Below are 65,904 nucleotides of genomic sequence, written 5' to 3'. Positions count from 1 at the left end.
TACAAAAAGCCTTAAACTACTAATCTGCCAAACTGCAGTACAGTTTGTTGGCAGGAAAAAAAAAACTAAAGCTACCCTCCATCAACTAGTATTGTAAATATTAATAACTATAGCCGCTTTTGCATACGTATGTATATTGAAACCTTGAAATATTGAAATTGAGAGAACTCGTGAAAAAATGATTTTTCGAGATCTCAACACGTGACAGATTCTTGAAGTACGTAGCGAATCGTTAAATAATAACCGTAGATTCGGCCTGAATTTTGGTAATCTTCAATATAGAACGGTTTTAGTTTTGTACCTGTGTAAAGATGAGACATACTTTTTTTTAGGGTAACGAGTGTTTTGCCATCAAGGGAGAACATTGGATGGTGAAAAAAAGTTGCTTCTAATGGAAAGAGAATAAGGTATCACAAAGAAATAGGTCCGGTGTCTACCCTTTTGTATCCGATCTTAACCCGGATACAAAAATTGGTAAAATTGTGGCTCTCAAACTTTGATACCTATGTCATAAGGCAATTTGATAAGTAAACAATGTGCTAAGAAACCTCTTATTGTAAGGTTTACCCGAAGTATTAAAAAAACCACTAAAATAATAGATACGTTGCGTAGTTTTGACAATTTAAGATTTCGTGAACTGTACAGGTTTAGGGAAAGTGTAAATGTATTGTTTATTGAATGGAATGTACTGGAAGATATTAAGAACTTAAGTAGGAGGGACAAAATCAAAATAAAAAATAATCGTGCCCAGTCATTTTTAATGAAGGTCGCCAAAAAAATAAGAATCAAACTTAGAAATCAAAAAGACTAAGTAGTTCTTTAAAAAGGTCAAGGTCACTGAGAGCCCATCTTGAAGTATGGAAAATAATTAAAATTGCGATTTCGTTGGTTTAATTTTGCAATTATATATAGTTGATAAACCATCTTTTTTTTGATAAAATTTAAGGATCGTATGTAAAGAGTAAAGTAAATATATAGGAAAAGAGAGCCCTCTTGAAGCATTTTAAGGAAACTAATTTCGAAGCCCTATCTCTATTTTGTATCCGAAACTAGCAATGTATGTATGCGTGCACATCTACTTATGCATCCTTATGTATGTGTAAATACTTTATTGCGAAAAATTGCTCATTTGCTATCTATTTTACTCGATTTTGTTATAAATTTCAACATGTATCATCATCCCTATACAATATAAATACTCTTTATTGCACACCTCAATAAAAGAAAACAATACAAAAGAAAACATACACATAAGCTCAGGTAAACAACATGCGGTCTTATCGCTAAAAGGCAACCTTTGGGTTGCGGAAATTAAAAAAAATTACATTGTCAGTAACCGTCGCGCTGGTAGTGGTACTGGATAAAAATAATGGTACGAAAGTGTGATCAAGAAAACAATAAATGTGATAATTAAGGTCAGTAGGTAAATTGAAGAAAATTTAAAGTTTGATAATCACTGCTGTTTTTTAAATAGGTAAAGATCTGATTGTTTCTGGTCCGATCTTTACCTGGAAGGGTCAAGATCGGATATCGGTCTACAGCATTGCTAGGTCTGTTAACACAATTACAAAAACAAACACAGTTTCATCACAATACGAAAAATAAATTACAGAGCGAAGATCGGATAGAAGGAAGAATTCGCGAAATTTACCTTGCTCTCTGTGATTGCACATAGCACAAGCCCGACTCCCTGAGCGACGCGGGGACACTGACAGTCGAGGCGCAATGAAATGGCGTCTTACACAATTTTGCCAACATTAAAAAATAAAGCCAAATTAGGGGGAAATGAATGTCCTACGTTCTTCACCCGCATCCGGTATTTACCCAACATACCTTAATCGTTGAACCGCCGCATTTCAAAATGGCCCTTATTTTGATATCGACTAGCCGTAATGTAATACGGCGGATTATACAATACGACTGCGATACTTATATATAAATCCCCTCGTCAATGTAATTTCATTAAATTTGCTATCTAGTGGCAAACATCAAAGTAGTTATCTTTTACTTGTGACGCACAAGTGTGAGCAATGTAAAATACTATATTTCTAAAAAAAATTGCCTACTACGTAATAAAAGAAAATGTGATTATTAAATTATAACACGAAAGGTGGTCAAATCGCAAAATGCTGTCGTTTTATTTAAAATAATGAAATAATTAGACCAGTTCCGAAAGTACCGAGAAATCCCGGTTCTTTAAAACAGTACCGGTTCTGCAATCCCTAATAAGGATGTTATGCCCATCACTATTCCTTCTGTGTACGTATATTTAGAAACTGTCTCCGCCTCCAATTCGTGCGATAAGGACAACTGCAGCTCGGACCGAAATTCACTCGCAAAAAACTCAAAAATCGAGGTTTCGCTCTCGACTGTTTCCTCCTCCAAAACGCAACTAATCATTATGAAATTTTGGAAATTGCAAGAGGAAGAAATAATCTATGCCGCTATGTTTTGATTTTTTGGATATTTTTTGTCATATTTGTATACTGTGCCTTTTTTTACAGCCAATTCAATTTAGCCTTTTTTGCGATTTTCGAGGCGCTGTATCTTTCTTCAAAATAAAATAATCCAAAAAAGCAAAACATAGCGGCACAGATATTGATGATATTGATCTTATTTGAAAAAATCACTGCTCTAGGTTAAAAATCCAGGGAGGAATCAGTCGAGAGCGTTTGTATGGAAAAATCGCAACTAGGAATTCCTCTTAAATTGACTTACGTGACAACCTGTCTGGCCTAGTGGGTAGTGACCCTGCCTATGAAGCCGATGGTCCCGGGTTCAAATCCTGGTAAGGGCATTTATTCGTGTGATGAGCATGGATATTCGTTCCGGAGTCATGGATGTCTTCTATCTATTTAAGTATTTATACATATGTATATAATATATGTATATCGTTGTCTAAGTACCCACAACACAAACCTTATTGAGCTTTCCGTGGGACTTAGTCAATTTGTGTAATACTGTCCCATAATAAGTAGTTTATTTATTTATTTATTGCGATGGATAGATAACATCCACCATAATCTTCTACGTCATTTCTTTTTAATTACTTTATTATTACGCAGATTAAGAAAAGGTTGGTACGTGGCGTATAAATAAATTGCTGCAGCGGCTATAATACTTCCACGTCCATCTTGGAAAACGAATAGATCGCAACTGAATGTCGCCATCGTGTAGTGGCGTGTCAGCCATCGCATGGCCATCTCGCTGGGCCAGCGCTGGGCCATCGTGAAGAGGAGCCATAATCTTTTATCTCCATTCTGGTCTGCCGGATTTTTCGTTACTCGATTACTGTGAAGGATTTTACATGTACGAAATCTACACATTTGGGTTCGTCTTGGACGTCTCTAAAAACTTGTCAGAGCTTTTAATTTTAAACTAATTAACACAAAAGTTATGGCCAGTAAACCAGTTTTTATTTGGCCTAAAATTGTTCAACTTTGATGCCAAATATCTCGAAGACAGTGAACTTTGAAGTAAATATGTGACACTATACTGCTTAAAGCCGTTGCTGTTAATATGATAAGATTCAATGATAAGCTACAAAAACATTAGAAAACTAAGGGATCCAGATCGAAGGTCATTGGCGTTAGGGACGCCCTTAACTTGACAACACAGTGAAATTGAGTGAATTTCTTGTAAGCTTAAAAGGTCGACAGTGCATCATCAGGAACGTTCGCCCAAGCGCACACGGACGATTTTCACGCGATTATATGCGTAAAAAAATCACGGCGCTAATAGTTCGCGTAAGGGAAAGTCGAAACAGCATACTGAAGGTGATTGCGGAGATTTAGCTGCCCCATAATGTGGCATTGGATGGAGTAGGTCAGCTCTACTTTGACCTTTGTCAACTAGGCCCTAGGTGTGTAAAAATAAAAACATGTAATTAAAAATACCTACTCATTATGACTAACTAATATAGCTTTAAAGTTAATGTCACTAACCATATATGGACTTCTGGGTTTGAAATAAATATAAGTATATTCAATTTAATTTTATGCGCGTGTAGGCGTGAGTTTGCGCTTGTTTGCCACCGTCGTAGTATATTTAAAAAAAAACAACGGGTTGCACTCCGGGAGTGCCGCAGAAGCGAATGAATGAATGAATGAAATGAATGAAAGTTTATTCACAAGAACATCTAACTTGAATATTAACGTCTTGGAATGGTTAGGGAATAATTTTGCACGAATTGCTTTAATTATCAGTATAAAAGTACTATCATTTATGTGGTAAAATACAATATTCATTTATTGTGCTATCGTACACAAACATGACAATTTATATTACATTAAAAATGTAACACTTCTGAACTATTACAATTATTTAACATTACAAAGTTTATCTCTCAGAAAAATTAACTTCCATCCAAAACATATCCATAAATTTCAACGACACGTCACATCACATGTCCGTCTTACGGATTTTCAATCTGTCGGTCACGTGACCTGTTGCATTTTTTCCCCATCCCAAGAAGTGCACAGCGCCGCTACAGAAATTTTCAGTTCTAAAATCAGTCGACTTGATTATATGTATTTTAATACAAGTATTTACTAGTTTCTGATACAATCATGATGATTATGTATTCCAGCGGTGTATTCCCATTTATCCCTGCCGGGCGCTGATGGGAATAGGGGCATTCATACAAATTATACCTATATGTCCCCGCCTCATGTATGGCGGTGGTTACAAAAAGGAATACACTATTCCAGTCCATGGAGATGTCTATTGATCTGATGTCGAGATAAAGCAGCATTTCCGCTCTACAAACCGTGTATGCGCAATCGCAACATGCAAACATTCATGTATCTCCTATCGAGTGACCTTGTCGATTCAGTGTTCCGCATGAAAGCACCCGCACAATCGAGGGATAGTTGTCATCGCCGGTGGAACTGACACGTAATAAACATTATATGACATGCGATTTTGTGGTTCAGGTTCAAGGGTACAGTCGTCCGCAATTATTTCATATGACGAAGCGCGCAGAGATTCAAGATACGCTCTTACTGTTCTGAAGATAAGTAATTTTTCGCTCTCAGTTGCTGAATTGGCAGATGTACGTGTGAAATATTCTATAATGTATACACCGTGTTTTTATTGAATTCCGTTAACTTCGGGGTATCGGTTAGTACGGTACGTTTAAGGAAACTAAATTACATAGTTTATATAAACAAAAAAATAATTGTAAAATTTTGTTTTATTTTTAGCCATAAATTATAAAAAAATGATATTATTTTATTATTTATTGCTATACGTACATACTAATACGACCCAAACAAACCAATGACGATGTCCGCAACATAATTCGTCATTTTTTAAATAATAATGTAAGTTAAATAAAATAACCGTCACAAATAGTACCAGGCTCAAATGTCCCCATCACACTGGCAGCGTTATACCATGCTGATGGCCAATGAGATCTGTTGGACCAAGTACGGTCCGGACCGAAGGTCGCACCCCGTCCCTTAGCCGCCGATCCAAATCTCTAACGAATTCCTTGGCCTCCAAAGCCCAAGGACCCGCAGTCTCCACTACAACTGGCACAACGTCGTACATTGACTCCAGGGCAGAGTACTTGGCATGTTTCATTTTGGCCACATACTCCGCGGCTAACGCAGCGGACCTAGCCGTTAGACTCGAGTAGGACGGCGCAATTGTACTGACGTATGTTGCATCAAGGGCGTAGCTAGCCAGTGAACTAGGGGGGCAAAAAAAATTGACATCGCCGGAGGCCTACGGAGGAGAGTTCAGCTCTCCCCCTCCTGCCCGTACCTGCCTACGCCCATGTGTTGCTTCCCACAAGAGACAACGACCCTTCGGCCATGGAACCAATGTCAGAACACGTCAGACCATCAAGCATCTTCTCACCTGTGCGGCACAACCTTGGAGGTTCCAAACGCAAGGAAAGTTGGCCGGCTCCAGAGCCCGGCTGATTACATCATTAATTATCACCATTATTAAGTTAATCATGTTTATTCAACAGAAATAAAACAACTTTTTAAATTACTCAATATAATTAAAGCTACAATTATAGCTATTATGTAAATTCTAAGATCCACAATAATATTTATAAAAAAATCCACCGCTTTATGATAAAGTTAATATTTTGAAGGCCATGGAAGGTAATAAAGGCAAATTGTGATGGAGTTTAGAAAAAGGTACAACTTTATAAATTCTAGTTTCCGAGATATTGACGGTTTTGTAAGTGGTCGGAATATAAGTAGCGATTATTGTTACAAATCAATTACTAGCACCGCCGTAAAAAAAAGTATTTCATTCCTCCTGACTTGCCGCTGCGTGAAAGGGAAACCGGTGATCGTCCTAAAGCGGTTTCCATTCTTAAATAATTTCTTTAGATAATTTTATGCAGTTTTAGGAACTATCAATAACTCCATACTTCGAAAGTTGTACCTTTTGGGAAATAATGACACAATTACCCCCTTATTCATAAACGTGTACTAAAGTTACGATGCCGCTAATAATCGTTTGTCCCTTTCCATCATACTAATACGTCGGAAAGGGCCAAACGATTATTAGCGGCATCGTAACTTTAGTAAACGTTTATTAATAAGGGGTTTAATGTTTATACCTTACGTGGTGTAGTTGGTGGAGTTTGTAGGTAGTTATATTATTACAATATTGTAAAATATCTAGCTTTGGATGGACATTGTCCAGACAACATAACGCTGCAGGTTTGATTGGTTATATTATTATAGTCAAAAATGTATACTCGTAATATGTTTGCGGTTGCGTGAGTTGCGTCCAATTGCCACGACTCTTTTCATACATTTAGTATGGGTCGCGGCAATTAGACCGTAGACACATTTTCTGAGAATAACCAGCCCTCGAGTTTAACTGCTAAGAAGATGGCACTGTACGGTGATATTTTTTTTGGTAGCGAATAAAATAAATGTCAACGTCAAACGTCCATTTTTGACAACTAGAGTTACCGCATAATGTACGAGCTGTACAGTACCATCTACATTAACTAACAAATTCGAATCACGGATTTGTCTTCGCCTTTATACATCTGGTATAATCGATAAATCTTTGATTACAAATGTTACAGAGAGTAACAAATCCGCGCCTGATTTTAGGAAACAGGTATAGAAAGAGGCGGAAGACGTGTGCATCGCACCTACGGTCCTTCAGTCGCTATACTCTGAGTTGTTATGACATCAATTTTATGACACATCACTGAAATATCAGATGGAGTGTACACGGCGATTCGCGGTATTTAACTGCAAAGCAAAGTCTGTGTGTGTTAGTGTATATTTTTTAGCATGTGTTGGCACTATTTCTTAGATCCGCCAAAGCCGGAGAAGCCCATGATCTGGGCGAGCTCGGACTGCGCGGGGGTCTCCTCCTCTGGCTCGTCACCCTCCTGTAATTAAAATATCTTTGATCAAATACAATTTCTATGAAACTTGAAAAGCACCCCTCTATCTACCCAGACCTGAGACTACAGGCGGATTTTTTTTGTACCCCAGCAAATTAGCAGTCAAAATGTTTTTGGTGGGATCAGTTTATTCCAAACAGATACCTCGCGATCATTTGATCCGCCTTTGAATGAATATGATTTATTATAAAAATTTAAAAGTGAAGCCATCTTAGAACCGTTCACAGCACATTGCAAAAAAAAAAAAACAATACTCATAATATTGTCTAAGAAACATTTGGAACACCCCTCGTTGTACTTATCTTATAACTTTCGGGGGCCCTTGCGGATACACTTCGACCCATAGGGATCTTTTGTGTAGTTGCCCCCTAAGGAAAGATCCGTCAGCTACTCAAGAGCTTTTTTGACCATTTCCTTGTGCCAGATGATGGAGCTTATGGGTAGCCTTTTAAATTCCTTTGGTTCCAGATAGCCTGCTCCAAAGTCCTTCATTCTTTGTCTGGCGAGGGCGTGACATTCACACATTAGGTGTGTTACTGTCTCTTCCTCTTCGCCACACATTCGACAATCGGTGTTGTCGGAGTGTCCCATCCTGGCCAAAACTCCTTTGACCCCGTAATGGGCCGTAAACACCCCTGTATTAATGTACTTAGTTTTCAATTTTTAATTTTATTGTTTAATTTGAGTTTTAATTAATTTGTTGCAAGTTTCATTTTTCTAGTAAAAATAATTGAAATTGTTTATTTGTTTAATTTCATTTCAAACGGGACAGACAGTGTATTTCCGGAATTACAGTTCAGGGCCACGCTGGTTGAAAGGAGTCATAGAGAACAGACAAGGCATTTGTAGGTATATAATAAGATGGAACGGGAAGCTGATGAAAATACATATTAATCTGATACAAAGTCATGGGGGAGAAGCGAGAGATATCCGCCAGAATACATCAGAAGATACTCGTCGTGAAGTTATACATGACACGGAACCGAACTCACAGAGGGCTGATATCATAGGGGTTTCTGGGCCTCAGGATTATAGGTTTAACCAGAGCTAAGAATGCATACCGCCAATGAATAAACGAACAAGATCACCTTCATTCCCACAAAACATGGAAGCCAAGAGATTAGCCATAGATTCCTATGAGAGTCTGTCAGAGTCTGATTATGAACAGACTGAAGATTCAAACCAAGATCGGTAGACGGTGATAGTTAGCTTTAGTATAGATATATGATAGAGCGTAGGGACCTTGTAATGGACAATTAAATAGTGTTAGTGAACTACCAATAAACAGTGAAACTTAGTGTTAGTAGTGTATTGAAATAGGAGGGTACTTCTACAAAACCAGTCTGGATTTGTCAGGTAGGCTTTGGATTTCCCATGTGCTCTCCCGAATTTCTTCTGTGACGGCAAGCTAAATAAAGCTTGTATAAAGAGGTTATCTACCTGCAGCTTGCGCTTCTTGTCACGGCGGCGCTCGCGGCGTAGCTCTTTAACTCGCGCCTCCTCCTCAGCCGCCTCGCGCAGCCGGCTGTCCAGTTCGTATTCCCGGATCCTCTCTTCTAGTTTACGTTTGTTGCTTGCAAATCTTGCTTTCACCTGAAATGTAAAATAATGAAAAAGTGGTGATTTGACTTATTTTGGCTTCTTGAGTCAGAACACAACAATATTATGCACAAACATCTGTTAGTCTTATCTAACCTTTTCTAGTTAGCATCAAAGAAAAACATATAATAGGCTGAAATCTACAGCATCAAATATAAAATGATTTTACCACATGACTAGATTTTGCCTGTAAAATGATATAACAGTTACATCTATACTTTGTAATGAAATAAATAATTAAAGTACATTATCTAATGCAGTGGTTCCCAAAGTTGACTGGGCTCCAACCTACCTAACAAAAACTGTCAATTTGGGACCTACCTCTTGACCGCCTCTAAAAAGGGGGCATAAAATATTATTATTTGTAACACTCAGATTCCCTAGTAGTTTCAGGGCCCACTCAATATTCGCTGGTGACCCACCAATGGGTTGCGACCCATAGTTTGGGAAATGCTGATCTAATGATACTTGAGCAGCCATGTTATGTGACAATAAGAATACTATGTTACGTGTGTTGTGTTTATGGACAGCGTAATCAACTAATATATGAATAAGTAAACTTGTAAGGAGGTAGGTAAGAAGACAAGTGCCAGATAGGTCCAGGAAAGGATGTTTTGCGAATTAGATACATCAGGAATCTGAGAAACGGTGAGTGTTGTGTGGTTCATTATAAATTACCTGCTCCAGTGAGCTCCTCTCGATCTTCATGGACATGCCAAGATTCCGCTGATGCTTCTTGCCATTGATGTGGTCCAGGAAGTTGATGGAGTCCTTAACCACACAGTCGCAGACATTGCAGTAGTAGCCACCCGACTGGGAGGTGGGGGTATTCTTTGTAATGACAACACTCTTGCCCAATTTTGAGTCCAAGTCTACTTTGTATTCACGCTGCTTGAGGAGCTCTCTTTTTACTGGAGGTGCTGAAAATTGGACATTCACAGCTAAAGACTTTTTGCATGAATAGTGCAATAGGTAACTAATATTTTATAGTAATAAAAAAAAATGTGCCATAAATCAATGACATAATTTCTTAGCATTTTATAGGATCTTTTCTGTCTAACTTCTGTACTTTCTGTGTAAACATATATAACCAAAGAATTTAAAAAATGAGATTAGATCTTATTAAATAAGAATAACATTTATTCAGGATTGTTAAACAAGAAAAATATAACAAAAACATGTCACCAACACACTTTGAAATGTCACTAAAAAGGTTTCCACTTAGATTGGTGTTAAAGTACCTTTTGGATACCTTGATGCAGGTCTTCCGTGGAAACCCTTTTAAAAAATGTGACATAATTATACAAATTAAATTGCAGATTATACCATTCTATACTCTGTATGTTTAAGTATTTAAATAAAAGTAAACAAAAAATTTTGTACATTTTCAAGGTAATTAAAACATTTCTTGGTTAACCAACTAAATACAAAACCGCCTGGATCTGTCACTGAACGACCTGACTTTAACTTACATTATTTAATCATGTAATGTTTTCATCTACCCTCAACTGGCTCAAGCAGCCATTTGAGGGTAGATTTTGTTTACTTTTATTTAAATACCTAAAGATACACGGTATAAGCACAGTCACAAACTGATACATATTTGAGATAATTTAGGTGAGCTCAACTCAACACTGTTTGTTATGGAATTCCCATGGTGTCCCTTCTGGTTCCATATTATGAGTCTGATTGTTATTAAACTTCGTGGTTGCCAACAAGACTATATTGTATACAGAGGACAGAGGCAAAATATGGGTGCAAATGGGTGTAAAAAGAAACAAAGTCATGATATGATTTGCTAAAGCCTTAAAACGTGAAGCAGTCGTGGGAATTGTGGACAGTGGTTTTTTTCAGTCCGCCATATACATTTGTAGGTCTACAAAGTGTTTCTAAACATAACCAATACCAGTGTTATTAAAGATAACATAAGTTACATTACCTTTCTTTTTAGAACGCTCCTCTTCTTCTAACTCCGCTTTCAACCTTTCTGAAGCGATCTTCTCGAACTCATCCTTGTCCCACTTTCTACGGTGATCGTCAGGTCTCATACTCATCTTGAAGCTCTGTTTACCTTGGGAATAAACTACCACGGATTATAATTGGAAGTATCTAGAGCAATGATACATAAAATATCACAACAAAACAAGGTTTTGGTTCAAATGGTTGCATCACAGATAAGATAAATAAGAACAGTGTGACGTTTGTTTGACGTTTGTGAGTTGCCAGTAGTAAATTTTAATTACTCCAAATATTAAATGCGAACTTTGAATATCGAAATTTGGTGTGACTTTTAATTGAAAACCGTAGTTCTATGGAAGAAATAACCCCGAACAGAAACAACCGAAGAGAACATTGGTCAATATATACCTAATTAATTACGGATTGAACATGTACACCAAACGTAGACTATAGTAAAGTTGTGGTACTTTAAGTTGGGTAGTTAACTAGTGGTTCTGTGAGCTGAAGAATATATACTTAATTTACTCTTTGGCTGTAGAACTCGCGTTAAGCTTAGAAAATGTAAAAGTGAAAAATACGTTCGTTGAGTCAAACGCTTCAGTCAACAATAGTGTGATTCTGCAAACGACTGGCCAAATGCGAGACAGACTCGCGCCCTGAGGGCAGGGGCGGAAGGCGCGGGGCCCTTAGCACAATAGCTCGCGGGGCCCCCTGGTTTGAAAAAAAAAAGATTAAGTCCGAGTCGGACTCGCACCCCGAGGATTCAGTACCATCACAAAGTTTTTACGGTGTCTTAATTTTTTTCGACTCGTTCTCGATTAGTTTTTAACATTTTATGGAATGTATGTTTTAGGGTTTCGTAGTCACCTAGAAACTCTTATATAAAGTCTGACCAGTAATATATGATCACGCGCCATATTGCAGAATTTCATTAACAAAAAATTCCATACTTAACTGAACTGTCTCCCTATACAAGAGAATAACAGCACCCTTTTGACAATGATCATATATTTCTGGTCGGGCTTTAAGTAGTTTCGCCATGTCCGTCTGTCCGAGGGTTTGCTCCGTTACTTTAGTACTAGATAGTTGTAATTTGGCTTGGATACATAAATCATGCATTGCGACAGAACGGGTAAAATAAAAACTATAAAAATAAATTAGGGTACCTCCCATACAAAATGTTTTTAATTTGATTTTTTTTGCTTTGATGATAGTGTCATAGTGTGGCGTATGGTTGGATGAGGTCTTTCAAAACGAATAACGGTCTCCAAAAATCTTTTTTTATAAAGTTATTATTTTCGGAAATAATCGCTCTGTAAGAAAAAAATATGTGAACCATGGGCCCAAAAAATATGAAAAAAAAAATCGTGAAACAAAAGCTTAGTAAATACTTTAGATGAAAACTGTAGCGAAAATGATCGGTTTAGTCGCTTTTGGGTTATTACAAAAAATCTTCTCTTCTTACTAAAAAGACGTACAAAGCGCTGCAAAGGTTATGCTTGTAATGTTATGTAAATGATACTTACAAATAGCCCCCGTTTGGCCTTTTTTAATTTTATCACAGTTCCTTTCTTCCTCCTTACCTTCGGCTTTCATCATCAGATCAGGTCGATTTTGCCAAATTTTGACAAATGGTCAAAAAAATAGTTTGCAAGGAAAGCAGAGCCTAGAATGAAACCAATGCCATAGTGTGAACGAGGCCGTAGGCCGAGCTCCGTTTAAGGGCGGAGACCCGAAGCGTTCTATCGCGGCGCGCCACCATGCAAAGGCTGAATTGTAGGAGAACAGAGTTTGGAATTGAACCAATGTGATCTCGGCGCGCCTGCTGCTCGGCCTTAGTTCTTGCTCGAAAGTGCGACTTGCTGGGATGCTTTGGGTATAGATCATATGTATCATATTTTGGGCGTCCGGCGAGCCGCAGAGGAGCGCGTCATTTGGCCTACTACGGGCTCAAAGCTGATCAATGATCATCATTAGGCATTAGTTGTAAGGTGCAATTTGTTATTTAAAATAGTAATATAAATAAATCATCCTTCCTTGCTTTTCACTAATATGTTTTTAAACACAGTATCTTCTTTTGTTCGTTTCCGAGCTCTGCTGTTTCCTGCAGCTTAGCCATGCACCAAAGTTTTGAGACACTCTGCATCTTCAGTTTTATGCTAAACTCTGCTCTTGGTCTTTGCGTAAGCCAAAAAATTCTTTAAATTTGGTATCGTCATAAAGAAAAATAGACAGGATAATAACAAATAATAATAATTGATCAATATTGTTACTGACTTACGAAAAAAAATACATTGTAAATAAAATGTGGTGGTACAGGATCCGCGGAGTGCGAGTTCTACTTTTTGAACTTGGCCGGTTCCGCGTGCCGAAATCGCATGGTCAGGGTCGGAGCGCGGGGCCCCCCTAGGCGCGGGGCCCTTAGCATATGCTTTTTCTGCTGTTCGGTTAATCCGCCACTGCCTGAGGGCATCGTACCTGACTTCTCGAGATAGAGTCCGCTGATGAAAGACGGACGGACGTATAATGTATGCTTACGGGTTCCGGTATGGAACCTTAAAAACTAAGTATAAAGATCCTTATGTATCTATAGATCACTTGTAGCATTTAGATTAAGAATATACATATTATGGAAATTGATTCGAAATTGATAGAAGAAAAAAGAGGCAAATTCTTACAAAATTACTACTACAGTCTACAGCGCATTTAGATGACTTCGTTATACGGCCAGGCTATCGATTGCGACCTCCACCGACTAGAAATAAGCCATTTTGCTCCAAGCTAGGTAAAAACTATTAGCTTTGTCGTCGAGGTTTCTTTGAAGAAGAATTGCGGTGCAGAGCAATTTTCATATATAAACATTATCGTGCCGTTGAATATAGTGTTTGTTTGAGATTTTGCTTACGTAACTAGTGTAACTACCTATTTATTAAGTACTTACTATTAAAACAAATAATAAAAGTGTATGTATTGTGGGTAGGTAGGTAGTTTAATTAATTGCATAAAAAAGCTTTACAAGTCATTCAGTCAGGCGTAATAATGATATATTAATTCATCATTGGATGAAGCGCATAGTTGGATGGGTCTTTTAAAAATAATACGGGTCTTCAACAAAATTTTTTTGATAAAATGAAAATTTTAGGAAACAATTGGCAACCCTCTAACATTTGAATCATGGGTCCAAAAAATACTTAACAAGTACTTTCAATGAAAACTATTAGAGCCATTCCATCTGATTTCGACGAATTTGAAATAAAAGGTGCGCCGCATGAATTTTGATTTAATTGAAAAAAATTGAGGATAACTTTTTGATACCAGAAGAGTTAGACAACCACCATTTTTTTTTTATCTTTTAATTTCAGAGCACTGTCCATTCGAAGGAAAAAATCGGGTCAGATTCCTACTTGTACATAATGTAGTCTAACTTTTGATTTAGAACAGGTAACCAAATAAATCTTTCTTTATTTCATTAGGTGTGAAATGAGTATTTTATATTGTATGACAAAAGTTAGCTAAACCAACTACAAACAGAGTGGTGGCCATCTAAAATGTTCACGCTTTCGGTCCATTTTTACGATTTTTAACTATTTTCTGTGGCAACCCTGTAGCACATCAAGAATTTTTTTTTCTAAAATATAATGTTCTTGCCATGTTCTTGCGCTTCTTATACTGGTAAATAAATTTTATCGCCGTCCCATTGCTCATCTTCATTTAAAAAAGTAGTTGTGGAAATTGAGAATTTTGATGACTGTCAAAAAACTCATGTGGAAGAAAAAATAAAAATCTGAAATTTTCGGAACATTAAGTATTGTTATTCTGTTATTTTTACCTATTTAGGAAATATGATTTTTTCAGGTGCTACGTTTACAGAAACCTATACAAAGTATTTTATGTAATATAAATGATGAAGAAGGGTTCTTCATTGAAGATACGGTTATTATAAATGTTCTGCGTAAAAATGTTACGTTCCAAAGAGCATATAATCACTACGTGTTACGTTCTACGGAAAAGGTACCTTATGGCGGTTGGCGCTTAACCTGTTATTCACATCGCTCCTATACGAATACGCTGCTATACGCTATAAGGGCCAACCGCCATAAGGTACCTTTACCCGTGGGAACCACATATCTTATGGCCGTATTATGTTCTAAAAGAAAAACGCTACGATTTAAAAAAAACTCCTGGGTTAACGCGCTGCACCTTAAGTATAAATGCTAGTACCCATATAAAATAACCCTATAAAATGCTAGATAGTATTCTTCCGTTAATGTTTCTACACAGTTAACATTTTACTAACAAAGTGTCCATATAAAGTAATTTATATCCGTTCGCAATAAAATAAAATAGAACGAGTAACAGCTAGTTCGCTACAAATCCGCGATGTAAACGTTTTATAGTAGTTTTAGGGTACGAACGGGAATATTAAATGTAAATAGATGTTATATTGCTCGTAAAGTTCTTAAAGGCGTTGTTGTGATTTATAAACACTGATTTCCACTACAGCAGATACATATGTACATAGATCGATACCTATCCAAGAAGCCGATCCTAATTTATCATTTTGCTAGGATTTGATACGACCATGACGCTGAATCACGCTATTGGTCCCCGCGCGCGCACGTGATAAGTCGTGTCATCAAGCACCGTTAACGTATTGCTCAACATTGACTGCCCTTGCCCTTGATGCTTTACATTACAGCTGCTTATATACAATTACTAATAATGAAAGAATGGCCACTACTATTAGGAATTAGATAAAGATCATTGTTTTGTAAAGCATCAATGTTTATTAAGAGGGAAGTATTCGTCCACAGACACAGTGAAAAACTAGGTTTTTATAGCCATTCCATTTTTCAAAATTTGCTACAAAATTGTTTTTTTTCGGAAATGCTGAAGCGATCGACATCAAAATTTCTCCCGTAATGGAAATTTCATGGAAAAAGTACCGTTATTTCGTTAGGATCGCAAAGCTATTCTTCTCTCTTAATTCAGTCTATGTTGTGCATGGTAGGCAATGATGAGCATGTTGTTTCTTTGAGCAAGTGGTTGCCTCGCCGTATCATTACAAGATCAAAACAACAAACAATCTAAACTTCGTAAGGCCGCCGTAAGGCAAAATTTTCCTATTTTTAATTTGAACCTTGTTTTATAGTAAATTGGGATGAATTGTTTCTTTGAGAAGGTATTGGAACAAAATAAATGCTACTTTATTTGGTTTCTGAAAGGTTCTAATTCGATTAAAATAGAGTGTGCATTATAATGCCAATTGGGCCCTACGAGGTTATATTAGAATCGACCCCCTAAGACATCCTACTATTTATATATTTTCAAATAATTGATTGATAAGTAGGTAAATTGATAGAAGTATTTAATTGATAAAACTTATAAGCAACACATAATTAATCTCAAAAATAGTATTGTGAATTGTCCAGCAAAGTTTTGGGATTACGTCAAGGACAAGAAAAGGGAACGACAGCATGGTGATGATTCTTTTCGGTTTGACGGGGAGATGGTGAGTGGACAGGGTGCTGCGGATGCCTTCGCTAAATACTTCAGCTCAGTGTTCCAACAGGACAAGCCGTGCCTAGACGCTGCAGCGGCGGCACGTGTGGCTTATTCCTCAAGCGACTCAAGGTCGATCTCAATTCCCTTCGTTTGTGAGACTGACTTCATGATGGCTATTAGGAGCCTTAAACCTCGCTCATCTGGAGGGCCAGATGGTATCCCTGTATTTTTGGCTAAAGATTGTGCCTCTGCCTTAAAAGCTCCTTTGTTGCACTTGTACAACCTTTCGTTAAATCAGTCCATTTATCCAAATTGTTGGAAAACTACAAGAGTTACGCCAGTTCCTAAGGGAGGACCGGACACTGAAGTTACCTCTTATAGACCTATAGCAGTTCTACCAGTGTTCGGGAAAGTCTTCGAAACGATACTTAATCGCCACATAAGTCGTCAGGTGACTGATCGTCTGCACCCTAGCCAGCACGGCTTCCGTAAGTCCCGGTCTACAACAACTAATCTCGTGGCTCTCGCTGACTATGTCTGTAAAGAGATGGATGAGGGACGCCAGGTAGATGCTGCGTACTTCGATTTCAGGAAGGCCTTCGACCTGGTCGACAACGACATTCTGTTGGGGAAACTAGCGCTAACTGGGTTTACGCCAAAACTTTTAAATTTTTTCGCTAGTTACATGTCCAACCGGCAACAGTATGTCAGGGTGAGCGGTTTTGAATCAAGCGATTACTACACCCGGTCTGGAGTAAGTCAGGGCAGTACTCTAGGGCCTACGCTGTTTCTCCTTATGATTAATGATTTGCCTGATGTAACTCGCAGCACTAAATGCCTTCTTTTTGCTGATGACCTTAAGCTGTTCCTAGGTATCAGTAGTATGGCTGACAGTGCGAGATTGCAGGCTGATATTGATGCTGCAGCTGAGTGGAGTGTGTTAAATCGGCTACCTTTTAATGTGAACAAGTGTAAGGTGATAACTTTCTCACGCAAACGTTCGCCACTCCTAACTCAATATAGTTTAGCCGATGCCACCTTGGAAAGAGTTAGTGAAATCCGCGACTTGGGCTTAGTTCTTGTTGATAGATTTGACTTTCACACACATGTCATTAATATTAGTAAGCAGGCGAGTAAAACATTAGGGTTTGTTATGCGGATATGTAAACAGTTTCATGTTGGAGTGGCTAAAGTTTTATATAACGCATATGTGCGCAGCAAATTAGAGTATGGTGCCATTGTTTGGGATCCTTATGAGGACAAGTATTCTCTAATGTTGGAGAGAATACAGCGCAAATTTGCTCGTTGGTTATATAAAAAAGCCTATGGGTACTATCCGTATCTCTATCCCTCCATCTTTGTCTCGGGGATGGTCGGGCTGGAGACACTTGAACTAAGGAGGAAGTTCTTACTCCTAGTTCACTATCTCTCGATCGTTCACCATCGAGTCGACAGTCCCGAGGTGTTGGAGAAGATGGGATTGATAGTTCCTAAGAGGATACCCCAGGATGTGGACGGGGCAGTAACACCACGCCGCCGGCCATGCCTGTTGCAGCGGCCTTCTGCTCGCACATGCTATGCGAGGCACGCTCCTACCTCACGCGCTCTATCGAGCCTGCATTCAATGCTCGCTCAGTACGCAGATGCCGACATGTTTGCCAATAGTTTAGCGTACCTATGCAATACTGCTAGACACTTTTTGAATTTGAATTATTGTAATTAATTGGCTGAATTTGTAAATTTGATCTTCCTTGACATTTTGTATATGCTAAATATTGTAATTATTTAATTGACTGACTATGTAAATTTTATTTTTCTTGACATGTTATCTGTTTGTATGTTTTTATTTTCCTGACATCTATTTTTCTAGTGTGTAAGCGAATTGGTGTAGTACTGTAAGCTTGCACTGTGTTAAATAAATAAAATAAAATAAAATAAAAATGGAGATGTTACTTAGTTACAATGAAAAGTTCACGTGTCACTGCTTGATTGATGTTTCCCTTTCGGTGTCTTTATTCAATATCTTTCCGTCGGCTAATGGAATATTGTTGTTGATGATTTATTATTACAAAGGCTTTGATGAAACTTTTAAATATATAGGTAATTTGTATGTTGTTAAATTTATTGGAAAATAGGTAACTTTCACAATAGGTGAAGCTCATTGGCAATTTGAAGCATGGATCGTATTTGTCAGAGTAAGAGGGATACATACGGGTGCGAACGAGTACCTTTAGTACTCTTCGAGAGGTACAGTCAAGTGTAAAAATATGCGTGCACACAAGTTGCTCAAAAATATGTCCCATTGCTCTTATGCCGGCGTATTAAGAGCTATGGCACATATTTTTGAGTAAGTTGCGTGGACCTATATTTTTACACTTGACTGTACTCGAACATATAATAGGGGCAGTATATTATACAACAAAGGCATATTGCCTCGGATAAAATGGGCATTTATGTCCAAATTAAGTATATATTCTGCATTTCACTCGATTGCGAGGTAAATATACTTACAGAAATATCAAATATTTAAGGTTATTTTACCGTATTTATTTATTCAAGGCGGTTTCTTATTTTCTCTCCGAAAACTTTAAAGCTGATTATTATAACCCCGAAATTCTCATTTGTCCGAACGCGTTTTTTCAAAAAACCGTAGAAATTTTAGATGGGTCACCCACTAACCTAACCTAACCCAATGGCTTCTACAGGACGCATTTTAGAAAAGTTTGGAAATATTAACGATTTTAGAAGAAAAACACGTTCGCATTGATATTGGCGCGCCGCTAATAACGGCGTAAGCGCCGACCGCCATAAGGTCCCTTTTGATATGAACTGTCACTATTCACTCGAGGATAAAACGCAAATTTATGCCGCATACACGCGACATACACGCGACTTAACCATGAGTATGAGTAGCGATAAATAAACGACTTTCAATATGTCAAAACAAAATTAGATCGTTATTTTGTCTTTGCTCGCGTCTGGAAGCTTAGGTCAAGGTAGGGTTTTTTTCTGAATTGTATGTCTAATGGAGCCAGGAAAACATTAATAGCCACGCAACTTTGTAGCTGACTTTGCTTAGACAAGTAACAAAAAATAAATAAAAAAGATTAATTGCATGATTAAGTTTGTATTATTCCAATACGTATAGGTATCGATATGTGTATAGGATATACACTTATAGATATGGGAATGGATATACAGTATATCCTTTATAATTTTCCATAGTTAAAACGAAGCCTCACTTGTTTTGTAGCACTTTCGCTAGGAACAAGTAAAGTAAAATTAGTAAAAATAATAATAAATAAGACCGATTAAATGAATAAGTATTATAGTCATACCTATATCCTATGTATGTGTTGCTATATGTTATACGAGTATTTATATTTAATGTCATATCATTCATATCTACAGTATAATAATTTTGTAAATAAATGAGTGCCTAATAAAAATTCAAGTATCAAAACTTCATCTTATCTTAACCTAAATATCTACAGATATCCCTTATGCCGCTGCTATTTGGTGATGTGCCCAGACTGGCCGCGTTTCCTCGCTGGATGGAAATGCCAATGCGCTGAGCGAGGAACGAGCCAGCCTTGCGGTCACCAGTGGAGCAGATGAGAAGGAATGTTAATTTATGAAAAGTTTGAAGGCCTTCGGCCCCCAAGAACCTAAGGTTAAAATAAAATAAATATACCAACACTAAGCACGCTAAAATCCGTCCAACCGTTACGGCTGTACGGATGTTAAAGAAATGCATATACAATAGAAACACTTCAGACCCCGTGGATTCAGGTTCTTCTCTCACTCTCACTAAGCGTAAATGTGAGCGAGATAGCTGTGCGTGCGCGCCGATATGATGTTTTTGAATTTTAATTTTTTGTGTTTAACAAAAACCCTAAAAAGTGATCGATGAGTTCGATCAAAAATAAAATGGCGCATTTTTAGAAGCACATTTCATATTTTGTGCAAGTTTCGTTTTAGACTTATGTTTGATTTTCTATCAAGCGAAAGTCAAGAAATCAGTTTTCGAATCGACTAAGTTACTAGAGAAAGGCATCAAGATTGCTAATTAAATTTTTGCCCACCGCATAGTGATCTACAAAAGCGCTACGACAATTCAAAACCTAAGCTGGCGGAACCTTCTCCAAACTAAATATACGAATACATAGGCACATACATTCGAAAACAGTATGTGCTCTTATTCTTCAGCCTAGTAATAAATAACTTACCCAACCACAAAAACGTAGATCCGAAGTCAAGACCCGTTAACGGTGCGCTCTAATATCATTGTTTTGAGCTCGAAATAAATACGCGTTCGTTATCCAAGAGACGGGATAAAAGAAAAAGCACATTTGTCCGGGTAAAATATAACAGTCTCCATAGACAAGCATGGGTTAATGCGACGTGATTTGGGACAAGAAGCCTGACGGAGCGTCGTCGCTCAAACGCGGCCGCCCGTGACACATGGCGGGGCTATAACATTATTATGACGAGAACCTACATTTCGCCACAGATTTAAATAAAGAAGGTAGATACGACACTCTGAAAAATAGGTATCCGAAACTACACTCGGAAGTATAAACATCGACAGAAACGTCTGGCAATGTTATACTTAAATACACAATTCTCCTTAATCCTAAGTACAGCAAATCCAGAACTCTAAAACTTGCATCCTTGAAGTAGTACCTATATATACTTTCTCTGACCTTCATCTGAACAGCTACCAAACGCCTGGATCCAGTAATAAGAATAATACACAGGATGGAAAAAAATACGGAGGGAAAGAAGCTTATGTAGAAGCATAAGTAGCAAACTTATGAGAATGTATGCCACACGTCGCACACTGTATAACAAACTATGTAACTGTCAAAATTCGTTGCTCTCATTATCATGTAAAATTTTCCGGTACTCTCTCATTGTCTAGTAGGTATATTTATGGCCAAAATTGAAAAAAAAGACGAACATGACTGCAGTATAAGTAACGAACTGCGTATATTTACACAATTTCCTTCAATTCTATTTTACACGTAAATAACATATTTGGTCGACCATGTCCACGACCTGCCTTTTCTGTAGCATGCATTCAGTGCACAATATAATCACGATTCAAGAAGAATAGGAGTACGTCACGCTCTCAAACACATTTATGCCGCTCGTAAATTTTACGAGCCTTGGTGTGTTTTAAACATAAATTTAATCTTTAGCACGATCTTAATATAAATCGTATCATTGACGACGATGCGTGCCTTGACTCGTGTTGTCATGTTATTAAAGGTAAGATTTGACAAATCTGCGCGTCATCGTGGATGACACGATCAATACGGTGCGTCATACTTACGTCAGTTAACGTGTTGTGCGAGAGAGCGTCACATCACCGCAGTGGCTTAGCTAAGATGGCAATCGTATATCGACAACCGCTAAACGTAACAAATAAATGTATTAGGATTTACAGATGCTACGAAAAGTCACGTCATTATTTCCATACATTATCATTCAATTGTCATTTTGACTAGGCCCCTGTTACCACCCTGGGGCCACCTCTGCAAGGCGGTCAAAATGGTAAAAGCTCATTGTCATTGGCTACGAATGCAACTACTGTTTAATTTAAGCGCTTTACCACACACTACCATCATAGCTTATCAAAGAAATAGTAAAAAAATTGGAGCTTTGAACATTGTGGAGGCCTATTCAGGGTTGTAAAGTTTTGATGTGGTTATGACACGACGCGCACCAATAAGTTAGAGCGAGATGCATAATGACAGGACTCTGATTTCATTTCACGCACACTCAGCATGGGCGATCGTTATATCAAAATAAGATCAACCCTAAGGAATTGATAATCACAATCGGTTTTCGGAAAACCAATGACATCGGCTACGACCTCTACGACGTAGCCCTAAACCGTAGCTTATCTGTGATTGAGTTAACACATTCACCGCTGAGCTACGGTCGCAGCGCTACATCGTAGCCGATAACATGGAGTTTCCGTTATATAGCAATCACGACAACGTGTCGTGATTAGCGCTGAATGGGCTAAAATAATATTTAAGCGTTATCAATGAACCTTGAATATTTACAGTGGCATATCTATTATAAAGGTACTTAATCCAAGATCTCGCCCTTTTTGCCATCGAAATAGCAGTTATCTATCATGCCGTATATCTCTTGATAAATAGTTTTATGGCGTTTTATATGTCTTTGCAATGTTACGACTTTGCGAGGTGAGTGCGTACGTTTAGTCTCACTTATCACGACAATGTTTCGACTTGTATTACTTTGTGTAAGAGTGTTGTTTATTATTCCTTTGCATTTAGTCGGTAGCTACCAATGACAGTACACAACCACTGTAATCTTAACACATTCACCGCTGAGCTACGGTGGTAGCGCTACGTTGTAGCCGATAACAAGGGTTTGCAAAATACAGATGTTGAATGTTTCATCGTCGGACTTTCCGAAGACGTTAGCAAACGGTTGTGGCCGTGGCCTCCACTTCAGATGTATTTTACGACAGACAGAGAGACCGTACACAGCATCTTTGCTTTATATCTTTGAGAAAACGTTATCCCCAATTAAACTTATAATAGGTACAGTTGATGCATCTTGCCTTGAAGACATGTTGCATCCAATGATTGTACTCGATTAGCATGAACACTTCAACAAGTTACAACTTATACTCGTAAACCCAATTGTAAGATACACTTTGATGACTTAACTTGTTAATAAAGTTGCTCGTCGCATTACAGCTGTACTCGTAAATCCTGCTGTTCACCGCGGCCGAGATTTTGTTTCTCTACGCCGCTCATTTTATTTTTTTCAGCCCCTCTCAATGTAAATTGCATTGGTCTCGCGAGGGAAGCAGCTTCAGTCGCGTCGCAGTCCGTTCACGTGATAAAGCGCCCCCAGCTGTTATTACCGTTTAGTACCGACTGCAGACAAGCAGGCAGCGCATATGAACAAGTATAAAGGTGACCTCTAATTATATCGACTTGTCACAAATCTTGGAGTGTTCGTTATACTGGTTTGCTTGTTTCGCTAGGTCGCCTACGTTCGGTAAGTACTGGAAAACATTCCTTCGCCCGACAAAATGGCGCATTTCGTTACACCTCATCACCTGCGCGTTCTCAGGTCGCCCTCAAATTTTATTCGTCGTTCGGAGTTTATTAGGTCCCTACATAAGAACTTTCCAAAATTGTAGGCTGTTCCCGCGTTAATGGTGTGCAAGTATTCATACTTCCATTTCCGCTGTCCGCATAATGTCGTATGAAGGTTTAATTTATAGCGCTTTCCATCATGCAATATTTTTGGTGGTTTTCCGTGTTTAGGACGCCGAACGAAAAGGTTTAGTTTCAATTTATGAACATGGAATTGTCAGTTGAAAAAAAAAACTATGCCGCTAACTAATTCTCTGGCACTGGAAATAAAACCGGTGTCAAGAATTTGGTTCAAACCTGTACAAATGAACTGTGTATTCAGTGAGTTTATTGTGTAGTATTCAGACTCAAAACTTACAATAGCCCCTCGAGTGAGGGTGATAAGGTCGTAAATGGACTTGCATATGAATATGTATTTATTGTACCTACTTATGTTGACAATGGCTAACGGAAGACAAAACTGTATTAAGTAAATTGAATTAAGACAACCAAGAACAAAATTAAAACATCATGGAATCAATCTTATTCACACAGATATTTGAGTTATTTGGTGGGAAAAGGACCTTAGGTCGTTTCGGGCTTAGGTACACCATGATTAATGATGTAACCTTACAACGAGACCTCAACCGCCAGACGGACACGGTTATTATTGTATATAATACTAGAGGTAGAAAATTAGTCTTTCTTTTAGGGTATTTTTGAAGTCTATAAAATATGTAACATTTCTGTTCGTAGGTTACCGTAACGTTTTAGTAGTAGCTATGATCTTTTAAATTTAATTATTTAGATCGATATTGGAAAATAACTTCTTATATAGAAATGTCTGTTCAGACTGTTGTTTTGTCTAGTCTTAGCAGTAATGACTGTACTGAACCACAGGGCTATTTTTCGATCTATCTAAAGCTATCGGTTTCGTTTCACATAGTCTATTATTAACAATACTTGTGCCGGTTCTCCAATGAATATCATCATATTTGGAAAACAGATATCAATGCGTCCAAATTACAAGTAAAAGCGAAACTAACGAGATGACTAATTACTCATCTGGATTTAGATGCAATCTATGCGGAGTCCGACAGGGATGCGTTTTGGGGCTAATATTATTTTTACTTTACATTAATGACATCACTGACATAACAAACCACAATTGTATTTTATTTGCAGACGACATATCCATGATTGTAACATCCAATAAAGATAATTATACAGTTATTGACCACGAACAAGATATCAATAACACAATCAGTAAAGTAAAAGATAGGCTTTATTCAAATAACTTAAAAATTAACTTCGACAAATTTAATTTATGAATTTGAATAAATCAATCAATCCGAATTTGAATATTAATCTGAATGTTTCAAGCATAGAATGAGAGAAAATTCTAAAATAAATTTGTGTTTGCACTCAAACAAGTCGATAGAGTTACTGATACCCAAACGGCAATATCCTGCTATCATGCATACGTAGAGTCCCTCTTGCGCTATGGCTTAATAATATGGGGTAAAAGCACCGATTTAAATAGAGCTTTTGTTGCATAAAAAATGCATTCGTGCAATACACGGGATGCGACCAGGTGAATCATGCAGCCACTTTTTAAAAGGCTTGGTTTGTTACCACTTCCTTCTGTTATATATATAAGATGGGCATGTTTGTTCATAAGTTTATTTATTTAATAAAGCCTGTGATAGCCACAATCCGGATAGAACTTCCTTACTGATGAACATCCGAGATTAGGGAAACAAAAAAAGCTCCACGTGTAGGTACAATAGGTACATTACCTAATGATATGAAGACATTAAATATATTATAGCATTAAATATTAACATTAATATTATAAATATTATACAAATGAATTCTTAGACATGAAATTTAATAAATTAGACTTGTATACCATTAATATATTCTTATTATAGATAGTGATAGTATTTTATGTATTTTGCATGATAGTTTATAAGTTTTGCACATATTTTGCATACCATTTCTGGTTAAACATAAAAACCTACCACTTATCGCATAAACACCTATGTACCTGGTAATGTTTACGGCAAAATAAAGATTCTTATTCTTGATACGAGTATCTTGCTAGAAGAAAATGCGATGTTCTGTCACTACAGATATTTTAAGTTCTAGTTTTTCATTGTGTTAATAACATATTAAAAATCATGGAGAACGGGAAATATTTAGAAGTGGGAAAACGTTTTCGTTTTTTGTATGGACGAGTACGTGGTATACTTCTCTTTTAAGGTGCAGGGTAGGGCAAGGCATTCTCCATACAAACCTTGTGCAAGTTTTATTCGTTAGTTTTGGCACTATAGCATTTAATTTCATTTTTGCTTGTACAGTCAGCGTCAAATACTTTGTAGCAGTCAAAGTGGCCAAATAGTTCGGTACACCATACTAAATATATGGTGTACCGAACTATTTGGCTACTTTGGTTGCTACAAAGTATTTGACGCTGACTGTATATATTGGATATACGCAGAACTTGATGTAGAAATTTTTCTTTATATAAAAAAATAAAAATACAAAAAAAATATTAAAGAAAATACATCAAGCCCTAGCTAACAGAAAAATAGGCATATTTACCAAAATTAATAATTGTAGCGCAAACACAAACGAAGAAAAACGCGCACAAAGTTTGTATGGAAAGAGCTTGCCCTACTCTTCGCCTTAATTGCCGGGTTTTCGGCGCAGCGCGCTTCCAGTGCGTCATTGAATAGGAAATAAGTTAAGCATATATCACCAACTATACTTGTGTTGTGGTAATTTCCAACAGCCATACCTATTGACCTCATTATTGCTAACAAGTGCATATCGCATCACGAACACGAGTCCGCGCAGCCAGCCGTTCGTTCCGAATTTCCGGCCAGTGACACGACTGTCAGTTTCCTAGCTTTAACGGTTTGAAATGTGACGTGCAACTCCCACTTAAATGATTTTTGACTTTGCTGTCTTTTTGTCTGACTGGCAAAGAAGAAAGGGTCATGGTTTTGGAGTAGGTATATAATAAGGGCAGGCAAGTCAAACTCCTTCGCAGTTGCATACATAGATAAGAATTTTAGGGTGATAAAAACCTGTTTATTGTTTTTTTTTTTTTTTTTTTTTTATGGTAGAGGAGGCAAACGAGCAGACGGATCACCTGATGGTAAGCGATTACCGCCGCCAATGGACACCTGCAACACCAGAGGGGTTGTAAGTGCGTTGCCGGCCTTTGAGATGGGAGTACGCTCTTTTCTTGAAGGTTTGAAGGTCGTATCGGTCCGGAAATACCGCAGGCGACAGTTCATTCCACAGTTTAGCTGTGCGAGGCAGAAAGTTCCTGGAAAAACGCACAGTTGAGGACTGCCAACCATCTAAGTGGTGAGGATGGAAATGTTGTCGCGTAGGCGAATGGTGAAAAGAAGCGGCAGGGATTAATCCGAACAATTCCTCGGAGCAATCCCCGTTGTACATGCGATAGAAAATGCAGAGCGAGGCCACTCTGATTGATTAAAAATGTGACTAAAAATAACAATATAAATAGTAAAAAAAATATTTCTAAATAGGTATATTTATAATTGTTAACTTTCTGGACACGGGAAAATAAACGAAGTACCTATTTCATTTTAAGTAACTGTTGACTACCAAGAGAAGAAGGAACTTCAAAGACGTTGTAATTCCATAATTACCCATGTATTAATAGGCACATAAAATTGTTAATAGACGGGCCTAGAGAGCATTGGCCTTATGAATGTTAAACATTACTTAATTACCGTCTGTAATATAAAGGGAACCTTTTCACCGAAACCTGTGCTAGTTATTATCTAAGCTTACCGGGCCTCGGGTGCACCTACCAGTAAGAGAGGTCTTGGATTATGCATAGTTTTTACGGATCTCGAGATCATGCTAGGAGGAGCTTAAATAGTGGATGTTTTGTTTTGTTAATTAATTACGTGAAATCAGCCCAATTGCTGCAAGGTAAGGTAAATGGTACAGTCCGTGTGCAATGTTTCATGGTGATAAATTATACGTATTATTTCACTTAATGACGAATACATTCAATATAGATTCCATCTACAATAAAATGAGTACCTACGAATTATTATTTTTTCTATTTGAAGTCGGCTAGAATAAAACCGTGCTAATTCTACCTTCCCTCGTGACTGGTAATATAACAGTTTCTCCATTAATCTCAAGAAAAGTACTTACTACATACAGTAGGGTTTAAAAGTGCATGGCTAAGTTATGAATGAATGAAATTAAATAATCATTTATTGCAGAATTAAATTTCCATATTATATTAGTAACTTATTAAAATACTAAACCTATATTAATAACCATATTATGAATGAAATCATTCATAAATTGTCCATCCAAATTTGAACCTGATGGTACATGAACCATACAGAATTACTTTTTAAACATATTTGCTTCAGTGTGAATAAACTTAACTATAGACCTAAACTAGTTTTTGTCTAAAGAGAATTTACTATCAATTTTTACTATCACATTTCAATAAGAGATATTGAAAACAATTTGCGAGAGAATTTTTCTTGACACTTGTCGTCCGCCGACTGTTTGCACAGGGCTGCCCACGGGCTGCCTTATAAGACCAAATTGAAATCTTTTTAGTTTCTAAACTTCCGTACAATAACTCGGTATATCTTTGTAATTGTGATAACGGAACGACTAACGGGGCCTACCTTTTTAGCACAATCGGATTAAGACCAACCTCGAAATCTCTAGAACAGTCATGAAATTTGGTATGTAGATAAATTAAAGGCCCTTTTTCATGCCCACACCATTTGACGTTTGGGGACCTCGAGGAATCGCAGCCATCTTGGAAAATGTGTACCATCCAGGAGAAATTCGCGTTTTACTCTAAATCTACATTCTTTATGAAAATATAGTGTAAGGCGACATTAAAGATTATTAAATTCTACACAAATAAGTCCGGATATCTTTGCGGAAAAAATACATCTTGTTATAGAAAATACTTGCTGAATCTAAGTTAACGCTTAAACACTTCAAGGGGACATTCTCTTAACAGGAAACTCGGAGGAATATGAATTCCACTTTTAACTATACATTTGTACGTCATCTACCCCAATGTTAACATTTTACTCGACTGCGACTTAACCAGAAAGTAGGGTTATGGGTTTAAGTACTGATGATTCAGTACACCCTGTAGCTTAGGATACTGGACGGATTTTTTAAAATGACCTATCGGTATATTCCTCTTACCCTTTACAATTTGTTTACACTTGTTTTATTACTGAAAAATTAAACCAACCACCTTGAGAGGACTCCGAATATTAATTCATATTTTTTTCTTCTATCGCCTAAACTATTTAGCGGATTTAAATAAAATAGACAACAGTAGATCCATAATTAGTACACGAGTGCTACGCAATACAAAGTTACTAAAATGAATGGAGGAGAACTGTTTAGGGCTAAATAATGTGATTGCAAAAACAGATTTTAGGTCTTAAATGGGGTTCAAACAATAGTGACAGTAATCAAATTTCACACCTACAATTTCTGGGATCCCCGTTTGCGTGTCTGCGTGGCACAGGAAAAAGTATGCAACTTTTTTGTTTTTTCTTTTGTCTCTATAGCTATGCATTTATTATGAATATTATGTAAGGCGAAATAAAATCTTATTAAATTTCACACAATAAATATTTGTAACGCTATGTCCCTAAAATGAAGCCATGTCATAGAAATATGGCTCAGAAGTCAAAAAGTTGTACTATTGACGTTTTATTCAAATAAAACTCGGTAAAAATAAATATTTGTACTTTTAATTAACTTGTTCCTAGACATATTAATGTTAGAAAATTAGAATATTTTCGAATTTAAGGGTTCTTCTCTTCATATAAGTTAATGCTAGGGTACATATATTATCCCGGCCTCTTTCGCGCCCAGAGTTCGTGACGTAGATCACTTTCCACTGAAACCCGGAATACCCGGATCCCCCAGTCTCCACCACCTCTAAAGTACCAGACAAAGGCTCAGCGACCCGACTTGCCGACTTTTTGGACTTTTGTAAGACTCTTCAACTTACTTATTGAAAAACATTGGAAAACTTCATTAATTTTAGGGGTCCGCTTTTTAATATGAATTAAATGTCGTGATATTATAAGTAGGTACAAAAGTTGTATTTTGAAGAATAATTGGATAACATCTGGAGTTAAATAGAAAAGACAAATAATGTAAAACATATGTCACAATAAAAGTAAAATTATCTTATTGTATTGTTATACACATAGTGTAACATTTCAGGGTAATATTTTATTTTATCCTTTTTGAAGTCATTTTACTTTTTGTAAAAAGTTTTTATTATTCCTGTTTTAGTTTAAAGGCATTGTTGAGAGCTTATAAGTGACGCGTGACGCATGAATGAAAAAAACAATCATGTTTAACACTTATCATGTTTAACTCGTTTTGCTTTTTAGTTAAATGATCTTGACGCGTTGAAAACTGAGATTGACTCGGCTGAGCACGGAAATATCTACGAAGCACTACGACTACGTTTCAATACGTTTGCTAACTACATATGACGCTGTGCAGCACACGAAATTGGCAATTTCGTCTACAACCAACAACGGTGTCCAATATTGACAAAAACATCAGCCATGTCTAGTTAGAAACATGTTTTTTCACACAATCAGCTAGAAAATCTGTGCACGATAATCCACTTTGTCCGCTAACAAGAAAAAACAAAATTTGAACAAATATGAAATTATGAATTATGTCATCTGCCCGAGTCTGAGTTTGTTAAGTATAAATCTTAGATAAATATTATTTCATTAAAAAATGTTGTAGTTATATAGTGTTAAATACATAAAAATTTTAATTAATCAATTCTCTGAAGTCACCATTTCACCAAGGGATGAAAGGCACATTTCTGTCGAGGTAGTTTGGCGCTCGAACTACAGAACCTATTACAGTATTTCTTAAGGTACCTTTTAATTAACAATAATAACAATTTAGATAAAAGTATCGTTGTTCATGGGGACTTAAATATTAGAATGGGAATTGTATAATAAATCCAATGAAAAATAAGTTTTTATGGTTTGTGGTAAAAATAAATAAATAAGTCCATCAATCCTTGTGCTCTAAAGCAGAAAGGTGTCACTTTCTGCCCACTTTTTAAAACAACAATGGCCCACTTCCAAAGCATGAAACATGAAAAAATATTTTAATTTGTTAGTCTGCTTAAGGGGCTGTCAGTGTCAACACCCAATGTCCTTGAAATTGATGTCACTTAAACAGTTTTTTAAGAAAGACTATTTGTTTTAGTAAAGTAAGAAAAATATATGTTCATATTAACTATATTTCAAAGACCGTGGTCGTACTCGATACATGATTGAACGAAATCGGCTCGATAGAAAATAATTGCAAAGATTGGTTTTAACATCACAATTAAACGGTTCTATGTCTTTATTGTTTTGACTTATGGGTCTGCAATTAAAATCACAATTTCAAAACATTTATACCTAAACCGCTAACGAGTAAAATATTACACTAATAATCCACTTTTTTTTATTTAAATAATTTTCTTATTATTCCCTTGCCCAGGCCTAGTAACATGCGACAGTGCTATCTCATTTATTCCGATACAAATAGACAGTGTGCGCGCTTTAGGTATTGACAGCCTTTTAATGAACAGATATCTGAACTTCAATACTTATAACAAAACAGAGTTATTTATAAACGTAATTTCAAAAGTTATTATCCACTAAAACATTGTCCAATAAGTATAAAATATCCAAACAATGACAATTTATACTGCTGGAACATAAAAAACGCAATGAAAACGATTAGAAAAAAGTCAATTTAGAGCACGAGGGTGGGCTTGAATTGGGTACCGGGCCATTTGTTAAATTACTGAATGTAAAAATTAATGTTCATTGATGCATTGCTGGTCCCCGCCTCGTCAGCCCCTTTGGCCGCTGAAATAGGTATGAGGGCTTTCTAGCTTGCAATAGCTTTTACGTTTGGTGGTTCTTTTTATAAATTAAAGGTAAAAGGTTATACATTTTAAACTCATTTTTGACGACCGGTCTGACCTAGTAGGTAGGTAGGTAGTACCTATGAAGCCGACGGTCCCGGGTTCAAATCCTGGTAAGGACATTTATTTGTGTAATAAGCATGGATATTTGTTCCTGAGTCATGGGTGTTTTCTATGTATTTAAGTATTTTTATATGTCTTTATCTAAGGACATACACAAGCCTTATTGAGCTTACTGTGGCACACTTGTGTAATAAATAAAGAATAAATTAATATTTAGGACATTATTACACAAATTGACTAAGTCCCACAGTAAGCTCATTAAGGCTTGAGTTGTGTGTACTTAGACAACGATATATAAATAATACCGGGTGTGGCCTGTAACACGAGCAAAAAATTAAACCGTAGGCTGTACTCCTCAAACTGACCAACATTTGTTCAGCGACTTTCAAAAATTATGAAGATTTGAGACTTAATATCTTTCATACAAATTAAATATTATCTTCAATGTACAGTCAGCATCAAAAGTAGCGGATCAAATAATGCTTCATAAGTATCTACTACTACCTACTACCATTATGTAACAGCTTAACAAAAAGTGATCTCTTTAATATAGAACAACTAAGACTGTAAAAGATATATTTTTGGTCGAGAATTTTAGAAAATTATCTACATTTGGAAAAGTTATACGGAATATCCATTGATGTATGTATAATTTACTGCATTCACAATCAACCGAAAAAAATGGCCCCACAAAAGTAATGCTCGAACGGCTTGAGCGTGAGTTTTGCTCCCAGTCCCGTTTCGGCCGTCGACACACACACGACATACAGTTAAATTTTTTGCTCATGTTACAGGCCACACCCGGTAATATACAATTATTTATAAATACTTAAATACAGCGTTATAATGTCCTATAAAATTTATTTATTTAAACTGTGCATTAATCTTCTGTAGATAAAAAATATCGGTTAATTCTTTTTTTTTATATACTACGTCGGTGGCTCCGTAGCCTATGTACGCCTGCAACTCCAGAGGAGTTACATGCGCGTTGCCGACCCTAACCCCCCCCCCCCCTCGTTGAGCTCTCCGCGCACCGTACATAAAAGCAACGTAGATACGCATTTTTTGAGGCGCAGTAACGTCAGTTAGACGGCCAGACAGCTTGCATTGAACTACTATAAATCATCGAAGTACATAACATAGCGCAGTGGTTCACCAAACGCAATGTTTCGTATACTTCACACAACTTATAACGGGCTAAAAATTGTTCACGATTTCTAAAATGTGACTCGTTAACGTCATGCGGTTGCCACGGCGAAAGTGGTCAAATATAGGGACCGTGCGCGTTGGAGGGTCTGCCATCTTGTGGCCTGAATCGGAACCATAAACATGCACATGTACACGTCACGTGTTTTCTTGTGCATAGAAGGTTCTGCCATTTTGTGGGCTACATCGGAACAAAAAACATCACATTTACGCCTCGCGCCAAAAACGAGAGACGGCTCCTGTGCTGCCTTCTACAGTTCATGCACGCTCCCTATATCGGAACTCATCCTCAATTATTTCTATGGTTACAAAGTATTTGTCTACTTTGGTCGTCACTATCTATTTGATGCTTGAGGTTATTGAATAGTAAGAGACAAAACACATTTGAGAAGAATTTTAATGATGTATATAAATAAGTACATACAATCTATCCTATATTACCCAATAGTCCACGTTTTTCTGCCAACCTAAAGGCCCTAGTTACCTAAAAATCCTTCAATAACAAAATGTTGCCCTGTCCAGCCTGATGCCTACTACTATTATAAAAACGTATTCTCGGCTTATCCGAAACATGTTATTATGCTATAATAAGAGATTTCCAGCGTCGTAAACACTGACGTAAAGTTAGCATTTTCTTCACCAGACCTGACAATACGCTACTTTGCGCCTTAGTTATTACTTAGTTTACGAACTCTGATAACACTTCAGATTTTGTGAAGGTCGACCGAGAACATTTAAGAAACCTCGCCAATAGAGGTGAAAGCGATAAATCATGTAGGTAATTTACAAGTTATTGAATGTACGGATAAGTTTTGATGAGCATACTTACTAGCTACTGTATTTTTATGTATTTACATACAGTTTCAGAAACGGTGACAAACTAACTGATGTAGTAGCTGATGACTGATGTAAAAGATGAATAACAGTTCATTATTATACCTAGTTACCAACCTATAGTAGGTTGGTAACTAAGATGGAAGTAGTACATATTCTTGACATTGGTTGACTGGTAGAGAATGCCTTAAGGCATTAAGTCCGCCATTTGTACCTTCATGTATTGTGCCATAAAGATTAATTTAATAAATAAATCAATACATACGCCAAGTTGAAAGTTGTACGAAAAGTATCAACAAAGAAAAATTAAAGGTAGAATCCAAAGTCATACTTAGTACAACCTACCTTTGTACCTACTAAACTTTTATATAACTGCAAACTGCTAACTGGTTAAAAACGTAAAAACTTCGAGAGCTTAAAAAACGTCTATGAATTGTGGAGATTTTATGGATAAATTAAATGTTTTAGCCTTTTTGCCTGTATGTAGATAAGTAAACCACATGTTAACTTCATTATATTTTTATTTAAATAACGACACTTAAGTATTGACACTTATTGACACTGGACTACTAACGAGGCTTGGCGAATGTAGTTCCCTTCTGGGTTTTGGAGGTCAGACGGCAGTCGTTTCATGTAATACTACAAACCTGTCAATTATTATGGAAATGTCGGATAAAGTTTCGGGTACTATGGCTAGGGCGTCGCCGCATAACGACGACCCGGCTCATCGCCCTACACCAACGACAAGTGGACTAGGGCTACCGTGTCAAGTACGAGCACGGTTAAAGACGCAAGTACCTAAAGTGAAACTCCGCTTTGCCACCTGGAGTATAGGTTCTCTAATCTCACATCTGAGGATGCCGAAGACCGGGCAAAGTGGAGAAGATTAAGTAGGAAAGCGGACCCTGGAGCTAGGCCGGGAAAATGCTAGGTTGAAGAAGAAGAAGAATGACGCTTATTGAGTGTGACACTGGTGTGATATAGACTATAGTGACTATACACATAGACATTTGTTTATTGTTAAACAAATAAATACAGTATTTTATTGTTGGCTAGGAATACATTAGTTAGAAGTTCTAAATTATCTAATCTGAATTCCTATCCTAGTTTAAGGCTTCCCGACCCCTTTCAGCAAAATATTCCGTTGTGTCCTCAATGGGGAAGGCGGCTGCCAAACTTTGCTACTAGGTGGCGCCACTAGAGTTTGTGACATGACATTTTTGACATTAGTTTGGCCCCACCTTTTTTCTTTGAATAAATAAATTATCATAATAGTTAATGGAAATGTTAGTTACCACAATCAAATAAATTATGTATTAATTTAATGAGATATTTATGTACCGGTTTAAATAGTTATTAATATTATACAAGATCAGAGGTGGGAGCTTTGAATCTATTGATATCTCTGTAAGAATTTACATCACAGGCAAATTCTGTTGGTGCCTCATAATCGACATTTAATGCTGAATTCAATTGAAAATAATTATTTTGGTCGTAAAATATTAACTTGTTTATATTGTACATTTTCCTTGATATTTTAAGCATAATATTTTCGAGTGAAAACAGTACATAGGCAAATATACTTAACCATTCTATGAGGTTTTTTTTTCCTTTTACGGATGCCTTGCGTTCCCGTTAAAGTGCTTTTAACTGTGTTACAGTCAGACGTCCATATTTTTCATGAGGATCGATTTTATTGCGTTAAACAGACGATTATTACGCACATAAAAATATCCTACATGCTCCTGTCAAAACAAAACTTTTTATTTGAATGGCTTTGAAACTTTATCCGACAGTTTCTCGGCCTCATACACAAAGTTTAATACTTATACAGAGAGTTTAATTATGAAGTTTTATTAAACATTGGTTTATTAAATACAATTTTTTTTAAGTTTTAAATTTCATACAACGAGTTGGTCAAGTTGTCTCAGACTCTAGTGGCGCCATCTAAAATTAGCTTTCAGCTGCCTTTCCCATAGACCCTGAACCTGATTGACCGATTTTGTCAACCATATAAAGAATATAGAAGTGCCGAGGAGCCAACAGTCATCTTTATGTTTACTTATATCCCATCCCATTATCCCGGCTCGTCCACCGGATCACGCCAGTAAGTAAACTCTTTGTTTTATACAACATTTGCCTATACACCTCTACTAGTGATGTGTGTCATCCCCAATAAATACCATTCCTTATTCTCTATTAGTGATGGATATTTACTTTATTTTAATTACAAAAAAAATATTCTAAACAAATACAGTAATTAGATATATGTAAGTAAAACTCTTTGCTATTTTTATCTGGCATATGTAAGCACGTGATATTGATAAATGTTAATCGAATAAAACTTTATTTCAGGCAACAAGGCTCTTAGTAGATAAGTCACCTTAATCTTATACATCTGGGGGCTGCCAAGACGAGCAAAGCGAAGGGCAAGGGCACTACCTACCTTTTTTCGAAGCGCTTCTTCGTTTTTTGAACCCTCATAACTTGGGTTTGGATTATACCAGATAAATAAAATTCTCGGGATGTAATGTCAATAGTGGACTTATTAAGCATAAAAAAATTGCAATTGCATAGCTCTCATACTTTAGATCTTATTCATATCTAAAAAAAACCGATTTCGTCATTGACTCACTGATGATCATCAAAACCCTTAGGGTACTTCCTAAAATCCTAGGAAGCTGAAATTTGGTATGTAGGAATTTGTTACTACAAGAAGTATTGTATAATAATAAATAATAAACAAATTTTTCACCTTACGCCCATGTGACGATAGGGAAACGTACAAGCCATATATTTTGACTAAGGTGTAGAGTTTGGGCTTGTAGAGTTAGAAGCTTGGCTCTACAAGAGATCTGATAACTTTTTGACAGTGCGAGCCTTATGGTTTCGTCTTGGCAACATTTTACACGAAAATGTTTTTGATGGGATACATATTAAACACTATTCAAATTCTCACTGAAAATCCCGCTATTGTTCTATTTTTACCCCTAACACCACTACTTTTATTCAAAGAAACATGGTGTTCATTTTCTCATTGTACTATAGGTCTATGTAACCACTCTAAATAATAAATTATCAGAGAGGTTAATATGTTGTGATACCCAAAAATATATCGGTATTGGTCCTAAGATATGTCAAAACATTTTTTCTTAGGGACGGGGATCGTACAAAGGGTGCTGACGGTCAAGCCGTCAAGCACATGAGCGATGCGTGCCGATGACAGCACACTATCCCTAGCCGGTCAAGTGTGAGCTGAACCCACGGGACGCTACCTGGCCTGTTATTACCAGTGTGTTGTCCATAGGCGAGCATTCGAGTCAGACAAACCAGTATAGGCTTGGTATGTTAATGGACACGGAAATCTGGCAGACATAATCTTACAGGTTTTGGAGAACTGATAAAAAGATATATCTAATATCCGTCCGTCAGATAAGACAGAACATGATCATAGACAGATTATTTACAGAGACTGAGAAATAGATTAACTGCTACACAATTAGGTGGTTGGTCTCTGTACACAATATAACAGGCATTTATGGTTAAAGCTTTAGGTTTGGGGATGAAGAAGGACATCGAAATTGAAGATAAGTAATGAAAATTTGAGGTCCACGAGCTCTCCAAGCGTCTAATTAAAAATTTCGTTGAGGGAAAACGTCCTAAGGAAATCGGAACCTAAGGGAATCCCAACAACGTTTATTTTCTCTGCGGAAGGTCAGATGTCTGTCGTTTTCATTAAAAGTCGTGGGTTTTTTTCGTTTTTGGAGATTAGTCAAAGAAATGACCTTGAATTATCTATATACTATTGATATTTACTAAAAATCCGATGTTACAGTTATTCCGGATAGTTTGAGGTGAAGCGGCAAGTGATGAAAACAACGCTCACCCTACGCATCCGAGCGCAAGTTTCACGGAATTCCCTAATCATGAGTTTGAATAAGGTTCAGGATAAATAAAGGTGTAGAAATATGAATGGATAAAATATGTATATCGTTTTGGGTCGGATTTGTAACAGTAGACGGGTGACAGGATATTTTCTGGGCGCATTTTTGTAAGGATTGTAGATTTGCATGCGGAAAAGGAAAATATTTGTGCATGGAGGTAATATGAAACTATTGTAAATTTTAATATGATTAGAATGCCAATAAATTATTTGGATTTATGATGCTACAAGTATCCACTCATTGTTTTAAATATTTTTATTTCACATGCTCTGTAAGTGGGTCATTGATGTTCTATTAAGAGCGCAGAAAATGATACGTTTCTGTACTAGAGCATTTTACATTCCAAGTACTATTTTTTACGAAAAGCGATAAAAAATGGTTTTAAATCGATTTGTTGACAGTTTCCATTCTGATATTTAACTCCCCATTCCATAAATAACGATACTTTACGATTACGAGTACGATACGGCGTTCGAGCGCGAAACTTCTTCGACAGAAATGAGTGCCTTAGCAACTTAATCTCTTGGTTAACAATGTACTATTTCTTAACTAAAATATGTTATTGATATCTATTTATGTATCCCATTTTAGTTATTTTGTATCATGAACCGGGAATTCGGAAAAGTCCAGTACGAGCCCAAGCGACACACAAAACGACAAGCATAAAACAAATATCAATAATAAAAAGATGAGATTGTCAAAGTTGGAATTAGTCTTCAAAACTTTAATCGTGATGTCCTCACTCTAAATAAAAAAGTAATCGATTAGTTCCCTCAAACATGATGTTGCCGATTTTAGAAGCTATTTTCATATTTTTAACTTCGCTATAACTATTTGTGATTTTTTAACTTTCGAGCAGAAAGTCAAAAAATCAGGATTGAAATCCATAAAGTCACTCGTGAAAGGCCTCAAGATTGTCAATTAAATTTTTGCCACACGTATTATGATCTAAAAAAGCGCTACGACTTTTAATAACTCCGCACTCTGAATTTACTGCATAAAGTTTCTATAATAAATACTTATTACAAATAACGAAAAATGTGTGAAACAAACATTTGCATTGATTTAATGTAAAATAATTACTTATTTATTCTAAAAAGCAATATATTAACATTAATAACTCGCAGTACGAGTACAGTTCCTAGTATTATCCCGAATTTAAATTGCATGTAATGTTGATGAGTAGAAATGTACCTACTGTTTATACATATTACTTATGCATTACTGTCCCGTTTATAAAGAACGAGTCAACACTGAGTCTTTTATTAGAGTCACGTACTTTCGACACAATAAATTGACACTAAATATTGCAACGTCCTAAGGGCTACCAAAATTCATTTATGTATTGTTATGTAAGGTACACAGGAAGCAAGATTGTTTAGCGCCAGGCATTGTAAGGTGGTTGAACTAGTGTACGACATTAGATATTAAGCTTATTTCCCCGCGGGCCGCGCTCATATTTTGCTTGCACATGCATATGCAAATTTAATACATTGTTATAAAGCAAGCTTATATTAAATTAGACACGAATTCCTCGTGGACACTGACTACTTGTGAGGGAAAGATTGGAAGCACTTTGAATGGGTACTTTCCATTTTCCAAAGAACAATCAGCAGTCAATTTTTAAAGATGATAGCTGCCGCGAAATACAAGACACGTAGCTTATCATATTTATAATAGTGAGAGGCCTTTTTTATGACTTATGATTTTAGGGTACATCTGTATGTACCTTAAAGTCATCCTATAAGGGCACTATATGGAGTCACTATAGTGAGGAAAGATATATGTAGATTTGCTTTGCTTTCCCAAAGCATTTATCAAGAGCATAGGGCGACGGCTGAAAGAAAGGGGCTGCGACCCTCGCTCTGGTTCTTGCCTGGTCCAACAAATATCACTGGCCATTCAGCGAGGCAACGCCGCCAGTATTTTTGGCACTTTCGGTCCGGGTGAAAATCAGAGTGGAGGGTAGGTTTCTATTTGTTTATTGTTTTTAATTATATAGGTACTAGGAAGTCCGTTGACGAAACTTGTTGTGGGTATATATTTGGTAGGATAGGTGCATGATATGATGAAAAAGCGTGTTGTCGATGTTTTATGCTTGTTTACGGATATTTATCGACGAAGCCTGCGTCGTGGATCCTGCTTCTGTCTTGATATGATGTTAAATTTTGTTTTTAATAAATGAAAAAAAAGATGATTTGTATTCTTCTAACGTGTCTTTGGAGTACTATACAATATAATTTCCTTTTATCGAACGAGCGAGCGAAGCGAAGTTCTTACATTTAACTTGGAACACACGGCTGGCTAATAGGGGCAAATCCACCTGGCATTTCAATGTTATTAAGCTGAACTATCAGAGGATAGTTTGATGGACAATAACTTAAGTAAATTCGTTCTAATTTAAATCAAAGTGGGTAAACGTGTAGTCGAGGGCATTATATTTTAGTCATTAATTTTTTTTGAGGTTACATTTTGCCTATATCTCGTATTTGCTTCAACAAACTTAAGCGTGGTCATCCACCAGGGCAGTATTCAGATTTAACAATTTGCTTAAGTTTTGATCCCGTAATGATGCGATCTTCACTCGAAGGGCATTGCACCAATAAGTACGAGCGATTATATACTCGTAATATCATATTAAGACCAGTACATAGGTATATTAAAATTAAAATACCGCTCCCGAACTATTGCGAGAGTTGCGAGACAAACAACTACTTTATCTCAATCGTCTCTATGCTCACCCTAAATGGATTTTTGTAAGTATTTACCTACTTACTGTTTTATATATTTACATAATCAATTACAATAGCTATATTATCAAAAAACTAAGCCTAAATTAGCCTGAGGCATTGTTCCCAGGACACTGGCCGCGTTCCCTCTCTGCACAGTGAGGCTAAGTTTTTGTGCGAAAAAAGCGCCAGCTCGTAGGTCGCCAGACACCCAGACTAGTTTAGAATAAGTAAAGGTTAATAACAATTCAAATGCTCATTGCATTTTCACAGGACAGTAAATATCTACTACAATATTAAGCAGCTAATTTCGTTCTTATTTAAAAATATTTCACAAACCTAATTGCTATTTCATTTTCTCTTTTAATGAGATCCTCGTTAATTGATAAAGACTTCTGACGATTCTAATGTTGTTATAAATTAAACAACTGTACCTAATTAAGTAATTAACAGTATTCCTTTTATTATAATTTCGTTTTAGTCAATCTAGTATAATTGAAGTAGACGGAACATTACATATTACGTTTTATTACAACCTTTGAAAGTTAGTACCTACTTATACTAAGTTGGTTACTTATACGAGGATCTAATAGATAAAACATAAGATGTAATGTTCCGAATGCCAATAGAACACCTATATTTTTATGATATGTTTTCGGTAAGCCTAAAACATGCCATAAAATAATAGGTGTTCTACGCATTACACATGTTTCATTTTCGAATACTGCACGATTATTGGGGAGATCTTTGGAGGAGGCCATTGTTCAGCAGTGGTCGTGCTCTGTCTGATATGATGGTGTTAATAGTTATAAACGTTAAAGACCAATGTTACTGTTACTGTACCTTAGATTTTAAGTTATCTGTAACTGTTAATCAATGGAGGCCCATTCCGTTTTAAAGATTTGATTAGTGCACGTGAGATGTATCAAAATAAGATGAAAACCATGTCAAATTGTTAAAACTGAATCGACGTAATGGTTAATGCACGCGCTTCTATATATTGCGACTTGAATAACGTACCATATTCTCTTGGGAACCCAGAACCGCCAATACGAAATTCATAAGAATTGAAAACAGCAAACATTATGGTGAACATGTACGTGCAAATGCCTGCATAGAGTTCCACAACGATTATTTAAATCAGGCAGCACATTATAGGGTTATTCTTACCGCTTACTGAGTACGTGCTTCAGGTGCAAAGCAATACAAGTGGGATTCTCGATGACGCATATAGAGAACATACTTAAGGCCTCTTCTAACTTTGCGGTAAGGAGTCGGTACGAAATAAGTATTACTACGTGATTGACACGGATGCGGGAGTACACCCACTCCCGTGAGCATTCACCAGAGCTATGCGAGATTGCGAACGCTGAGCGAAAATGCTTATTACTAGCGAAGCTTTGAAACTGTGGATGAATAGTGTGGGGATCTGTAGAGAAATGCGGTGTGTAGCTCATCTTTCCCTCGATTTGCACACATTCCTCGCTCACATCTCTTGCACGCTTATTTGTTTGATATATGAGACACCGCACTCCACTCAGCTCATGTCTAGCTGAGATCCGCTGAGCGAGGCTAGAAAAATAAAGTATTTATATTAGCAGACTATAACCATGAAATTCTTCTCACGGTTGCTTGTTCCCAGAGCCAGAGGTTGGATGTTAAAGAAACTACTTTACATATATTTGAACCAAGTGTTCGGTACGCAGTCGAAATAACACTAGTAAATTGTTACATCGCCCGCTTTGTACTATTCTACGATAAAATTCGCTATTATTTTAATAGATTGAAGAACTATAATTTAATAAAATAATAGACACCTAAGGCTAAGATGGTTGGTTTTTTATCATCTGTCATCATGCCTGACACGTTCTAACAAGTATGTAATGTAAGTGCGAAAGTGACGCAGCAGCTGTTATCGTTTTGTCAAAATGTATAAGACGTGTACACGCGCTTCTTGGTTGTTTTATTTTACTACAATGCAATGGGTAACATTCAGATTACATTATCGATGAAAATATTTTCTAGTATCAATTTTATATATTTTTTTATTTTGTGGTGGCGGCCAAGTGGATCAGACATCCGATTTATAATCCGGAGGTCACGGGTTCAAATCCAGGCTCATAAGTACCAATAAGTTTTTCGGAACTCATGTACGGTACGGAATATTATTTGATATTTACCACTAGTTTTCGGTAAGGGAAAACTTCGCCAGGAAACCAGAATACAACCGCAAAATAAATAAATTCGAAGGAGTATATGAAGTTTCCAACCCGCACTGGATCAGCATGGATACTCTGTAGTCTCTCCGGTCTGACATACGCGAGAGGGCTTGAGATAGGATATGAGGCCTATGTGCCCAGCAGAGAGACGTAGGTATGGATGAATTTTTTAATTTTATTTATTTTGTAGATGCAGATATGAACACATCTGGGGGCACGGCCGTGCCCCCGCCAAGACAAGACAAAGGGCAAGAGGCAGTGCCTATCCTTTCTCGGCACGTTTCGTCGTACTTTCGGACCCTCGTAGTTTCGGTTTGAATAACGCTAAAGAGCTGGAATTTTTAAGGTGCTATGTAGTCAGTAGACTTATCAAAAATATCAAGTTTTAGTAGGCTATCTATTATACTTTAGATTTTATAGATACCTTAATTTTCACTGTCCAAGCCATATGAAATTCGTGTCATAGAAAAGATAGACTACTTCCTAAAGTGTTAGAAAACTGAAATTTGGCATCTAGATACGGATCTGTATTTTAATACATATGGTCGTGAGAAATCTGTAACTTTCACGCTGCAACTCCTTATAATTGGGATACCTAAAAATACCTACAAACCTGAAAACATTGGTTCCTGAAGTCCTAGGATCGTGAAATTTTTTGTGGTAGGAGTGATTGGAATGTTAATAAAAAACAACAATAAGAAGATACAAAAATAATTAAAATGCTGATTTGAACCGGGTTCACGTAAAGCAGCCAAGTAGCGCCCTCTATAGTATTTCCACTGTTTCGCCACATGGCGCCACTTTTTGATATTTAACAAATTGAACATATATCAGTGAAAGAATAAGGATCAAAGTCAAATGGCGTTCTAAAAGTTTTAATTATGTGTCGAAAGATGGCAGTAAATATACTTACAACAAACAGAAGTGACCAGTTCACGATTAAGACTTGTGAAAATTAAAAAAGGAATGGTTCCGTGAGCTGTAGACCTTTTTTTTAAATACTACGTCGGTGGTAAACAAGCACACAGCCCGCCTGATGGTAAGCAGTCTCCGTAGCCTATGTACGCCTGCAACTCCTGAATAAATTTATTTTATTTCTTTCTTTCAAAATTGCAATAACGGAACCAAGTATAGTTTCAGCATGTCCGTCTGTTTATTTATCCCTATGTGCACTCCATAGGTACCTATATGTCAATAAAAGTGGGGAATAAAACTCTTTTTCATTTTAGACACCTTGTATGTAACGTAAACTTATGTATTAAGCACACATAAAGGGCGTATTCGTTTTTTTGAGTTTTTGAAATACAAAACTCTTATCATTGTCACATTTCCGTCAGTAATACCCACAAAACGGATCGTATTTAATTTTTTATCTGTAAATAGTTAATTTCAAATAAATAACATTTTTGCTAGCTGACATTTAAAAATAAGTCAAACACTCTAATTGAGTTCCACTTTTTATGAAATTAAAACTCTTCGGCAGTCTGCGTTCGTTTATTTTGATCCATTGCAATATTTGCGCTTTAAATTGACAATTCACCGCGTTACTCGCAATCTCATTACTCCAGAAATAATATATGATCAAACTAGCAACGCATGTTTCGCCCAAAATGCACAAAGAGCATCCTCAACGGAATTCGTCTAATCCACATCAGCAATAATCGGCCAAAGCCACAACGATGATAATCAGTCACATAGGTACGAAATAACAGCTTGCAACAAAGCTGTTTAACATCTCCCATTCTGGGTACAATTTTCAAAAACCGCGAACGTAAAAAAATATTGATAAATATTGGGCATTAATATGCCCACGTTCGCTGTCATACGTCAAGTTACCATGTGAAATTTTAGTGTTACCATTGAAATTATAGAATACATTAACTAATAAAAAGAATTCAATCCTCAAGTAATAACAAAGTATGAAGTTCTACCTTATTTGTGGCAAAGATCCATAAGTTCGAATATCAAAAATATTAAAGGCGACTTTACATCACTCTGACGTTTCAAGCGGACGGGCGACTGTACGTTACATTTTCATTTGACTATTGAGCAGTATTTAAATGAAGCCTTTCCATCCCTTTAATACCCACGCCGACCGAAGGCTACTTCGTTAGGCGGTCGCGCCTGACATACCTTATTCCTATTGAGTACCTAATGCAAGCGAGTCGAACGCTCAAGCCTCGCTCTTAAAGAAAACTCTCAGTCGTGGAATTGTGGCGTCAAGCATGTACATTTTTAATGTAATTGCAGCTTCAAATTCGTGCCCTTCATAATGAAAGTCGTACATTTGTTTTACACTCTCAACCCTGCATGCGTTAGCGCCAAGTGAGTCGCTGGGATTTTTTTGTGATCTTCGTGTTAGTTTATCAAGGTCTGTAACCTCTTTCTCCTTTTCTAGTATCTTGAAGGGCAGCTTAGGATTTACTCGGTTACCTTTGGGGTTAATTAGGTAACAGGTGATTTGGAATCATACAATTAGTATGTGTTAGTTTATCAAGGTCCGTAGCCCTTTTCTCCTTAACTTAGCATGTTCAAGGGCAGCCCGGATTCGCTTGGCTACCTTTGGGATTAGTTAGGTATCCGAGGTGATTTAGCAACGTCATTATTTAGCTTCGGTTCGCGACTTTGTTTACGTGGGATGATGATATTTTATAATTTGTAAAATAATAATGGATAGGTAAATATAATCCTATACCCTTCCTTGGGCTCCAAACTATCTTACCATCCATCCACCCATTTCATCAAAATCGATGCAGCTGTTAAAGCGTAAAAACAAGGAAACAGACAAAGTTAATTTCGCATATATAATATTATTAGGGGTGTATTTTTCACTTACTTAAAATCAGCGGCTGAACTGATGTGGGTTCTAGGATATCACCATGAACACAAGGTTTCGCTTAAAATACGAAGCTAAAAAAGAGATACCTCTCATTTCAGATTATTAAATAGGGGCAGAATGTTGTATGGGATGCCTTAAACAAGTTTAACGCAGATGACGTCGCGGGCAGATCCGAGTATTGTCAATTTTTTACGAAAACCCATGCCATGAGACCTTGAAACCCTTGTCATGTGACTTTGTAACCCATGGGGAAATTAGACCGGTTTAGGTACACATGACTGGGTACCGGTCGAGAGGCTCATTGGAGAGGTCATTTCGTGAGAGGCTTATTAGGCGGTAGTCTCAACGCAGGTGAAGGTAAAGAACTTAACTCAAGTCCATCTTGCATGTGTGAGTGTGTATAGTTCATAAAAACGCATATAACAAGTAGCTTGCAATTGAAAACGATTTATGCGTAATTTTCAAGGCAACAAAATGAAATTATAAGCAGGTACGATAACTGAAATCTTTTACTTAAGTAAACAATGTGACGTAAGGTTTGTACTTACGTTATATTACAAAATTCAAATTTGTTAATCTAATAATAATGTGGAGGTTAGTTCTTTTTAGGGTTCCGTAGCCAAATGGCAAAAAACGGAACCCTTATAGATTCGTCATGTCCGTCTGTCTGTCCGATTCTGTCACAGCCACTTTTTTCCGAAACTATAAAAGCTATACTGTTCAAACTTGGTAAGTAGATGTATTCTATGAACCGCATTATGATGTTCACACAAAAATAGAAAAAAAAACAATAAATTTTGGGGGTTCCCCATACTTAGAACTGAAACTCAAAAAATCTTTTTTCATCAAACTCATACGTGTGGGGTATCTATAGATAGGTCTTTAAAAATGATATTGAGGTTTCTCTGAAGAGAGACACTTCCAAAGTGGTAAAAAGTGTGTCCCCCCCCCCCGTAACTTCTAAAATAACAGAATGAAAAATCTAAAAAAAATATATGATATACATTGCCATGCAAACTTCCACCGAAAATTGGTTTGAACGAGATCTAGTAAGTAGTTTTTTTTTAATACGTCATAAAAATTTAAAAAAAAAATTTTTTTCATCAAACCCATACGTGTGGGGTATCTATGGATAGGTCTTCAAAAATGATATTTAGGTTTCTAATATTTTTTTTTCTAAACTGAATAGTTTGCGCGAGAGACACTTCCAAAGTGAAAAAATGTGTGTCCCCCCCCCTGTAACTTCTAAAATAACAGAATGAAAAATCTAAAAAAAATATATGATATACATTGCCATGCAAACTTCCACCGAAAATTGGTTCGAACGAGATCTAGTAAGTAGTTTTTTTTTAATACGTCATAAAATTTAAAAAAAAAATTTTTTTTCATCAAACCCATACGTGTGGGGTATCTATGGATAGGTCTTCAAAAATGATATTTAGGTTTCTAATATAATTTTTTTCTAAACTGAATAGTTTGCGCGAGAGACACTTCCAAAGTGAAAAAATGTGTGTCCCCCCCCCTGTAACTTCTAAAATAACAGAATGAAAAATCTAAAAAAAATATATGATATACATTACCATGCAAACTTCCACCGAAAATTGGTTTGAACGAGATCTAGTGAATAGTTTTTTTTTAATACGTCAATAAATTAAAAAAAAAAATTTTTCATCAAACCCATACGTGTGGGGTATCTATGGATAGGTCTTCAAAAATGATATTTAGGTTCCTAACATCATTTTTTTCTAAACTGAATAGTTTGCGCGAGAGACAGTTCCAAAGTGGTAAAATGTGTGTCCAAAGTGGTAAAATGTTGAACAAGATCTAGCAAGTAGATTTTTTTTTAATACGTCTTAAATGGTACGGAACCCTTCATGCGCGAGTCCGACTCGCACTTGGCCGCTTTTTTAATATTTTTACAGCTCACTCACCATTCATAATTACGCGTAAAAAGTGAAAATTTGCGGATCAGACTACGCGATAAAAGATAGGTACAATCTCTAATAACTTAACAAAAATAATAAGACGGTAATCATTATGATGGAGAACTTTACTGTTGAGATTTATATATATTTGGAAAAGTATTAGAGGGTGGCAGATATTTTGGCACGTTGTTTCATCCCCTATTGATGCTGAGTGTACCTTTATAGTCCATCGTGGCATGCGTCACTGTCGCCCTTACATACTTAGGTATTAGAAAGTGCCATGAGGCCATGACAATAATTAGCGGGGCCAGGCGAATTTTGGTAGCTGGTTTGGTTGGAGCGACTGGACTGATGTCTTGCTCCAGGTGTCAATTTTTAAGAAAACTGAACTATGTATCCACTTATTTGCTCTTGGTAGCATTTGAGCGATTGTCTCGCCTGCACTTGTTAAGCGACTGCAACAAACCTCAGACCTCACCTTTAAATTCAAGCCATGATCTCGGGAGTGTCGGACGAAACGGATCTCGTATGGGAGCGGAAGCGAGCTCTAGTTTCCGTTCTTGAGGCATTTACTCACCAACTAGAGCCTGAATATTTCACACACACCGTACCCTTCGTTTTGTTGTCGTCGCTTCTAAGGAATCAAGCGTTTTACCTTAAGCCTTGGATATTTTGGTCTTTAGATGGGGACCGTAAAGCCTTTAAACCTTGACGTTTAAGGCTTGGCCATACCAATGCGCTTTCATGTTTAATTTCCGTCTTCCTCTCAAGCTCGAATTCGATTAGAGCCTTGATAACCTACTCTAAGTACTCGTATGTAGTGTTGCGTTCTTGATGATGAGTAAGGTTGCCAGTGTTCCCGAAGAAATACTGTGCTAACAACAAGGGGCCTGGATTTGTCACTAAAATACTATTAACACAGATAATCACATACGTACGAGTATAAAGGGTCGGTAATGTGCATGTGTCGTCATTGATGTTCCAGGCATTAGGCAGGAGTCCGCGTACCAGCAGCTGGTTTGAATCCATAAACCATACTAATAATGTGTAGATATGGTCAAGATATACCTATCTTTACCATATCTTGACATTATTAGTATGGTTTATAGCAGGCAACAAATAACCCGACCAAATTAAGTAGGTTGTTCTTGGTATGCTGTCAGGAATGTTGAAACATGTTTTTAATTTTGTCGCATTGTGTATGTTCTGTCCCTCGCGGGCGCACGCGGTTTAGCACATCTATAGGATCCTACCAACTACGGAGCGAAACGAAGTTGTACCTACGCACTAAACATGGATATTAGGTACGTAACTAAATATTGTAAGGATATGCAGTTGAATTGTACCTACGTATTGATCTATCTATATAGGTTCACAACAATTCAAACAATTTTCATCTCAACGTATAAGTCCTATACGTCAAATAATGGCTAGATACGATATGGATCGGATATGTCAGTGTCAAAAGTGACGTTTCTTCTAACAAAACGTATCTTTAAAGTTCGAATAGGGCCGCAAGTTTTAGAATATAAAAAATACTTTATAGCCGAAACATTACTAACATAAGTGTAGTCTACTCTACAGATACATTTACCTCATTCTTACCGACAGTTTAATCTTCAACAGTGCTTATTCAAACTTTCGTTTTATTCCTTTTGGTTGTACTCAACACAAAGCAAATACGAACTAAAACTTACCGGCAGCGCTTAATGCTGGAATCGCAGTTGATTCCCCATTCTCAAAATATGGAAAGCGCAGAGAAAATTTTGTGGAGAACTGTTTAAAAGGTATACCGAGTGATTGGCAGATCGGATCCATTATAAGGTTGAATAACATTTTTGTTTCAAATATGTTAGGTTAAATTTTTTCCGTACTACGTTGGTGGCAATAAAGCATATGGCCCGCCTGATGGTAAGCGGTAACTTGCTTACCTTGTAACGTATAACTCTAATATACAAGGTGTAGCAAAAAAAGTGGGGATCCATTGAAGGTAGGGAATGCAAACCGGTTTTAACCGAAACCGAAAAAACCGGTTAAAACCGGTTTTTTGACGGAAACCCAAAACCGGGTTTTTAGAATTTGAAAAAACCGGTTTCGGTTTTTTTCGGTTTTTTATTTATTTAACTAAGTTGCATGTTTTATTCATTATAAGGGTGTAAATCGGTCCTAAACCGGTTGAATCGACATCAAATCAAATAATGTGGTGTTGTGTTAGTTTGATCAACAAACCAAAAAAGTAATTTTATATAATTGGTTTGTTCCTATTCCTAGTTACAAATAACATTAAGTCATTTGACAATTCCCATACAATACAATAAAATAGTCAGATATTCTGTCTTTAATTTCGTGATAAAATCGTGTATAACGAGGGTTGCTATTTATATATCCGGAAACCGGGATTACAATCTTCTTAAATAATATATTTGACCTCCATGGTAAAATTTGAACTTCTTTATGAGATAATAAATGTCTTAATCCATAAAATTTTAACTTGTTTAAGTACTGGCCGGTATATTTTTTCTTTCTTATTAACGCTAGTGTTTTGTTTTTGACGGGTTTTAAATGTCATCTCGCTGCAAGAATGGAACTCACTCGTGAAAATATTCGTGCTATGATTTATTATGATTTTCGGCGTGGTTTAACGCAACAACAGTGCATAGAACTAACTTCAACTTTTGGTGATGAAGCTCCATCTAAAACTACTGTGTATCACTGGTTTAGTGAGTTCAATCGTGGACGTAGTATGCTTACGGACGAAGTTAAGGCAGGTCGCCCAAAATCGGTCGTTGTACCACAAAATATTGAGGCTGTGCGAAAACTTGGACGACCGACATGTTACGTACCGCGAGATAGAGGCGACTCTGGGTATTTCTCTAGCATTAATAGCATATTACATGATCATTTAGCTGTAAAAAAAAAATTGTTCGCGTTGGATACTGCACAACTTAACTAAGGAGCAAAAAGATGCTCGCGTTGAATGGTGCAATAAAATGTTAAAAAAATATAACCGTGGTGACTCAAAGGCCGTTTATGACATCTATACAGGTGACGAATCCTGGATCTGCATGCGATCCCGAAACGAAGCAACAATCAACGGTATAGGTGTTTCAAAATGAGCCGAACCCTACGAAAGTTACTCGTGCAAAAAGTACATTGAAACAAATGGTGGCCTGCTTCTTCGGTATTAATGGCCATGTAGCTACAGTGCCACTAGAAAACCGTAAAACGGTTAATTCAGATTGGTACACGACCATTTGCTTACCGGAAGTATTTGAACAAATTCGTAAAACTAACCAGCGACGAAGAATCATTCTTCATCATGACAATGCCAGCTGTCATACGTCACGCGAAACAACTCTATTTTTGGAAGGTCAAAATGTGAATTAACGGGTCATCCGCCGTACAGCCCTGACTTGGCACCCAATGATTTTTATTTAATTCCCAATATAAAAAATAAATTACGCGGTCAACGATTTTCGACCGCTGAAGATGCTGTCGACGCATTCAAACAACACGTTATGGAGGTACCTCAGGCGGAGTGGTAGAAGTGCTTCAAAAATTGGTTCACACGAATGCAAAAGTGCATAGATCATCAAGGGGAATACTTTGAAAAACAATAAAACCATTTTCAGCCGTGTACGTTTGTTTTTTTGTTTCCGGATATATAAGTAGGAACCCTCATACTATACTAGCATTCGTTTTTACACGTGAAGCAATCTTTTCTTTATTCCATGGCGATGAATTCAAGAATTGTTGATTCTAAAAACCGAAACCGGTTTTAACCGGTTTCGGTTTTTTTTGTGGTAAAACCGAAGAAAAAACCGGTTTTGAAAAACTTCCGGTTTTTGCATTCCCTAATTGAAGGGCATATTAGGTATCGTGCACTGATTAGGAAAATGTAAAAGTTTTTTGGCAAGAAATTTTTTTGGCCTTTGTATGGAGCGTTGGCCGACTTGAACGACCTGGCCCACAGGAAAATGTTTTTATAGAGAAATTATTTTTTCTAATACTTATTCCTAATCAGAACAATAAGATATCGAATATGCCCTTAAACGGATCCCGTCTATTTTTTTTGTTAAACCCTTGTATGTTGGTATTAGCTTATTTATAAATCATTATATTTTATTTTTATATTTATATACGATGTACCTTAATTTTTTTATTGTTACAGAGTACGTATTCTTATCTACATGTAATTAATTATATATTTATTGATGTGAGCTGAAAACTTTTACTAATTAATCAAATTAACGTAATTTTTGCAGTTCTTTCTACCTCATCTAAGCCGATGACGATTTAACAATTATTTCGACTAAACCAAGATCTCTAGAACTGTGTCGTATGCATAATTACGAGTATTAAACCGCAGTTTGAATTCTAATCCTTGAAGTAGTGTTCCTACGCTTCAAGAAACTCGATGTTGCCTGGCTGAAAAGTGGTGCCGTTACCCCACCAGCCCCTTGAATATCCCTTACAACAACTTGGCCCCTTGTAAAACAAATAACTACTAGTGGCTCTGTTTATAAATTAGATCAGATCCATATCTAATCCAGATCTAATTTATAGGCTATATTAAAATCAGAGTGCGCCTGGTACTTTCAATTGACAGCCATCCTGGGCAGATTTCTATGGACACTGACCTATGAACCAATAAGAATAAGCGACATACTATCAGAAAGGTTTTTTATATACTTCATTTATTTGTATGGCGCGACTTATAATACATATATCTGTTTAAAAAAAATGGCACAAATAACATAAGAAAACGAAAACAAAACTAAAATATCTTGACAAAAAATCATCGACAATAACTAAACCTTCATGATCTGCGACACAAGAACTTGTATCGAAAAAAAACTATATGATGAGTTTCAACTTACAGTACTTTTTGCGCCGATAACTGATAAAGATTTATATTAGATTGTGTAATATTTTAATAAAGAGCTAGTGTTCGCGAGTCTAACGCCATCTAGCGGGCATCACAAGAAGAGGCGGAGTTCCAAGCACGGCCGCGCGGGGGCGCGGCGATAGCCATCACTTTACGACCTCATACGACACGGCACACAAGCCGCTCTCGCGATTTTTTTGCCTTTTTTTATATAGAATCGCCAACGTTCCAACTTTTGTTAATTTCATTTAATATAATTTAAAAATAAAAACAATTTGTAAAATTAAAATATGAACAAGTCATTGAAGAGACCCGTCTGCTGCTCCTGAAAGTAATTCAGATTCGCTAACCTCCCAAACATTGGACCTCCGAGCCGGAAGCTATCAACCAGCGCCAGGATCAGCAAGAAACGGTCAGGCCATCCATTCTTCACCTTCTCCCTTCAATCGTCATTGTGCTAAAACCGTGTCTATTTTGTAACCTTCCAGTGTCGAGCACATGCCGCGTGGTGCACACGGCCGCCATTACGAGTCAACAACGAGTTTCGGGATTAAACTGTAAGTGCTTTACATTCTCTCACACACACCATGACTACTCCTAAAACATCAGTGACTCCAAGTACTTTAACTCTCGATATGAACGATTCGCGTACCTTGACACAAAGACGTGGCACACTCAAGGGTAAACTCACGTTGTTCGCTAAATATGTCGCTACGCTTAATCAGGCTAATTTAACGAATATCCAAAAAGTTGAGTTACAATTACGCATAAATAATGCCGCGAGCTATTATCAAGATTTCGATGTCGTTCAAACTAGAATCGAGGAGTTAGCAGATCCGAGTGACCTTCCTAAGCATTTAGATTACCGCGAAGAGTTCGAGGGGCAATATTATCAGACAGTGGCCGCAGCGTCCGAATTAGCTGACGTTGGCAACAGTCTCGTTGTTGCTAACGGCAGCGCCGCTGCCCCTGCCAGCACAGATTCCGTGGGTTATAAGGTTAAATTACCTACAATATCACTCCCCACCTTCGACGGTTCGTACGAGCATTGGTTAGGGTTTAGGGACACGTATACTTCTCTGATACACGATTCTAAGGACCTGGGTGCCATACAAAAGTTCCATTACCTGCGCGCAGCCTTAACCGGCACCGCTTTGCAAGTAATAAAGTCCTTGGAATTTTCAGCAGAGAACTATACGACCGCGTGGGAGCTTCTCGAAAACCGTTTCAATAATCATAGGTTACTAACACACAATTACGTAAAGTCACTTTTTAACACGCAATCATTAAATAAGGAATCTGCTACACAGATTAGAAGGCTGATTGACTCTGTGCTACGTTCCCTTCGTGCCCTAAAGACCCTAGGAGAACCTACGGATTCCTGGGACACGTTAGTCATTTATTTAATTGTCACGAAACTAGACGCATCTACGGAACGCGAGTGGGAGGAGCACAAGGGCTCAATCAACTTTAATCGGCAAGATTCTACCTCTCACATTAAGCTAACTGATTTGATTACTTTTTTACAAAATCGTGCAGATATGTTGGAATCTATTTCGGCTAATCATTCCAAAAATACGCACTCAAATTCGCATGACACTAAAAAGCCATCAAATCAGTCACAATCACACAATTTAAACGCAACGCATAGCTATGCTTCTAGCTCCACAGTTTCACAGTCACACATAAACAAATCCAGTTCCAAACGCACTTCGCCTCGCATTTGTCAAATGTGCAGCGCTAATCATCCGCTTTATTCGTGTAATAGTTTCCTTGATTTAACTGTTCCCGACAAAGTTAAATTGATTGAAGATAAGAAACTATGTCACAATTGTCTTCGCGCTGGTCACACAGTTGACAACTGCTTTTTTGGCCCGTGTAGGATCTGCCAGAAAAAACATAATAGCTTGATACATAGCTTGAGTAGTGACAGTGACGGTGCATCAGCTTCGGCTGGCAATGTAAACAACAAGCCACCGACAAGCGCTGTCCCCGCCACCTCGACTCATCACACTCTTACACTTAATTCGCACACACTCTCACCGCCGTTAAAACCGGTATTATTATGTACTGCAATAGCAGTAGTTGCCGATAGCAACAATAAATTAGATAGGGCTAGAGTTTTTCTTGATAATGGCTCAGAACACAGTTATGTCGCACAATCTTTTATAGATAAATTAAAAACGCCTTTAGTACAGTCCACTTACAATATTTCAGGGTTAAGTAAATTAATCACGCAAACCACACACTCGTGTCAACTTAACCTACAATCTATTACAGGTGACTACCATGCACGCATCAATTGCATGGTACTCCCTGTCTTAACGGAACCGCTGCCGACAGCAGCAATAAGCGCGCATTCCATTCGCATTCCAGATAATATTCAACTCGCGGACCCTAATTATTTCAAATCGTCAGATATTGATATATTGTTAGGCGGTGATTATTTCTGGGGCTTGTTAAATAAGGATCGTATTCCTCTCGCAGAAGGGCCTTATTTACAAGATACTAAACTTGGTTGGATCGTCGTGGGTCCGATTAATAATAAACGCATTAAATTAAATAAAACTACTTGTCATTTCACGCAAACTTTAGACGCACAATTAAAACAGTTTTGGGAGCTCGAGGAGGTTCCTAAGATGGGAGACGGACTGACTGACGACGAACGCGCCTGTGAACAGCTGTTCGCTTCGACTACGCAACGCGATAAAGATGGTCGTTTTTTGGTACGTTTACCCTTAAAGGAATCTGCTGATGCGCTCGGCGATACCTACGATATAGCTAGGAGTAGGTTCTTATCTTTAGAACGCAAACTCGAGCGTCTCCCGGAGCACAAAAAAATGTACTGCGATTTTATGCGCGAATACATTGAGCTAGGGCACATGTCACTTATACACACATACACAAAGCCTTATTGCTTTCTTGTACACCACTCTGTGTTAAAGGATAGTCTCACTACACGCTTAAGGGTTGTTTTTAATGGGTCAATGCCCACTAGTTCTGGGAAATCCCTGAACGATTTGCAATTAGTCGGGCCGACCATACAAAACGATATTTTTTCTATATTGTTACGTTTTCGCGAGCATAGATACGTTGCCTGCGCAGACGTAGCAAAAATGTACAGGCAAGTCCTTATTCAACCAGACCAACGGAACCTTCAACTAATTTTGTGGCGAGAGAACCCTTCGGAGCCGCTAAATATTTACCAACTTAACACGGTAACTTTTGGTACTTCTTCTGGGGCCTTTCTGGCCATCCGCTGTCTCAATCAGCTGGCAAAAGAATGTGCTGACGAAGCGGTCTCTCGCACTATACTAGAAGACTGCTACGTAGATGACCTAATTACAGGAAATAATGATAAACACGTTTTAATTGATATCTGTGAAAAGGTCACCGACGTACTGCAGTCAGGCTGTTTCCCACTCCGAAAATGGGTGTTTAACTTTGACGTTTCGCAATTTTCCTCGTCAAAAATTACGTCACGTGAATTGTGTTTAGGCGATAACTGTCAAAGTAAAACACTCGGCTTAGGATGGACTAACAACACTGACGAATTTCATTACACGGCAAAAATACAACAGGATAATAATAACGAACCGATAACAAAGCGCAAAATATTATCAGTCATTTCACAAATGTATGACCCTCTCGGGCTACTTTCGCCAGCCATAATCATTGCAAAAATTTTACTCCAAAAACTATGGCTTTGCCGCTTAGATTGGGACTCGGAAGTGCCTGAGGATGTCGCATCAGCCTGGCGTACATACATACTCACACATACACAACACATACATAGCCTCCGCATTCCTCGTTATGTAATGAATGCGTATGCGCACTGCACACAGTTGCACTTTTTTTGTGATGCTAGTCAAGCGGCCTATGGGGCCTGTGCATATGTGCGTACGCTTTCGGGAGATAATAATGAGGTCATTACACTGCATCTGTTGTGTTCTAAGAGTAAAGTCGCGCCCTTGAAATCCGTCAGTATCGCGAAACTTGAATTGCTAGGCGCGCTGTTAGCCGCTAGGTTGTACTCAAAAATAATGAAATCGCTTAAAGTGAAATTCGATTCTGTTTATTTTTGGTGTGATAGTACAATCGTTCTTGGGTGGATCCGAATGTCACCCCACACGCTTAAAACGTTTGTTCAAAACAGAGTGTCGGAAATAAACGAGTTAACCGGGAGCGCGCAGTGGTTACATGTAAGTAGCAAGAATAACGCAGCTGATTTAGTTAGCCGCGGCCTTGAACTTGACGCGCTTATCAACAATTCGTTCTGGTTCAATGGACCGCCCTTTTTGCATGAACCAGAATCTAACTGGTTACCTAGTACTTTATCGCGCACTTCCAAAATAATACCGGTTGATTTACCTGAAATAAAAACAAACACAATTAGTATGACAGGCCAAATTAACACCGATGTATTCCAATTCGACAGGTTTTCGTCATTTAACCGCTTAAGGCGCGCGGGTGCTTATGTTTTACGATTTGTAAACAACACACGCATTAAAAACAAAATAAATCGTAAAACTGGCCCGCTGACTGTTGACGAATTGAATGCATCGATGCAACAACTGGCGCGTCTTTCGCAAATGAAATCTTTTCCTGTTGAGTATGATAAGATGATAAATAACTTACCTGTTAAACACACGCGCGGGATTAATAAATTAAATGTATTTCTAGACGCAGATAGTCTGATAAGGGTCGGTGGTCGAATTAGTAATGCGACTAGTTTTACATACGACAAAAAACATCCGATTTTGCTTTGTTCGAAACATCGTTTCACACAGCTTTTGTTTCAGAGTGAACACATACGATTACTGCATGCTCCACCTAGTCTTCTGCTTGCTACTATCAAAGACTGCTGGTGGCCTCTCGGAGGCACTAATTTAGCAAAGCGTGTGGTACGCACCTGTGTAACCTGCATCCGCATGAAGGCGAAAACGTTTGCACCTATTATGGGTAACTTACCTTCATTACGTTTGGAACCTGGGTTCGCCTTTATGAGCTGCGGGGTAGACTACGCGGGGCCAGTATATGTACTTAATCGTAGGGGTAGGGGAGCTAAACCTCAAAAGGCTTACATCTGTCTGATAGTATGCTTCACGACGCGCGCGGTTTATCTTGATTTGGTCACAAGTCTTAGTACCGAAGGATACCTACTCGCACTTAAACGCTTCATTTCGCGCCGTGGTAAGCCTAACGTCATATATTCCGACAATGGCCGTTGCTTTGTAGGGGCAATGAAAGAACTTTCGTCGTTCCTACAGGGTAACGCGAGTAATATCATTGAGTGCGCCGCTAATGATAACATTAATTTGCATTTTAACCCCCCTTATGCTCCACATATGTCAGGTTTGTGTGAGAGAGCTGTACAGTCTTGCAAATATCACCTGAAGCGCGTTATTGGCAACGCGAATTTAACTTTTGAGGAATTTAGCACGGTTTTGGCACAGTCCGAAGCCCTACTGAATTCCAGACCCATGCATCCTCTTTCCACAGACCCAAACGACCTTTCCGCATTAACTCCAGCGCATTTCCTTATTGGCCGACCGCTGACAGTGCCGCCCTACAAGGACTTGACGACAGAGACGGGTCGGCTCCCACGCTACAAGATGCTGGAGAAAATGCGACAACACTTTTGGCAGCGGTGGTCAAAACAATATATTTCTGAGCTGCAAACCAGAACGAAGTGGCAGACTCACGGCCAGGATATCGTTCACAACTCCCTAGTTCTGGTCAAGGAAGATAATCTACCACCCCTCAAATGGCGTTTGGGACGGGTGGTAGCTTTGTTCACAGGAAACGACGGAGTTTCTCGCGTCGCTGACGTAAAAACAGCGAGCGGGGTCATACGCAGGGCTTTCACTAAGCTTTGCCCTCTCTTGATGCCGCCAGAGAGTGAAGCTGCGCCAACCCCATCCACATCACCACAACCACATTGAAAGCGGGTGCTTTCAAGGCCGGGGGCATGTTCGCGAGTCTAACGCCATCTAGCGGGCATCACAAGAAGAGGCGGAGTTCCAAGCACGGCCGCGCGGGGGCGCGGCGATAGCCATCACTTTACGACCTCATACGACACGGCACACAAGCCGCTCTCGCGATTTTTTTGCCTTTTTTTATATAGAATCGCCAACGTTCCAACTTTTGTTAATTTCATTTAATATAATTTAAAAATAAAAACAATTTGTAAAATTAAAATATGAACAAGTCATTGAAGAGACCCGTCTGCTGCTCCTGAAAGTAATTCAGATTCGCTAACCTCCCAAACAGCTAGAAACACGTATATCCGATTTGTGAAAAGGGTGTGATGTTTTTTGATGGCGAAGGTATGACGATTGTGAAGTGGAAATTCAAGGGGCTGGTCCCCGGATAACGGACCACTTTTAAGCCTGGCAACATCGGGATTCTTGAAGCCTAGGAACACCACTACAAGAATCAAAAGTCAAACTATGGTTTAATAACTATGCATACGACACCGTTTTAGTAAATATCCTGGTCTAGACAGCAAACAAAACAACAAAAAGGTTAGGTAACTAAGTTACACGATCAGATTAAATGATTTTAATTTTAATGTTTTAAGTTTCCTATAACTTGTATACATCCGATTATCTATCTACATAAACCACTCACAGTGCAATTGTAATACATTAAAGATATGAAATGCTATAAGATGGGGGCTTTAGTTATTGTTGATCACGGCGAGATGGTCCTCACCGAATAGGATTATGGTTTGTCGACACGGACGCTTCCCCATTGTTCGCCGGCGGCTTAGACCTGAACAATCTGTGCGCTACGTGCACTGTTTGCTAATTATAAACTAGCAGAGTATTACAAGCTGCGCGTGACATCCTGCTGCAGTATTCTGAACGCATTTCCGGGGAAACGGGGGAGCGGCGGTGGATTTTTTAAATAAGATTATGACCGTAAAACTGTTTTTTTACAACGTCCTAATATCGAATAGGTTATAATCGCAATTAGTGTTCGAAACTCGAGTCCTTGCATTCCTTAACTTTAATACTACTCAGTTTTTTAGACTAGTCATTACTTTGAAGTTCCTGTTATTTGATGGTGGAGCATCCACAAGTTATTCGCAGTAAGACGAAGATAATATCTTAAATGAATAATAAATATTTTGTAAATGTTGTTGCGCTCCACTCAGTAAGATTTTTTGAATTAAACCTCTCAGGTCAGGTCGAAAGTTTTAAATGACTTAGCATTAAATCGTTGCATTGCATTTTTGTTATTACTATTACATTTAACAGACAGGAACTTTCCAGCTGCCTGGTACTCTGCCATGTGAGCAAGCTTTGATTTGGTAAATTCATTAGGCATGCAAACTAATACAATTAACAAGGTGTGCAATGTTGTACATGTTCGGCCTAACACCGCCACTGTCCAACGCTCGGATACACGTCTCGTTGCGAAATGCTCCTGCATCTTGTGCTTGTTGCCAGTATTAAGAGATGGATATACCTTCCTATTCAAAAAATTAATTAATTTTTGAAAATACTAACGTTTACTTTTAACATGTTTTATTATTATTTACCTTAACTCTAAAAATACGATTTCTCGCCAGTTTGCGTGCGATCAAAAATTAAATATCACGTTCGAAACGTCAGGATAAATAAAAAACTAAGTGCATATGACCAAACTGATAAAGTTCTATTTTAGATTAAATATATGAGTGAAGACCGTATATACTTTTGCTTATAGATTTTATAGAGATAATTTGTTAAGTACATTACCGTTTCATAGAATGGTTCTGATAAAAGAAATGGGGATATGTGATATTTTATTTTTATTTTACATACAGAAGCGCTGGTGGCCTAGCGGTAAGAGCGTGCGACTTGCAACTCGTAGCAATGAGTTTTTTCCGAACTTATGTACGAAATTTAATGTCATTTGATATTTACCATTCGTTTTTCGGTGAAGGAAAACATCGTGAGGAAACCGGACTAATCCCAACAAGGCCTAGTTTACCCTCTGGGTTGGAAGGTCAGATGGCAGTCGCTTTCATAAAAACTAGTGCCTACGCCAAATCTTGGGATTAGTTGTCAAGCGGACCCCAGGCTCCCATGAGCCGTGGCAAAATGCCAGGACAATGCGAGGAAGAAGTAGAAGATACAGAAGCATTATTAATATGTGCAATGGATTTACTTATCGCTTGTCGTATTACAGATTACAGTAGGGCTAAGACGGTCGGCTCTTTATCATTTGTCACCATGCCTGTCACGTTCTAACAAGTATGTAAGCGCGAAAGTGACAGGCATAGTGACAAGTGATAAAAATGGAACAATGCTGCCACCGCAGGTTTGATATCCGGCTCATATTACTAATACTTATATTAATAATAAAACAACATGCCAATGCTAATAAGCCTGACGTCACCATCCCCCTTGATGAGAAACTCGTGAAAGCCGAGAAGGATAAGTCCAGTAAGTACCTAGACTTGGCTCACGAGATAACCGCCATGTGGGATGTTGACTTGATGATTATTATTCCAATATGTAGTCGTGTCAGCGAACGGTCTCATAGCGAAGAGTCTCGATCAACACCTACAGACTCTCGCTGGGTGGTTGGATCAAGGGTCAGATGCAGATAGCGGTAATTTTGGACACGGCGCGTATAGTACGTCGGTTCCTCACTCTACGGCCCTTACCATCAGTAGCTTGGGTCCTGTCCCGCTGTTGACGGCACCCTAGGTTGGGTTTCTTTATAATTTGTTTATATATTTTTTGTATTGTTTTGTGTTTTATATTTTACTTTTATGTTCATATTATAAATGACCTAGCCTAAGGTGAAAAATAAATAAAGAGAATACAACATTATAGTGTAATTAAGGTATATAATGTATATCCACTGAATTTAGGTACTTAAGTAAAGTTAACGTCCACAATTCCTGCCTAGACAGACAAGGGAAGCCCTATTTGCTTCAGGGTAAGGATATTATTCAATTGGGCTATTCAGAATGGGTGAACTGGGTCGTGCTATAATTACACCCAGTCTAGTATCCATGCGACGAATGACGCTTGATTACACTTTACGTACAAAATACTAATTCAGCTAGCGAATTGTAAATTGAAGAATGCTTAGGAGCCATTCGTTCGGAAATATTTACCGGGAATATTTTGTACGCGCCGTAGGTAGACTTAATTTAATTTTTCTTTCGACGCATGCTATTTTATTTTATTACACTTACCTTTTTATGAAAATGCTGAGTTTTATTATTCCGTCACATTCACGATTGTGTTCGCAGATATTAGTGTATGAGTAGGTATGGTGATTTTTAGGCCAGGTAATTTTTTTGAAATTAATCTTACAAATGATTGGAAAATTTATTTGAATATTCCAATCGTCATAACAATTGATGTAAATATGATGTAAAAACATTGTGTAAATATCAAACAAACGAATAGTGTTTCAATGTTAGCACAATAGAATTCATGTACTGGGTACCAACTGTTTGTTCTAAAATAGGTCGCCGGTTGTGTAAAGAGACATCGACATGTCAATAACAGGGACTATATAACAAATGGCGTCCAACTATCCCCGATAGAAACGGGAAGATTGACCAATCCCGAGACGTATTTACATAAATATATCCTGATCGATCTGTCGTCAAAAGTACGATAAAACTCTAACCGTATTTTCTACAATTGCTTGGCAATCTTTTTTAAAGCACGTATGGTGCTACTTTACCGCCCTAGTGCGGTAACTAGCACTATACGTGCGTACGTGTACTGTGAATGTACTATTTCAAAAAGTTTTATGTTTAGGAAATATTCAACTTATTTATCATTTAGCCACATATGTTTACTCTCTATATTATCATACACATATTTTGAATATAGTGGTAATCATGAAATAAAAGCATTTTTATTATTACCCTGCCTACGAAGCTGATGGTCCCGGGTTCAAATCCTGGTAAGGGCATTTATTCGTGTGATGAGCATGGATATTTGTTCCTGAGTCATGGGTATTTTCTATGTATTTAAGTACAGTGTATTTATAAATATTTATATATTATATATTTCGTAGTCTAAGTACCCTCAACACAAGCCTTCTTGAGCTTACTGTTGGACTTACTCAATTTGTGTAATAATGTCCTATAATATTTATTATACCCGTTTTTGATGAGAAATGTGAAACGTACAAAAGTTTTGTATGTGTCACAATTTTTGTGATAAACTTTCTGTTAACATAGTGTAAATTATCTTATAAAATACAGATATGACGCAACATTTTTGAATAATAAAGTTTTTTAATAACTGATTAGTATTCGATATAGCGTACTATCTTTTGTTATTTTAGGAATCATTAAACACGATTTTGCTCAAAAAGGGTATGGCACAAACGTATTCTCAGCCGACGTCATGTCTAAAATAAATGCGAAATATGTTCAATCTATCATTTTCGCTATTGTTTACTTTCAATGCAAAAGTGTCAATTCAGCTGCTCGCTCGGTATTTCACTAATTCGAGTGAAATGGCTTGTTGAATTCAGTAACCAGTAATAAATTGCAAATAGTTTGAGCATTTTGTTTCGGTTTGTATAGCGCGGTGGGGCCTGGGGGCGGGCGTCAGGGTGGGGGCCGCCATATATCGCGAGCTTTCTGTTATGGACCATTACCGGCGCATTACTGCGCTTATATGAAAATTACCTACGATACAATTTCAACAAAGGGATGTGAAAATACCATCTAATACGTACTGTCTTTGTGCCAGTATTCGAGAACGAAATGTTACACGACTACTAAATGGCTACACGAGGAAAATGCCAGGATTTGTAACGAATCCATTCAAGATTCAATTCATTTGTTACGGATATACTCACGAAAACGGCTTGTGTTTCGAACAAATTACTTAATTTGCAGACCGAAAACATCACAACGTAGCTACGATAAAACAATTTAGTAGAGAGCCCGTACAAAGTTAGAGCCACATAGTATACCTTGTACCTTGGTACCTATACGATAAGGTGATCCTGCCGGGTAAATTTTAGATTAGGTGGGCACATGGTGCGTAGCTAAATAATGTGAGCACAAAACTTGTTGGGTTCAAGTTAGGGCTTTATTTATAGGTCCGTTCAATAAGTTTTAAAGCACGTATATTGTGAAGTATGTTGAGTAAAAAATAATTTAAGTTGATGAACTACTTATATAGAAGTAAAATTAATTGTTAATCATACAAGTAGTAGTAGTAAGTAGTGTTGTAGGTACCTACAACATTCAAATTACATGCTTGATTATAAATTTTGTAAATAACCACACTAAACAATAAGACCTTGCCAAGACCAATTCTTCTACAGCTCTTAGAAACACTAAATGGAGTTGACGCGAGTCACGAAACAGAATTCTATGATTGCTGTTAAGTTATTATATCAGTTTGCGCGCAGCACTCGAGGCGACTAGTTTAATTAATACTAAATTTTGTACAATCCTTTCCAGTGGTGCTTAATTGCAGACAACAATGAACTAATTTGTGCACGAGACGGGGAAGTACTTTATTACTTCTCTTACCCACCTTTCGTTGTTGCAGATATTTGTAAAGTTTTATTCGTCATTTTTCTGCGCACGAAGTAGAAAACAAGGCAATCACAACTTTGTGACGGGACTGGGAAACTTGGAGCGGGTCTGTAGCAAATTGACTACATTGTGTTACGTCGGAAAGGAATTCATGTCATTGCAAAGTGGAAATACTCACACTCACACTGTTGACGCAGAAAGCCGCATTACCATAAGATTACGACATGAATAGATAGACAAAATGACAGTAGAAAAGTTTCCTCAAGGCAATCACTAGTAGGATTGCTCAAAGGTGACTCTAAATGTATATTTTACTTTTTCATTTGAATTGAATTTAGAATTGAAAAGGTAGCTAATGTGATGGAATGCGTAATAAGGGTTCTGAATCAAACTATTACTTTTTAAGTGTATTACTTTTTAAGTGAATATGAAATAAAAATGGTGAATTGATATTAGGCATGAGATATCTTACTTCCGTCTAAAACGCAAAGTTAGAGTATCCACGGTTTTACAAAGAATAGAAAGCGATTTTGAGGCGTCTAAGGTCTAAGTGTTAGTTTTTATGTACTAAGCAATTAGCAAAAGACGCCAGTTAGAATTCTTAAAATCTTATACTATTTTTTATTTATTAGCATAGGATTTTATAATTCGAATTAGCATGATACGTGCTTTTCGCCGGTACGTAACATACATTATAATTTTTTTGGAAGCCACGTCACACGTGTCCTTTTGACAACTTAAATATAAAGCGAATTCCTTCATTGATAAAGCGTGCAAGTGAAATAATAATCTTTTCTCGCACATTGATATGTTTAATATTCCGTTAGTTAAGTTTAAGAATAAAGTTCTCAGTGCTTTGAATAATGTTTAGAGCATTTTAACTTGTATTTGTTCATTATTCTCTTTGATTTTTTTTAAATGCCCATAAATGCTTGTTCTGTAGATATAGTTGTTATTCCGTTCTGTTTTTTTTTGTATATACGCTAGTAGTTAGTGGCAACTTCATTGGTTTATGTATTAAATAATATTACTATTTGTAAGAATTATTGTACCGTTTGTGGCCAAATAAACATTAAAACTTGAACTGATTTAAAGATGACACCTAGATAAGATCGGATAAATTCACGCCGTGTTACCCTTGTGTTTAACAGAAAAATCCAAGGGTCAGTGTAAAAAAATATTGAGCACGTCAACTCCATTGAGCTATGCTTATTTGATTACACAAAACAATTGCGTGCAATAACCCCCACAATCCCCAAGTCAGATCGTTTTCTGGGCCTATCCTAATGGGCTTAGGGCATAACTGGATAAATCAACACCAGTAACTACACAGTGTACACCGTTACGTGCCGGGGCCACAGTAATGACTGTCACAAATCCATCTGTCTTTTAATCGCCAGAGGAGGTGATACTAAAATTATACTCGTCGTATTTTCTACTCGTCGACTGTAATGGTTGAATTAAGATTTCGTATACCAAACTATAATTGCGTCCTTTTGCATTTATCCCCAACCCAACTCAACTATAAAATTCATTTCGATACGCTGTAGTCAACTATAAAAAAATGACCAATCACATCCCGCCGCGCTAACATAGAAAAGACTAAACGGGCATGGGCGCGTTTGTATTCTATATACTTTTGGTTTGTTTACCTATATGATTCTACTAGTTTAGTTGTTGACTCGTAGAAAAAGTACCTATTGTATACAATAGTGATATACTCGAGCTCTTCAATCTCGTTCCCACTAAAGCCACTCAGCAAGCTTCCTGGTCTTAACACGGTACTCGACTGAAAAGCTCTCCATTATATCACGATTGTATGAAATACTATTATACGATTTTTATTTATTTATTTTTTAGCAGAGTTGATAGCAGTCACCGTGGCCGAATCGGCCGTGGAGTTGTTATTGTTAAAATAATAGCACCACTGCAATACAGCATGTAAAATGGTACTAACACTCAGTAATTTATTGTTACCAAGTACCAATTTGTTATTTGTTTGTGTGTGGTTGGAGAAATGTCATTATTGACAGCAGCAGATATTAACAATATATTAATAACTGATATTTCCTTAAATCGAAAGGAATATTTAAAGCGTACTTGATTAAGTATATTTGTACTTTA

General features: G+C 37.4%; 2 protein-coding genes across 5 annotated transcripts; one reads left to right on the top strand and one right to left on the bottom strand.

Annotated features, from left to right (window-relative positions):
• Window positions 1-5,178: 5,178 nt before the first annotated feature.
• Window positions 5,179-11,188, bottom strand: LOC133519726 (zinc finger matrin-type protein 2). The gene is made up of 4 exons (XM_061853787.1): window positions 10,935-11,188; window positions 9,674-9,915; window positions 8,837-8,989; window positions 5,179-7,381 (listed from the first exon to the last, which is right to left on the bottom strand). Exons 1-4 carry the CDS (start codon window positions 11,047-11,049, stop codon window positions 7,292-7,294), a joined length of 600 nt encoding a protein of 199 aa, XP_061709771.1. The 5' UTR covers window positions 11,050-11,188; the 3' UTR covers window positions 5,179-7,291.
• Window positions 11,189-52,319: 41,131 nt separating this feature from the next.
• Window positions 52,320-58,528, top strand: LOC133519696 (uncharacterized). Of its 4 annotated transcripts, none has more exons than XM_061853752.1 (3): window positions 52,320-52,665; window positions 52,742-52,810; window positions 57,056-58,528. In XM_061853752.1, the coding sequence occupies exon 3, from the start codon at window positions 57,185-57,187 to the stop codon at window positions 58,196-58,198; it is 1,014 nt and encodes a 337-aa protein (XP_061709736.1). In that variant the 5' UTR covers window positions 52,320-52,665; window positions 52,742-52,810; window positions 57,056-57,184; the 3' UTR covers window positions 58,199-58,528. The 4 variants fall into 4 exon arrangements, with proteins under 4 accessions (XP_061709736.1, XP_061709734.1, XP_061709735.1 ...); XM_061853750.1 differs by having other exon boundaries at window positions 52,320-56,455; window positions 57,056-57,215; window positions 57,756-58,528; XM_061853751.1 differs by having other exon boundaries at window positions 52,320-52,810.
• The last annotated feature ends 7,376 nt before the right edge of the window (window positions 58,529-65,904 follow it).

The sequence above is a fragment of the Cydia pomonella genome, chromosome 7 (assembly GCF_033807575.1).
Source record: "Cydia pomonella isolate Wapato2018A chromosome 7, ilCydPomo1, whole genome shotgun sequence".
In the NCBI taxonomy this organism is placed as follows: domain Eukaryota; kingdom Metazoa; phylum Arthropoda; class Insecta; order Lepidoptera; family Tortricidae; genus Cydia; species Cydia pomonella.
This window is presented reverse-complemented; position numbering and strand designations above follow the sequence as displayed.

Coding starts and splice junctions, on each gene's coding strand:
- LOC133519726 (XM_061853787.1), bottom strand. CDS start 11,049: ATGAGTATGAGACCTGACGATCACCGTAGAAAGTGGGACAAGGATGAG. Junction 9,916..10,934: donor GGAGCGTTCTAAAAAGAAAG/GTAATGTAACTT, acceptor TCCAATTTTCAG/CACCTCCAGTAAAAAGAGAG. Junction 8,990..9,673: donor AGAGGAGCTCACTGGAGCAG/GTAATTTATAAT, acceptor TTTACATTTCAG/GTGAAAGCAAGATTTGCAAG.
- LOC133519696 (XM_061853749.1), top strand. CDS start 52,841: ATGACTACTCCTAAAACATCAGTGACTCCAAGTACTTTAACTCTCGAT. Junction 56,456..57,055: donor GGAGCGCGCAGTGGTTACAT/GTAAGTAGCAAG, acceptor CTTTTGTTTCAG/AGTGAACACATACGATTACT.